At 37.4% G+C, this 72089-nt stretch overlaps 3 protein-coding genes across 6 annotated transcripts; 1 reads left to right on the forward strand and 2 right to left on the reverse strand.

Moving 5' to 3' along the window:
* The first annotated feature begins 463 nt into the window (after positions 1-463).
* On the forward strand, positions 464-14400 carry LOC149834193 (small ribosomal subunit protein eS7-like). 3 transcript variants are annotated; one of them, XM_090010013.1, is made up of 6 exons: positions 464-583; positions 1519-1610; positions 1686-1759; positions 1839-1962; positions 13676-13858; positions 13936-14400. In XM_090010013.1, the coding sequence occupies exons 2-5, from the start codon at positions 1536-1538 to the stop codon at positions 13739-13741; spliced, it is 339 nt and encodes a 112-aa protein (XP_089866139.1). In that variant the 5' UTR covers positions 464-583; positions 1519-1535; the 3' UTR covers positions 13742-13858; positions 13936-14400. The 3 variants fall into 3 exon arrangements, with proteins under 3 accessions (XP_089866139.1, XP_089866138.1, XP_089866140.1); XM_090010012.1 differs by having other exon boundaries at positions 13962-14400; XM_090010014.1 differs by having other exon boundaries at positions 1893-1962; positions 13962-14400.
* A 6444-nt stretch (positions 14401-20844) lies between these two features.
* On the reverse strand, positions 20845-22880 carry LOC149834194 (transcription factor MYB78-like). Its single transcript, XM_090010015.1, has 3 exons — positions 22724-22880; positions 22488-22659; positions 20845-21534 (listed from the first exon to the last, which is right to left on the reverse strand). Exons 1-3 carry the CDS (start codon positions 22878-22880, stop codon positions 20958-20960), a joined length of 906 nt encoding a protein of 301 aa, XP_089866141.1. The 3' UTR covers positions 20845-20957.
* Positions 22881-26649: 3769 nt separating this feature from the next.
* Positions 26650-59832, reverse strand: LOC149834195 (uncharacterized). Of its 2 annotated transcripts, none has more exons than XM_090010016.1 (8): positions 59424-59832; positions 58810-58854; positions 58528-58666; positions 58249-58324; positions 58109-58157; positions 31840-31937; positions 28871-29009; positions 26650-27095 (listed from the first exon to the last, which is right to left on the reverse strand). In XM_090010016.1, the coding sequence occupies exons 1-8, from the start codon at positions 59799-59801 to the stop codon at positions 26928-26930; spliced, it is 1092 nt and encodes a 363-aa protein (XP_089866142.1). In that variant the 5' UTR covers positions 59802-59832; the 3' UTR covers positions 26650-26927. The 2 variants fall into 2 exon arrangements, 1 of the variants encoding a protein (XP_089866142.1); XR_016432514.1 differs by having other exon boundaries at positions 26957-27095; positions 31814-31937.
* Positions 59833-72089: the final 12257 nt, after the last annotated feature.

Genomic DNA, 72089 nt, shown 5'->3' on the forward strand with positions numbered 1-72089 from the left:
ATTAATCTAAGAACCATTCAGACTCTCAAAAATATGCTTCGAGCTTGTGCCTTGAATTGAAAAGGCGATTGAAATAGTCATGTGATTCTCGAAAGCTTGCATATACTAATAGCTTTCATGCGAACATGACAATGTATGATAACAATCAAATCAAAATCTGTGCGGAATGAAAGCAGGAATGGAGGGCAGAATTTTGAGACGGGTGAGAGTGGAGAACATTATTTAAAACTTTTTAATATTATTTTAATATTTAAAAATTTTATTTACTAAAATATCAAACAATACTTTTTATTTATTATAAAATAAAAAATTCCATTTTCAAAAAAAAAAAATCGAACTCGAGTTGTTGGGTCGTGATATGAGACTGAATTTGACCCCTTCGGATACGGAATCAGATCCGATTATAAAAGGATACAATGTCGGGTCAAGTATGACCAAACCATACCCGACCTGTTTTCAAGAAAATAGAGTCCTTGTTCCTGACCTGTAAGCCCTAAGAGACAAGTATGGCCGTATCCTCACACCTTCTCTGCGGCAGCAGTAGCATCATCATCAGCAGGCGATCGTCGACTCTTGGTGACCGGTATTCTTTGGTTTTCTTAGATACCCATCTCCTTTTTTATGAGGAGAAGATCTAGACAATACAATGAAGACTTTGTTGGTGTTCATCTGTTGTTTCTTCTTTTCTATTTTTGATGCTTTTGTTATGCCGATAATTTTGTATCTGGATGCTTATAGCCACACAATGATGCATTTCATGCAACACCCATCTTTTTTTTTAATTGGTCTTTCAGGCTAGATTGTTGGTTCTTGGTCTTTTTCTGATTAAATTAATGTTTAATTTGTTGTGTTCAGTAAGATGGTACGTGTTGAGGTTTTTTTACTTCTTCTTCTGAGCGCTAGGTTGCCTTTCTCATTTTCATTGTTGGTATATTTTTGGTGGACTTTTCTGGTGATACTCCATGGTCTTTTTGGTTTAAGATGATTTGGTAGACTATCCATGTTGCAATGGTGATGGATGTGGTAATGTTGTGTGACCATCATATGTGTGATGGAGATGAAGTCTGAGGGCAATCTGAGGACCAGACTTAGGTTGTAGTTAAGCAGATTCTAAACACATATGTGAACCTTCTGATAAAGGGCTCGTATTTGCTCTACGATGAAATGCCATATTCACCCTTCTGAAGGCCTTTGATAGGAAGATCTAATTGAGAATGGCTCATTTAGTCTAGAAGTAGAGCATGTAGATATAATTGCGCTATGGATGTATTTTCATCTTTGTCAAATCTAACAGTAGAAAAATTGTTTATGGATGTATTACTTATCTTTGTCAAATCTATATCAGTACCAAAATTCTTCATTTTTAAGAGCTTGCCAAATATAGACCCTGTTCCCAAATGAGTTGACATGGTTTGCAGCTAGCCTTGTGCTACATGGAACCATTTTGGGACAATATAAATGTTCTAAACATGTTTGAATTTTATTCCCACAAGAGATTTTGGCATTATTGTTTTGTAGGTTCAAACCTAATCAATATGTACACTGCAAGGAGGAGAATCCAGATTGACAAGGCTGCTGAGCCTACTGACTTTGAAGAAACGGTTGCCCAGGTTGAAAATTTTGTTCAAGTTTTTCTATTTACATGAATATTTTTATTCCCGTTCTAATTTTTGCATGGTTATCAGGCTTTATTTGATTTGAAGAACACAAATCAGGAGCTAAGGAGTGACTTGAAAGATCTTTACATTAATTCAGCAGTGTATGGACATGCAATTTCTTATTGCTTTAAGACTTGTCTTGCCAACATTAGTATTAAAACCTTCTAAAACTCCATACAGTCAAGTTGATATTTCTGGAAATCGCAAGGTGGTTATGATTCATGTTCCATACAGACCAAGGAGGGCTTTCCGCAAAATCCATGTGCATCTTGTGCGAGAACTGGAAAAGAAATTCAGTGGGAAGGTTAGTAGTTGTCATTCTTGCCTACCTTAAAAATGGTGTTACAGCATTTAAATTGCTACAATGAATACATGAGAAACTTTTAAATATGACAAATTCTATAAGATGAATAGTTCTATCATTGTGATCCTAGCCTTTTTGGCCAGTGACCAAATGCCTGGATTTCCCTCAAAAATGTGGTATACATCTCTCTCTCTCTCTCATGCTAGACATCAGATATACTAGATCCTCTAGTTCTACACATTATCATAAATGTTTTCATATCAAAGCTTGAGATTTTAACTAGCTAGAATTATTTTGCATAATATGGCCTCTAAATTCTGTGGAGATAATCTCTATCTAGGATATGCTATACACCTTCCTTACATGACAGTGGAATATTATTTAGTCAAGCATTCTTGCAACTATGAAGGTGATTTTAGTTGTTATGTTAATGATTTTATAAAACAACTAAGCACATAAACCTAGAGAATTTTTAGTGGTGAGCAGAATATATTTTTTAAAGGAAAAAAGTATTTTTATTTTAGAGATTGGTGATGATAAATGAACCTATCAATGTTAAATCATAATCTGGCCATCAAAATTGTACAAGCATGTACATCTCTTTGGATAGAATAGCATAACAATGGAAGTGAAGAGGTCCTCCCTCTGAAGAACCTTTCATTTCTCTCCAGCCAAATAAACCACCCACCACACAGGTTGGAGCCATTGCCACTTCTTCTTGGTTTGGGGGCTTGGATTATTCCAACAGTAAAGACTTAATGTAGCTGGAAGTTGGAATAGATAATGAGGTTGGGCCATGCTTTCCTGAATAGCCTTGGAAACAATGTAGAGCCAAAAGAGGTGGTTGGTTGCTATGTCACATGGATACAAATATGGGAACAAAACACAATGTGGATACACTTCATACGACATGAAAATTCTCGAGAATTAGGGCATGGGGGTATGGCCACACATGCACACACACACAGCTATATATATATATATATCATCAATGTTGGTGATATTTTGAAAATATCACAAGAAATGCCGATATTTTAAGATAGCCGATATTAAAGGTAATATCTTGCAATATTTTCAAAATATCGCCTGAAGACAAAATATTGCGACATTATCGCGATATTATCACGATAATATTGTGATATTTTTGAAAAAAATTTTTTTTTTTTAAGTTTGCATTTCCTATTTTTTTAAACCTTTAAAAATGTAGCTGGAAGTTGGAATAGATACTGAGGTTGGGCCATGCTTTCCTTAATAGCCTTGGAAACAATGTAGAACCAAAAGAGGTGGTTGGTTGCTATGTCACATGGATACAAATATGGGAACAAAACACAATGTGGATACACTTCATACGACATGGCAATTCTCGAGAATTAGGGCATGGGGGTATGGCCACACACACACACACACACACACATACATATATATATATATATATATATATATATATATATATATATATCACTGTCATCGATGTTGGTGATATTTTGAAAATATCGCAAGAAATACCGATATTTTAAGATAGCCGACATTAAAGGTAATATCTTGCAATATTTTCAAAATATCGAGACATTCTTGTGATATTGTCACGATAGTATCATGATATTTTTGGGAAAAAGTCTTTTTTTAAGTTTGAATTTTCTATTTTTTTTAACCTTTAAACATGTTTTTATATTTTTGGAAGAAAAATAATGCAAAACTTATTATTTTCTTAGCTTTTTTGTTGTTATTTGTATTTTTTTAAATTTTTTAAACTCCCGAGATTTATCAACCTTTGAAAATCTCTTCGAGAAATTACCTTTAACGATACAGGTGACTATGATATATATATATATATAGAAGATAACATTAATATCATCTCAAGTGAAAACTCTTGAACAACAATTCTAAATCACTACTACAACAACAACAACGACTATGCCTTCATCCCAAAACAATTGGGGTCGGCGATATGAACCAAAAAAGAAAATCATCCTGGGTCTTCCACATGAATCCTTCTCCTCCAATCATTTCTATCCAATGCCATGTCCTCGGTGAGGTTCAAAGCATTCATATCATTTCTTAACATCTCCATCCAAGTCTTCTTAGGCCTACCCCGACCTCTTTTAACTAATATATTTTCCCATTTCTACATCCTTCTAACTGGAGCATCATTAGGCCTTCACCGAATATGTCTAAACCACCGTAAACAATTCTCTCTCATCTTATTTTCAATGGATGCAACGCCTACCTTCTTACGTATCTCCTCATTTCGAATCTTATCTTTTATTGTATTTCCACACATTCATCTAAGCATACGCATATCAGCTACACTCATTTTTTTAATATGATGTCTCTTGGTAGCCCAACATTCCGTATCATATAGTAAAGGGGGCCTAATTGTCGTCCTATAAAACTTTCCCTTCAACCGCAATGGCATTCTACGATCGCACAACACTCCAGTTGTATTTTTCCATTTCATCCACCCAACCTTTATCCTATGATTTACATCTCCATCAATTTCTCCATACTTTTGAATGATAGATCCCAAATATTTAAAACAGTCATCCACCGGTATTTCTTGCTCACCAAGCTTCACTACACTTATCACTACTTCGTTGCTTACTGAACCGACATTTCATATATTCTGTCTTACTCTTACTCAACTTAAAACCTCTTGCTTCCAATGTCTGTCTCCATAATTCTAACTTAGCATTAACCCCAACTCTAGACTCATCAATCAAAACAATATCATCAGAAAACAACATACACCACGACATATTTTCTTGAATTGATCTCGTAAGCTCATCCATCACTATAGCAAATGTTAAAATATGTGTACTCGTACACATATATGTATATATATATACACATATATGTGTGCAATACCCGATAGGGGTATTTTTGTCTTTTTATATTAGTTACATAGTTGTTTTTAGAAAACAACTATTTATTTGTTTTTAGAATTAGTTTATATTTTTTGTTTTTTGTTTTTATTTCACACAAGTGGGGGCCCTACATAGATTCGTTGGGGCCTCCAACGGTCACAAATGTGATCGTTGGGGGCTCCCAACGTCTCTATGGGGAGCCCCTTTTGGCCTCTCCTTTTTATCTCTTCTTTGTGCATAAATAGGGGCTTTCCCTTTTGTATTTGCTACTTCTTGGAGGAGCTTTTGCTCCATTGTAATGGGTGTTACACCCTTCTTCTCTTCAATAATATTAACTTATGCCTTATAGGCATTTTTGCCTCTTTTGTGGGTTTATGTGTTAGCACATTATGTGCTTGTGTTTTCCCCTTTAGTGGGTATATCCGCACTTCATGTGCATGTGTATTGGTTCATTATTGAACTCAATGTATTCAAAGTCGTTTCCTTACATGGTATCAAAGCAAGGTTGGGATCAAGTTGCTCTTTTGTTGCATCGGGAAGCATGCTATTCAAGAAATTTTAAAGAAAAATGGTGAAGTCCTCATTTCTCTCTTTTGTTTCTTAAAATTATTCGGTATGCATTATATGTCATTAAGTATTGTGCATTATGAAAAATTAGATATGTTTTGCATATGTGTTCTCTTTGTCATTATGAGTTTGGGTTCTTAACATTTCATTGAACTTTTTTCGTATATTATTCTTTTTTCGTATGTCTTTTCTTGAAAGTTTTTTATTGGTAAATTCTAGAACCGGTGAACTTGTTTTTCGAATAATTAAATATGTGATTGCTCAAAACATGGTCTAATGGGTCGATAAAAAAAATTATGACCATTGGAATTTTTTAATTTATACCTAATTTTGGTTGTAAGAATACTGTTTATGTGAAAAATAAGTCTTTTAAGAAAGTTATGTTAAAAGTAAAATGTTTGTGAGATATGTAGCATTGCTCACATACTCTCATCATAATTGTTGGTTCATATTAAAGGTTTGTGTTTATCCACTAAAATGTCCTATATGAGGTTTTTCATAATATCGTGTGATTGACATATATTAACTATGAAAAATTCCTTATTAATTTTTTATTTTCCTACCTAATGAGTTCTTTTCATATGAGCAATAGTTGATTAAGAAGGCATTTTATAATACCGGTTGAATTAAGTTTTAAAAAATGATCTCATGAAATATGGTTATTTTCTTTACATTATTGAATTCAATTTCAAGAATGTGTTTTATTATAAAATTTATGGTCTTCATTAATGTTTGTTGCATACTTATTACATTAGGAGTTGGTTATAATTTATTAAGTCATATGTTTTTTAATAATATTGTGATTTTTTTTGTTTTTTAGATTTATGTCATAACGCAATCCTATTATTCTTTTTTGTTGGGATTTTCTCCACTTTAATGAAGTTTTCCCTCTTTCTTTCGTATGTACCCTCTTTTGGGGATTTGTTTTTGTGTTGAATCTCTCTTTGAGAGGCCTTTTGATCCTTGTGAATCTTCTTATGAGTATATACTCTTTAAGAAGATTTCATGATTGTTATAAGCTTCTTTTTAAATGACAATATTGGTTTTTATGAGATTTTTTAAATATTACCATCTTTATGAATGCTTGGGAGTTCTCTCTCTTTTTTTTCAATAAGGGTTGTTTATATTGTCTTCTTTAGGGCTTGTGTTTGTTTTGTCCCTTAGTGGACTTGTGAGATTGTTTCTTTTATCGTTGTAAGTGCTTCCACAATATCTTGTTATATGTTGTCCTAAATTTGTTATTTGCTCTTTTTAAAATTATTGTCATTCGACATCTTGTATTGCGTAAAAATGCATCTATTATCATTTGATGTGCACATAATTGCACTTTATATCTATTATAGTTAAAGGCTTGATTTGATTCTTGGATTATTTCAAATCAGTTCTTACACATGACGTTGCTTAATATTCTATGTTGTGTTTGTGGCATAAATAAGTCTTTTGATATAAATGACTTCTTTTTAAAGATTTGATCATGATTAAGCATAATTCGTGTTTATGCAAAATTATTGTTGTGATTGATTATATTGGACCTTTGATTTGATTTTTTCAAATCGGCCTCCTTTGTAAAATCACGTATTTAGAAAATGATTTCCTTATGTGTTCTTTGCCTTTTTGTGGCATTTATATTTGTCCATCACATGTTATTTAATGCATCATTTGTTTAACCTTATTATTGTTATATTAGAGATGTTTGTTAAGGTGAGTTATGTGCACCTTGTGTTATGTCATTTTAGGTTGTCAACTTGTAGTATGACCCTAAAATGACTTGTTATGTGATCTCTAATTATGAGTGTGTCACTCATTTATTTTTTACCATTGTTCCTATGGATGCTCTTAATTATGTGAACCTGTGATGGATATATGATGGTTGGAACCTTAAATATTTTAAGGTATATTAAAATCAATGTTTTATTTGTTATATGTTTGTCATTACAAGTCTTATTGCCTCAAAAGTCTTCTCCTTTAATAACTCTTATCTAAGTGTCATCATATGTAGACAGAAATTTTATTATACCTTTATGTATTGGTAGCCCTTTGTTGGCTTTGTTCTTTTGGTCTAGTAGCTGAACACACTTGTCTTGAGTGTTATTATATGTAGACAGGGCACGTTGATTCACACCATGGTGTGTGATTTTAGTCCATGTTGGCATTTGTGTCCTTGTTTTAGTCGCTGAGATGTATGCCCATGGTTGGCTTCTTTCACTCATTTCAAGTGTCATTTTATGTAGACAAGAGATGTATTGTGTTTTAGCCCATGGTTGGCTTGATACCCTTGTTCTAGTAGCTGAACATACTTGATCATGAGTGTATTTTTACGTAGACAAGAGATGTTTTTGGTCCATGTTGACGTGCATTCTCTTGTTTTTGTCGTTAATGCACTCATTTCAAGTATTATTACATGTAGACAAGAGGTTCTTTTACACACCTTTGTGTGTGTCTTTGGCTTTTAATGACATTATATTTATGTTCTTGATCTAGTAGCTTATACACTTGATTTATGGGTTTTGGAGGACTAATGAGGTAGTTGTTTGTAGTGAATGAACTATTATTGAAATTTGCAAAATTTCATTCATAACTTGTGTTTTAAGATATTCTAGTGAATCATATCATTGATATGCATATTTGGAAACCAATTTAATATTTTGGCATTTAACCTATATATTAAGTGCTTTTTGATTTTTCGGCCACCTAATGAGTTTTTGTATTTGCAAATATTTGAGTAAGAATTTCTTCAATGTGTAAGGATTTCTACTCAAATATATTTCGCTCTTGACTCTTGGGAGGACATTTTTAGCAAGATCACATGTGACATTTGTTTAAAATTTCTTCTCTCTAAGATATGAAAGAAATCATTAGATCATCTTGTGTTAAAATGCCTCCTTATTATTGATTTGTGTGTCAAATTTGCTTTCGTTCGTATGTTCCTTTTAGGGAGCCACTAGTTCTTATGTGAACATTGTGTTCTTAAAGATATTTGTAATACATGAAACCTTTTTAATCTTAAATACAAATTTCATAATTTTGTGTATTTGTGCACTTGTGAGTGTTCCCCGTTCACACACTTCTTACTTCCAAGTATTGATAAATTCCTTCGAGTACTTATTAGGCCTTTGTGCAAAACGATTTGTGGAAGTTGGTGCACTTCATATGCATTGTCTCTTTGAAGACATTATACATTGTTTTTCTTGAAGACTTTTTCACATAGTATTGAAATGATTAAGTAGTTTTTTAATTATCCTGTTATGATCTTCCATTTAGATATCCTTTTTTGGGATTTGTTTGAAATGTCTCTTAATAGACATATTTCATCTTAGTAAATTATGATTTACCGTCATCCTTAAGGAATGTTGCCTCTTATCTAATGTTTTGAAAAATTGTTACTATCTTGTTTAAAAATCACTCTTGTTTTTCAATATATTATTGTTGCAATTCTTGGGTTAGAATATTTTATTTGTCTTGTATACTTTGAGTCTTCTCTTGGTTTGTTCTTTCTCTACAGGATCATTAAGATGTGGTGCCTTAGATACATCATGGATTCGATCATGGATTCGATCAATGGAGGTATTATGGGGATGATCGCCACTAAAGACATTTTTTGAAGACTTAAATTTGAAAGCATTTGCTGAGATGTCATAAAGATGAAGATTTTCCTTAAAGACTTTTGAAGAATTTGACTTCTTTTCAAGACTCCTTTTGTATTTCCAAACTTTTGGCTTTTTTCCCCGCAAAGTTTGAGGGGGGTGTTAAAATATGTGTATTCGTACACATATATGTATATATATATATAAATATATACATATATGTGTGCAATACTCGATAGGGGTATTTCTGTCTATTTATATTAGCTACATAGTTGTTTTTAGAAAACAACTATTTATTTGTTTTTAGAATTAGTTTATATTTTTTATTTTTATTTCACACAAGTGGGGGCCCCACATAGATTCGTTGGGGCCTCCAACGGTCACAAATGTGACCGTTGGGGGCTCCCAACGTCTCTATGGGGAGCCCCTTTTGGCCTCTCCTTTTTCTCTCTTCTTTGTGCATAAATAGGGGCTTTCCCTTTTGTATTTGCTACTTCTTGGAGGAGCTTTTGCTCCATTGTAATGGGTGTTACACCCTTCTTCTCTTCAATAATATTAACTTATGCCTTATAGGCATTTTTGCCCCTTTCGTGGGTTTATGTGTTAGCACGTTATGTGCTTGTGTTTTTCCCTTTAGTGGGTATATCCGCACTTCATGTGCATGTGTATTGGTTCATTATTGAACCCAATGTATTCAAAGTCGTTTCCTTGCAGCAAATAAGAAAGGGCTTAATGCAGATCCTTGATGTAACCCAACCGTTATAGGAAAATTGGTTGTCACCCCTCAACAAGTGCGGACATTGGTTACTATTCCTTCGTACATATCTTTAATTATACTAATGTACTTAAGAGAAACACCTTTCTTCATCATTGTCCACCATAGAACATCCCTAGGTACTCTATCGTATGCCTTCTCCAAATCAATAAAAACCATATCCAAATCTTTGTTCCTCTCTCTATATCTCGCAATAAGTTGTTTAAGAAGATGTATAGCTTCCATAGTTGATCTTTCAGGCATAAAACCAAATTGATTCTTCGATATCATGACAACCTTACTCAATCACCCTCTCTCAAAGTTTCATAGCATGACTCATGAGTTTTATACCACGATAGTTTGTGCAATCTTGTATATCACCCTTATTCTTATATAGAGGCACCAAAATACTCTTCCTCCACTCATTAGGCATCTTATTTGTCCGCCAAATCTTGTTAAAAAGATTTGTCAACCATTCTAAACCTTTCTCACCCAAGCATTTGTAAGCCTCGATAGGTATACCATCTGAGCCAACTGCCCAGATGGTATATTGAAAAAAAGCACTATATTGAAAAAAAATCAAATAATGCACATGTAAAAGTAACCACTAAGAATGCCCCTAATGGGTTGCCTTGTAAAAAGAATCCTTTTTATTCAAGGGTTTCCAAGGGCATAACAACTTTAATAAGTATTGTCAATCTTCAATCTCTTGCTCCTTGCCAGCCTCTTTTCCTGTAGTCCCTAACAAGGACATTTTCTTCTTTGGCAACATGAGATAAGGTGGAATATCTTACAACAGGTGGCAATTCTCCACTCTTTATCTAACTAGGGCCACAATTTGTCCCCTTTACCTGGTTTAACTTTCAACAAACTTAAAGTTCTCAATGATCGATTATCAATCTCTGCAAATGGCTAACTTATGCCTCCATGTACTGGTGACAGCCCAATTGTGTGATGTTCTACTGACTCTGTGGTTTATTCTCTGTGCCCAGGCATCACCACTACTTAGCCATATACATGCTATTAATGAGTGTCACTTTTTTTAACCCCATCCCACCCCTCTCTACTGGTTGATTTAACAACTCCCAGCTAACTGGGTGGCCTATGTTCTCTTTGCAAATTAAGTCCCTTATCTCTCTAGAGTTCCTTTTATCTAGATTCTTTGACAACCTAAACAAGGTTAGCAACAGAGGAATGGCTAAGAGGGCAAATTTAACTAGGGTGCTTTGACTATCTTGCTATTCTATGACTAGATCTTCTCTCTTCAATATGATCTTCTACCGCACTGCAAATGCACTCCTTAATTCTATCTTTGATTAGGTACATACCAGGGTAGGGGATAGGTAATTGCTCATTTTTGCAACCAAAGTGTGTTTTGCTGTTCAGATGGTGCGAGACTCCATGTTAAACATCAAAGATTGGATTTTCTTTTATTAATTCTCACTCCTAATAAGACCAAAAAAAACATGAGTATTAGACAAGTCCTACTAATATGTGTCATGGAAGCATTACCAAAAATCCATGAACTGCTGGAGAAGCAACAAAATAGCCCCTTGGATCCAGATGCCCATGATGAACCCCTTCTATTTGGCCTTAGACATCATGGCATCCAAGCATTTGCAGCCAAGTTAAAGTGAAGGGGCAAGAATGAACAGCCCTGTTGCATCCTCCTAGACATGCCAAATGACTCACTATCCATGTCATTCATTTTTTGCTAAAATGTAGGCAGATGTAACCAGTTCTGTGATCCAGGAAGTCCAGTGTGACCCAAAACCCATATATTCCAAGAGAGTAGATAATCCCATGTTAGGGAGTCAAAAGCTTTCATGAGGTCAACTTTCAAGAAGAGCTAATTATTTAGAGGAAAGAATTAAGTGCATTTACTTATTCACAATAACATTGCATTCGTGAATTCTCTTTCCTCTTGAAAAGGCATATTGGACTGGGGAGAGGTCTTTCATCAAAGGTCTAAGTCGTAGTGCTGCTTTGTAGAGACTCATAAGCAAGGAAACAGACCTCAAAATGTCATCATCTTCATTGGTCTTTGGAATAAGAATCAGGAAGGATCTATCTAGGTTTTTTAGAAACTTGTCATTTGCATGGAATTCTCCCAAGAAGTCAAGGGGTATGTCTGGTTTCATTCAAATGTGATTTGGAGTCTCATGCAAATGAGAGAATGAACCTCATTTGCACAGCTAACCAAACGTGTGATTTGGAATCTCATGCAAATGAGAAACAAAATCACATTTGAAATGAATCTCATGTGATTCCAAATCACATGGTAAAACATGTGATTTGAAATCATGACTTCAAAATCACATTTGATTCCAAATCACGTGAGATGCAAACATACCCTTTATATCTTTCCTAAAACCATTTAAAGAGCACCTTCCCTTTTGTCAGGTCCGAAATCAGTAATCTGGCCTCCTCCAATGAGAACACAGCCTCCAAGGATCAACTCTTAATGACATGATAGTGTTAGCATTCCTCCTCTAAGAAGCCATCTAGTGAAAAACTTTGTTTTGACTCCCACCTGTAGCCAAAATATTTTGGCCTTTAGTCTCCATCTAGTTTAATCATGTATCCTCCACTGGTTAATGCTACCAACGAGGCATAGAATCTCCCTGTCAAGCTGATCAAGATCTTCCCACTTCCATAAAGCTCGTAGACCTTAAGTTTCCTTTCCTGTTCCTCAGTCTTGTGGAATCTACCGTATCTCGTTTCTGGCCTACCAAGTGATGCAACCCCTCAGACGCATCAAGGGGCTCCAAAGTTGGTATGTTGCCCCTCTTCCTCTACCAGAAGACTTCAAGTGGTGATCAAAATGTTGTTTTCTAACTTTGGTTGTGATTATATAACAATAAGATAAGATGAATGTTGCAGTTTTGTAGTGTTAGTTTTTGCTAATAATTGTTAATCAGCCTCAGCAGTTCAACATACTCTATCTAAATCAGACATAATTCTGATTTGGTCATTGTACCAATATTTTATCTAGGTTAGTTTCAACAGTGTAAAATTAAAAGTTGTGCCTCCATTCTACCTCAATAATTTACCAAACGTGAATCCCATTTCATTTAGCATGGGAAATGGCTTGCCATTAAAAATTAGTAGAAGAAAGGGTTAGTCATTCCTGTTATGTTCACCTTTTGCCTCTATAGGACTGAAACAAAAGGTTTTTGTGAAGAGACTATATGGAAAGCATATCTAGGAATGCAGGAATGAACAACAAATGCCTCCTACTTGATTAGTTGATTTTTTTTTAAGGGTTTAGGAAGTGGAAGCTGTTAGGTGGATTAAGTTGTGATGGTGGCAAAAATGGTTAGAATGAAACTCATACTCTTTATGACCAAAAACCTTTATCGATGGAGGTAATTCATTAGGCATTTTAAGCAACGCCTAGTTGACTTTGCTCTTTTCTCCTGTTTCAGCTCTTGTTTTCTTTAATTCTTACGAGTAGATAAAAGATCTTTCTGTCCATTTCAAATCAAGAAAAAAAATGAAAAAATTCACTTGATTGTTAAATCAGAGGAATCTGGTATTTCCTATAAAACCTTTAAAATAAAATCTACCTCTCTCTCTCTCTCCCTTATATATATATATATATATATATACACACACACACTGCTACTAGAATATGTTAACTGGAAATATGTGAACTGGGCATTTTCAACACATGTTTTGCAAATCCGACCTGCAGATGTGTTCAGCATGGTCCATTTGTTAGGAATCAACTGTTGGATAGTGTTTTCAACAAAAAAACACAATCTTTGGATGCTTGAATATTTATGAAAATTCTAATGACTTATATATATATATCACATTCCCATGCACACCAATTTCTTCCTTCTATATCTAAGTGTAATCTAGGAGAGCTTGTGCTCTAATAGTGAAAGTCCATTTTTTTTATTTACTTCCTTTTGTAATTTATTCCTTCTTCATTCTAGGATGTCATTATAATTGCAACCAGAAGAATTCTGAGACCACCTAAGAAAGGGTCAGCAGTTGTTTGACTTCGCAGCCGAACGCTTACAGCAGTCCATGATGCCATCTTAGAGGATGTAGTCTATCCTGCAGAGATTGTAGGAAAGAGAATCAGGTACCAGCTTGATGGATCCAAAATAATTAAGGTAATGTAATCATATATGAACTCAGGACCATTTTCATTACTGCAATACTCTGTAAATGATTTCTTCCACCTTGTTAGCATTTTTTTGTTGCCTCAAACTACAGATTTACCTAGACCCAAAGGAGAGAAATAATACAGAATACAAGTTGGAGACGTTCACTGGAGTTTACAGGAGGCTTTTTGGAAAACATGTCTTCAAGTATCCATTCACAGAATCTGCTTGAACTGATGGTAACTGAAAAAGACAATTACCTTCTCCAAGTTGGTCTGTTTGTGCGAATGGTACTGAAATTGTCAGTCTTTTTACCCATTTACTGAAGCTGTCATTCCTTTTTTTGCCCCTTCTTTTTGTTTGGATCATCTGCACTAAGAATTTAATGGACTTTTTAGAACTACAATTTAACGAGTCATGGCCACAAAAGATGGCAATATTTCTCATTTTGCTTTTAGGCTTTTTTGTCAATTCTAAACTTTTCCCCATTGTAAAAATTGTGAAACACTATTGTGGGGTGCAAATTTTGTGCATGTCACGATGGTCTTGAAAATGGGTATCAGAAATACCCCCCTGTTAAGGTATAAGAGTTTTAATAAGCTATATTTCTGGTTTCATTGCTGATTGGTCAATGAGAAGCCTTTCTTGAAGTTTATTTGTCACACAAGCATGTTAGTTATGTCAAAACCTTATATTCCACTTTTCCACTTGAGGCCTATTTCTCTCATTACAATGCTTCGATTGTGTTTAAAAGTCCCTACAATGGCGGATAGGGCAAAGACGTTCTGGGGAGAACCACTCAACTTCATAAGGATGAATGTGCAGATTTGGTTTGGCGGACCCTGAAAATGATTCCCCATATTATTAGGGGCACGTTTGGAAGTGGGAAAATGATAGGAAAATTGAAAATCTCCGAAATTCCTAAAAAATAAAAAATTATAGAAACCAGTCATCCAAGAACTTCCAAGTCCAATTCTTGAAATTGTTCAAATTTTCAAAGCATTTCCAAAAACTTTCAAGAGATAATCGTTTGCATAGTTTGCTAAAAGGTTGTCATTTGCATACATGGTTTGCTAATCATGATTAAATGATAATTCAAAATTAGTGTTTTGATCTTTAAATAGATAAAAAAAGGATCATTTGTCACCAAACAAGTCTTCATCTTCCTGACCCGGCCAATTTCATGATAATTCATTCCCAAACTAGCATTTCTTTTGAAAAATCTTTTCGAAATCAATCTCAAGTTTTACTAGATGCTCTATCCTCCCAATTTTCAAAAAGCAATGGATTTTAAATTTAACATTCTTTCTTTAAATCCAAATAAATAGCATTGTTCCAGATCGAGGAATCTGCTAGGAGTCAGAGAGTTTTAGCCTAACCGGACTGGTTTAAAAAGCTCCAAATAACAAAGTTAGTGGAGTTTGAGTGAAACCTTGGAAAATTAGTTCTCGGAGGAACTCACAAGTGAATAATCCTATATATTGGTTGATGAGGATAGTTAAAGGTCATTTTTTACCTAATTGAGAAGGGATATCTAGCCGTAACAGGTAGCCTCAACGTCCCTGGACATGTTAGGATGTTAGTGGGCGCATGAAGCCTGTTTGGGTGGCTGTTTGAAGCCTTGAATTGGTGCATGCTATTCATTTGGCCTTTATGGTTCAATGGAAATGGTTCTCTGGACCATTCTGCTGAGCCCTATATATACCCCAGGTACCTCAAGTCATGGTATAACAAACTTATGTTCTCCTCCTCTTCTTCACGCTATCTTTCTTCCCACTCTCTCCATTTCTCTACTTTATCTTCTAATATTCATGGTAGACGTGTTGTGGTGGTCAGTCTACTAAATGCTAGGAGCGGCTAGTATTGCATGTGAGGTGCAGGCTTTGTATCTTAGAAGTGAGGTTGTGTTCAACCCTATTGCACCCAGATTCAATTCCCGTGGGGCAATTGCCGTTTTTAAGAAAGCATCGTTGTGAGCCTCCAACCTTTGGTTCCACCAATTACAAAGAAAACACAGTATTATTTTTGGATAGTCAGATTTAATGATGTATAGATCCAAACTAATTCTGAACCATTTACATTCCTACTACTATGCATCTTTTGGTTGCTACCCTAATCCAAAAGAATAGGAATTTTCACATCAGTTCCATGATAAAACCAAACAGATACAGTAATTCTCAAAGAAAAGGAATGAGTGCATCCAATGTATCCAAACACTAGAAATTTAAAGATTGAAGAATTCTCTTGAAAATTCTTTGCATTGAGATTTCACTTATCCATAAGAATTTTTCTCCAAAGTATCCAAACACACCCTAAAATAAACATGCAATGACGGCTACTCAGGAATAGGAATGTCCAAGGGAACTGAATTCTCTTGGACATGATTTGTTTGTGCTCAGTCGAAGCAAAAATGGGATGGGTTATGCAAACAATCTACTGAATATTTTGACTTGGATGCAGAATCTCTCTCTCTCTCTCTCTCTCTCTCTCTCTCTCTCTCTCTCTCTCTCTCTCTCTCTCTCTCTCTCTCTCTCTCTCACACACACACACACACACACACACACACACGCGCGCACACACACATGCACGTGGCATTTCAAATATTTAAAATTTATGGGCGCCTGCTGTTATCCTTTCATGTATAACTCAAAATCATAGTCACAAATATCACCGATATCTTGAAAGTAATGATTTTATCTGATATTTCACATGCCATCATTATACCTTGCCTGTTTTAAAAATATCATGTTTGTATCATGATTTAATGTGATAAAGAATCACTTGCTTTAAGATTTCCCTGAGAAAAACTTGATTGTTCAATAGCTATGTTTAGAACTTTACAAAAATGCCCCTTCATGAACTTATCATTATTTTGTAAGCTGACGTCATTATAACATCTTAATAGGGACATATTTATATAAAATATACAATTTCTAGTTATGGACCGTACAACATGAGCCATATTATGTCTACAACAAACTGCACCTTATCAAAGCAATGAGATACCATGGTTGGTAAGCACTATTATGTAGGAACCTCAAAATAATTGCCTAACTCTTTCATCAATGTGTGAGCATATGAATAATGAGACCCATGTAGTATCTAGTTAATTACAGGCTATTGCCATTGTCTGTTCCATGTTTCCTGCTGCTTTCTTCACAAGAAAATTGTTTTGGTTGAAATTTTAATCAAGATAAGTTGTTCAAGTACGTGCTTTCGTTCCATTTTATCAATGCTAAAATATGTTTCCATGTCAGATTTAAGTTTAAACAGTTGCCTTTCTCCTGAAAGAGCAAAATGAAAATTTTGCTACCACTAGGTGTTGCTTCAGGATAAAGAAAACATTCCTCTGATTGGTTTTGGTATATAGGCATGGATAAACTCTGAATCTTTGAAAATTCTATTTCTTCAATCTTCAAGTACCCCTTGCATGGCCCCAAAGGGGTTTGGCGTAGTGGGATGGGGCCTAGGCTGCTAGGCAGGCGGTCTAGGTTCAAATCCCATGGGTGCCATCCCTTGCGCAAGCCGAAGCATGGCAACTCCTTGGGGGCAAGGGGTAAGCCCACAGAGTTTTACGCTGCCAGGACAATGATCGTGTGGCTAGGTCTTTGATCCTGGGGATGGTTTCTCCATGTAAATATAAAAAAAAAAGTGTACCTTGTATGAATGTCTCAATAATTATGTTATCTGTTAGAGCATAATCATCGTGTCGTGCAGTGGCTAGATGATTTATCTACCCGGCGTAGTTTTGCATTTAAGCATCTCAACCAACTGGCGCCCCATGTTCTATATTAGAGCATTTTGCGTGAAGTTCCTTATCCGTATTGACTTACATTCGAAGATGACGACAAAGGCGGCGATGTTGGTGGCGGCGGCGGGGCGGCGGCGATGACTTGTTGGTGGTGGTTGTCTGGTAGAAGACTAAGAAAAATAAATGGAAGAAGATATTTTCCATTATATTTATACCTAGATGATTAATAAAAGGAATGCAAATGGAATTGCCGATGAATTTACTAGCTATATGACCTAGGTTCACTATGCTTGTGTCAGGTGATGAATATTAATAAAATTAGCACATGACTTGGGAAATCTTAAATTTATTCACAACATGCATTGAGATTCCTGTATATGCTTTCACTCTGCCTTAAGGGGGGGGGGGGGGCGCTCTTATTCATTGATGATTAAGAATGATACAGCAGATGAATGAGGAAGTCTTACTATGAAATGAGACTCATTTTTTCTGCTTTCTTGCTGCATTATAGTGCTACTTTCGAGTCATGGATGATTAATACAGGCTGAATTCTTGTTATTACATTCTCTAGAATATACCAATACAGCTGGTGTAAAGCTGGGTGGAATGAGATGGCTGGATGATTAGGTCGCACTATCACAACGAGAGTATCTAGGGTTCAAATGCCATGGGGTTATCTCGCAGCTTAGCTATCCAAAAGCAAATACTTGCCAAAAGTGTCAAAAAATGCATCATAGAAAAGTTCATCTCTCTCTCTCTCTCTCTCTCTCTCTCTCTCTCTCTCTCTCTCTCTCTCTCTCTCTCTCTCTCTCTGTGTGTGTGTGTGTGTGTGTGTGTGGTGTGTGTGTGTGTGCCCGCATACAAAAGCAATGTGGGTGGCTATGATTCATAATAAAAAGAAAAGCAAACCAAGGATAGTATGAACATGGAAACACTGTTACTATGCCAAACAGTCGTACCGAGGAAAAAGCTTTTTTGCTATTTCTCATATGGAATCTATGGCTGCATAGTAGGAACTTTCCACTAAGGCAGATGAGTTCCATGATTGTGACAATTTGAACTCTTTTTACATAGTCACACCACCAAAGCAAAGATGGTAAAATCAATCATGCAAAAGGGTATAGTCATTGGTTAAACTGTGTGAATAAGGATGCCAACCTGTGACAAGAAAGAAAAAAGAGTTCATTCAATTCACGGGTCTAATTGACATGAAAGGATTGATAAGATTGAAAAGAGAGTTCTAACAAATGCTAGAACCTATAGACCTAGCCATAGGCCTCATGGTGAAATGTTGTTTTCAGGGATAAGGTCAAAGGACGTGACCACATCTATAGGTTCCCCATTCATAATCTCTTCCGTGATAATCTGGACACCACAATTGGGCACCCCTCCCTTCAACCCGTGCATGAATTTGTAGGTAAGACTTGGGCTTCAGAGCCCTAAAGTTAACATAAAGAATGAAGCTATATTGATTAGGGGAACTACCCTAGAGTTTAGTCACAGTTTTGAACAAGAATTTTCAAAGCATTTGAAAGTTTGCATGTGCCTTGATTGGAGGTTCATCTGTGGTCAAATGTCTCATATCTTGGAATTTACTAGTTAGTTATGCCTTAGCAGACTGACATCTTGAATTCTAAAACTTTCAACATGTATGGGTCGAAATACTTTGACGAGGGTCATCTTTAGACTTTATTCATTGATGTCTTTGCTGCTACAATTAATCAATCAGTGCTCTAGTGCATTAGGCTTAAGATTGTTTTCTATTAGATCAGTAGGTGTTCTGTAGCTGCATAAGATAAATGCTTTATAATTTATTAAACTAATCAACTAGGTATCTAATATCTATGGCTGCACCTACTCATTGGTTTCTTTAGTGCATATTCGATGATGTTCCAAATCCTTACCATAATGAATTATGTCGTGCGCATAATGCAACTTGTACACGTGATTTTTTTTTTTTTTGAAAGGCAAGCTGGGGTTAGACAGACCCCCTACCAGTTATTACTCAACGTACCACTGGGTTTTGAACCTGCAACGTTCCACCACAAGGAGACGTTCACTGACACCACAAATGTGATTGCTATCACCATATTCACAAATATGCCTATGCCCTTCACACAAGCGCACACATTCACACATATGCACACTGATGAGAGAGAGCGGCTTCCTTTTTTTATGTCATGAACTTTTAATATCCCTATGGTGAGGTTTTAGATCACAAATTATGGCATTATTATTATCTAAGCATGCCAAGGGTCCAAGTTTTTCTAATACTCATGTACCGTGCGTTATCATGAGAGAGAGAGAGAGAGAGAGAGAGAGTGCACGATCACCATTTGCACCTGAAGATGCATGTGAGATTGCCACGTGTGGGCACCGACACTCTCACATGCAAGCATAAGCACTAGATGTGATCGTACACGTGGCGACACATAAGGTTGCACATATACAGTTGGTTGGTCAAAATAGGCTTAGCATGGTTGGTTAATCATCTACATGTTACCCATCATGTCATATGCATATGCCACCAACAACTTAGTGCTCTCAGCTTGATCTATCAACTTGTCGTGGCTCATCATGCTAAAATACTAGAACGATGTGGGTGCAGCTTTATCTAAGAAGGCTGCTTGTACAGAACCCACAAGAGATCTCCATTCTCTCTCTTTTAATTGGTTCAAGCTGTAACTCAACGTGACTTGAGGGATATGAGGATCCGAATGTAGTCACTAAACACGTTGAGAAAAATGGGAAAGAATCCCACAAACCCTTTATCCCATAACACATCATACGCACCTTTTGTCATCTGAAATGACTACACATTTTGATCTGACAGAGAGATAGCATTCTAGCTAGTCATCGTCAACAAGCAACTTATTTGAGTGTCCCACCACCTTATTATAGCAAAACTTTATATATATATATATATATATATATATATATAGAGAGAGAGAGAGAGAGAGATCAACATTAATACTCATGAAGATCAACAAAATGTTGAACCCATGAACCGAACAAAATATAAAACAAAACTAAAATATAAAAAAAACAAAAGCTAAAGAAAAAGAAACTACAGACAGCTAGCAACAAACAACAAAGCCAGCGTTGTTCAGATAAAAGGAGAGGTCTCTAAGATGCATACTTAAAATCACATATATATATATATATAGAGAGAGAGAGAGAGAGATTTCACCACAAATGTCTAAAATAATTGTGTACAGGAAAAAGATCCATAGTTCAAAGTTACATTGATGTCATTCACAAGCTTCCCACTCAAATTATCGCTTGTAACTTTTGCTAATAACTGGATACATTGGGTCTAGCTCTACTGTTCTGATAACTTATCCAACAACAATTCTTTTAGATGCTATTCTGATAGTGTGTTACAAACATGAACTCATCCATGTTCCATAGCCCTCCGTATGACATGTCATCAACCCAATTGCTCTCAGCCAACGGTCCATCAGGGGTTGCAAGGTTCCAACCTGGGGTAGAGATGGTGCTCAGCGGGTCATAATAATCAGCAAAGTAACAGCCCCTGGATAATGGGCTGTGGGGACTTGTTGGGAATTCTGAAATTGTGGGGAGCTGAGACTCTGAACCGAAGTTTTCTGGATTGCTTTTCTCATGGCATCCTGAAAAGCTCACTGTGGTTGGCTTGTTGGCATTCTCTAGTGCACACATGGTGAGAGATGATGATGATGGTTGGGGTGTTTCCATGAGTTGTGGGGAGCTTGAGGTTGCAGTGCCGTTGATGAAAGGTGTGCCCATCTTCTGGAGGAGCCTTGGCATCCAAAAGCACCTGATCGTCTCCCTGAACCTCTGGCTATTTGCATCACACTGCAGCTGTCTAGCTTGCTTCTGAACCCTCGTTCTCCAGTAGTTTTTTATTTCATTGTCTGTTCTCCCTGGCAGATGCTGTGCTATTCTTGACCACCTGCAACATAAAATTAACACTTTCATGTCCATATTTTATGATCCTTTTTTTTTTAATAAAAGAAAAGTTTTGTTCAAAAGACAATATTAACATGATGAGAAATCAGCCCATTACATGAGAAATTCAGGAGACTATCATTTAATATGAGAAATCATTTCTTAGAAATTACAATAGAAGGTTGGTGATTTTCAAAAACACTAGAACCTGTGAACTTGCTGGACTCAGATATTAACTTGCCTGGTTTCGTCCTGATCCCTGCTGTGGTCTCGGTGACCAAGCCTTGAACTGGACTTTTTGGACCTTATTTGTTGGCAACACCAACTATTACAGAAGAAATTAACATAAAAAATAGGCTTTGGCATGCACTTATTGATCACATACACATGCTGGGCATGCAGAAGAATTGAAAAAAAAAAAGCAATTCAATGCCGATTCCCAAAAAAAACAAGAACTCAAATTGAAAAAAAAAACAGATTTTTATGAACTTTTCAATCATCTAGAGAATTTTTCTTGTAAAGTGTTAAATCATCTGACTGGTGCATGAGTAGATGCATTAAATACATGAGCTCGTACAATTAGTTCATGACTCGGTGACATAAAACCGTCAAACTCGTTCAAGGATAGCAATATAAATGTGGTAACAAGAGCAAGAATAGAAAAAGTGAGAAGTAGAATAGTAGAGTCAACAACAGCAATTTCATTAAATAATCAGAGTGATATTCGCGCAACAGCAAGAACAAAAAGAGCAACAGCAACAAAAAAGAATTGAGGCAGCAGAAGCATCAACAACAACAGCAACAACAGAAAAAAAGAAGACTAAAAAGAAGTATGTAATGGTAGCTCTCTCTCTCTCTCTTTGTTTGCTATTTTAGAATTAAACCTTAAAGGAAGAAGAAATTCTAAAAAGAAAAAAGATTTGGAACCAATTTCAAAATCTAGATAAAGTTGGATACCTGTTTCCCCACTTGGAGTGGAGCTCCAAAATCAAGAGTTGCTCTTCTGGTGTAAGATTCCCACGCTTAACATCAGGCTTTAAATAGTTAAGCCATCTCAATCTGCAGCTCTTACCCGTCCTCTTCAATCCTACCAAACAAAGACAAGAACTAATAAGTGGAGAATTTGTACCTCAACTTTCATAAGCAATAAAAATCAAGATAACCATATATAGTTTTTTTTCCCTTTTTATTACCTGAGCACCTTGCTAACATATTCCAACGGCCTTCACCATGACGAGCAATATAATGAATGAGAATTGTGTCCTCCTCAAGGGTCCAAGGACCTCTCCTTAGCTCACCCTCTTCAACCAACTTGCTGTTCTTTTTTAGCATATCATCCATGTTCCTCATTCAAACTTCAATGCCCAAAGAAACCCAGATCCCTACACAAAAAGCATTACCTTGAAGTGATGAAATGATAGTGCCAGGATTTATAGCATCTTGTACAAGGCCATAAACCATAACATGGTACATATCTATGAACAATAATATAAATTCACAAAGCTCTTTACCTAGGAGGTAGTTAAACTGAACAAAGATGGAAGGCTCAGGAAAAACAAAAATGGCAGTGCTCTCTTTCTAGCTAGTTTTTTTCTTAGGCCACTGAAACATGATGGTTTTGGAAATAATATAGGATATCCATGAAGGAGAAAAAGATGAGGGAGGTGGGTTTATTGACAGTAAAATTGGGTCATTGTGGTGTATGGTTTTCTACTGGATTCTCCTTTATGAAACGTGTTTGACTAGACAAAATATCATACATATTATTCTTGGTTCCATTCGGTTTGCCTAATCTGGAGGCAATTTTCAGATGTTAAAATTACCAAATGATCATAGACAATGTTCAAGGGTATCCATTTTAACATAAGATGTGCTGGACAATGTAGTCACAATCGGTTTCTGAATAGAATCGGCTTTAGAAAAAAAAAACTGAATCGATCTGAATCAAATCGTTTGAATCACTATATTTAAAAGAAAAAAAATGAATTTTAATTTCAAAAAATTCAGATTTATACAACAAAGAAAACATGAAAAAAATCAATTCGGCCTTAATTTAGGTCGTACCCATACAGGTAAAACAGTTGTTTTTTAAGGGGCCTAAATTGTCCCTTACATCCGAATCGCTTATTAGGTGATTCCAGTCTGTCGATTCACGCTGATTCCGTTCGGCTTTAACAACATTGGTGCAGGCATCCAACTTAGGACAGGTGTCATCTCCCCACATGAGCCCGCTTTCTCTAGTCCTCTATTGTTTTTTCTTGATGGTGTCCTTATAGCCATCAGGCATCAAATTTTGAGACAAGGATCATGGTCTGAGTAGTCCGCCTCTGCTGCTGCTAGAATTGACTTCTCGTACTGTTTACATATTCCTAGCAGCTGTTGTGGGGTCTGAAAACGATGAATGATTTATTATTAATTTATCAATCTTTGAATGCTCTGTGACACCAAGTACTGTTTCAACAGTGTTTAAAAGGTTGTATAGGCTAAGGCCCATCGGAGTAGTGGTGGAGGGAATTGTCTGTGCAGGAGATGTGGACAGGTAAAAAGCATCGATAAGATGGCCAATTATGGCTGGGCAGGTGTAGATGTTGATGGTGAAGTTCTTGTACTTATGTTTGATGTCTAGAGAAATGACACTTTGGGCACCTAGGCCTATACCGTTTTTAGGCTGAAGGTTCGTTGAAGTCTTAGTTCATCTTCCATTATGGATGGTCAACTACTAATGTAAAACGAATCACAGTGCAATTCATGGGATTTCTTTCCTTCTAATTTTCTGTTTTTTCTAGCCCACAAGGGCTCTGTTCATCTGGTAAGGGCAACTTGTGAACGTCACCAAGCTATAGGGATCTCACAAGCATCAAACCTACAATATGCATCATTTGCCACAAGGTGAAAGCCGAGTGTATTCCGGAGTAGGCAAAGGAGACCCCAAGTGTGTGTTTGATTACCTCAATCTCTGAGGAGAATCGAAGTTTAGTGGATCGAGGCATGGGGTGGCGCCTTGATCCAACCTCCTTACAAATGGAGAGATCCCCATTTTAGGTCAACAACCCTTCACACACACACACACACACACACACCAAAAAAAAGGTAAAAGAAAAAACTGAGGTGGATCTTTATCTCAAAAATCTTGGATCTCTAATCCGAGGCAATCATAGATTTCTTAAAATAAGAAGAAGAGAGCTATTTTGTTAGCCACTTTAAACATTTAAAATATTATCACATCTTAAAATATCGTGGTATTTTCTTTTCAAAATATAGCAATATTTACACTTTTATCAGTTACATCTCAAGAGAAAAGTGATCTTAATCTATTTCATTCTATTACTCCTTTTACATATAATTTTTTTCTTAGTATTAGTGTTTATTTCAAGAGATATTTGACAATAAAAACAGTGAATATGAAAATTCTCTAATTCTATCGATATATTGGCTGCAGTTTTTTGCTGTTAAAACTTTTGTCGCCAAGGATATTCTAGTATATAAGATTAATGTGGTACATCTATACAAGATTAATGTACTTAATCATTATAGGGGCATTCTAGTATAGGCAGGGATCCATTAGATTGAGAACCCTTCAGCTAAAAAATGACAAAAAGTTCTGTCATTAATTGCAGAGCAACTGTTAATGTGCATGATCTATGACGTGACTAGAAATACTCAAATCACTATTTCCTTGGTCGATACATCTTCATCGGTTGGTGCTTTCTACTAACAAACAGTCCAATTTCTGATCATGATGAATGATGATGTGATAATTACAATAATAAGAATTGCTAGTCATTAAAATTACTTGAATATATATACTGTAACAACTCATAGGCCCACTGATTGACGTTTGCTAAACAAACTTTGGGCTCCATTATATGATGAATCAATCACAACTTTGCTTAAAAAGTGCAACTCTCATCTTTCAATATTGGTGCTAGTGTCTTTTCATTTTGCATAATCTTTCCAAAAGGAATATTAATATATGATTCCTGACCAACCATCATCGAGGAACTTATTGAGACTTAGCTCCAAGAACCAATCAGTGACAGACAGCATGTCAGAGGAGTGATGCCATGAAAGATCATACATAAAAGGCTAGAAGTTTAAGCTCCACATTGTGGTTTGAAGTTGTCCTGTTTATCAGCTGTTCACACTAAAGACCCACAAAAATGATTAGATACATCTCTCCCAAAAAAGTATTTACCTGTCTGTAAAGATGCAAAGCAAGAAATTTTTGGTTTTGGAATTACGCAGAAAATGTTGACCATTGAACATAGAAATGGTGTACGAGCAATGGATTAAGACAATGGTATCATTTCATTTGATAATGAAGTGGATAGCCCATGACAAATACACAATGAACATACTTATTCTAAATATACATTTTTTTTAATCTGGGACGTTTAAGATTGCATGTTAGTCAAATTATAAGGCAAGCCCAAAACCAGCCTTCCCTTATCCCATTTTCTAAAATCATCCCTCCCCTGTTTGCCATGCCAAAAGCATTCCTAAGGTAGCTAGACGTCACATGACAGGAGGGTATTTGTCCTAACATTTTGAAATGTAAAGATGATTTTGAAAAATCAAATAAGGTACAAATGCTTTTGGGTATTGTCTATAAAGCAGGGACGATTATGAAAAAGAACTAATCAAAAAATATATCTAAGTTACAACCAACGACTCGAGACAACATCATTTAGTTCAACTTTGCCCCCGCAAGGCAAAACAACTCACACCAAAAGACGTTAATGAAAACCAGGTATCAATCACTTACAGGAACGGGGCACGCTTCATGGCTTAATTACAATCAGTGTTCTTTTAATGTTTTGGATAATCCAAGGGAAAACACCTCTTCCACCACCACGTTGGCTGGCCTGCAGTTGGTAAAATCTTTGAGATCCTCCCTACCCACTTGCGGCAATCTTTTGAATTTCCATAGCTCACAACTATCCATTTGCTCTTGCCTTTTCTGTACATTTTGGTCATGATGGGGGATAGGACCGGAACCCTTGGGAGCCAAACCCAAAATTCTTTGGCTAAGATGAAGTGACAGCCTCATTATCACATTGGCTCTTGGAAGGTAAAAATTAACTCAGATGACCCAATGCTTGAATTGCATACACCATGATTTGAAATCCTTAAAATACTAAAGGACAATCTTTTATAATACAGGATGTCTGAAGTACTAATGAGAGAGATAACCCTCTCAAAAGAAAAGATGTTTTGGCTAAGCATGATATTCTAACAAAATGAAGCCAAAACAATGAAACTGTTGACATTTGGGGTCAATCTGACTGAAAAAGAAAATGCCAATCTCATATAGATTAAATGATACTTTCTCCGCGAGCCATTTCATGACTGCTCATGAAAACACATACACACATTATCATAGCAAGCACGCTTTTTCTAGAGAATACTCATAGTATACACTTTGTCCAAGTTCTTTAGCCAGGATAGGATCACCATTGCTCCCTTCTCCCAGGCAGAATCTAGCATCATATCATGAGCAACCCCTTCTACACAGACTGGAGAGACGCCATAAAACTTAGCTGTTTCTTCAATCCCTTCATAATCCTACACAATTTCACATTATTTCTGAAACATGGCTTCAACAGTTACCATGAAAAGACTTCTCAATAAAACTGGTCTACAGCTTAGAACCTTAGAACAAATAAATACAAATCTAATAGTTCAACAGGCAAAAGGCAAAACAGAATAAAGTATGCCATATATTCAGCTGTTTTGATCTCTTTCCTAGGAGTTATAACCTTTTTCTAATATTATACGATATATTTGAAATTTGGTACCATTTGACTTTGATTCACATTTCCCTTAACATAGGCCTGTGATGATAAATGAAGAAAACAAAACGTGTCTCCTGTATGACATCTATCTGCACAAAATAGCAGGTTAAAATATCTAAGCACCCATAAGTTTGTAGTCTTAGTGTTTGTCTTAAAAGGCACCAGAATGTGCTGTCAACCATTCTAAGGAGAAAAGAACAACCAGGACTGGTGTGCTTTTAAGATGTAGCGATCTAGTAGAATCACAGAGGTACAAAGTTGATTAATAGTCAATTGGTAATATTCAATAATACCTAACATTTCTCCATGTGCTCAGAAACATCCAGTCCTTCAGTTAGTTAAAAGATGTGAAAATTATATTCTTCAAGCTCTATTTGTGTTGTATACTGCTATAATCTGCTTCCAACATGTTCATATTTCCCTTTCATTTAAAGACCATGTTACACACACACACACATATGTATATATATAGATATATATAAATATATATAGATATATATATAGCCACTAGACTATGAGAACTACCGTGTGAACCACGATTTTCATGGACTTTTTACTCTTTTCTCTTGAATCTAACCATATGTATGTGATCTACAGGATTGGTTTTATAAAGACCAGCTCTTGAATAATCCGATTATGATGCATAAACAAGATTTTCTAAGGATTTAAAATCAACAGCTCATAATCTTCATAAATATTCAAGCATCCAAAAATCGCATTTTTTCATCAAAATCCAATGGCTGATTCCTAGCAAATTCACCATGTCGAACACATCTACATGGTTGGATTTGCAAAAAAGTGTCAGAAATGCCCACTTCACATGGTAGTTCGCATATTCTAGTGAAATATATATATATATATATATATATATATATATATATATATATATATATATATATATATATATATATATATAACTCTAATGATCCACCTGGATAGTAACCTTCTTGCAATTATATAAGCAGTATCACAATCACCATCAGTGTTTTCCTATGCGAAAAGATTGCCATGTGTTGGCAAGTATACCACATAAGATGTTGAGACATGATAAGATGGGCGACCACCATGTGCATGAGCAGCACCACGATGAGACTATATTTTATATATGTATATAAAGAAATTTGTTCTAGTTAGTGTGTGCATGTTTGGCCAGCTGAAAACCCCAGTTAATGACCCAGATGGGCCAGATCATAGTGCAGGGACTAGTGATAGCAACTTAAAAGCTGCTCCATATACCATCTGAGATGGCATCATGCTGCTAATGATTTGTACTAAGATGACAATGTGTCAACTGGTTCACACACTTAGAGATTAGCTGGTCGTCAAGGAACAAACACCTGGTCACACAGACCATGACGGTAACTATAATTTAGAGTTGGTGGATTTTTACAACAAATAAAAATTTAGCAATCTTATGTGGTTTATAGTCTATGAACCTGAGGTACTTTGATTATGTGCTAAGTGTGAAGGAATTGATGCCAGTTCAACAACCAGTTAAATAATGCTAATTCAATTTGAAAATACTGAGCTAATTAACAGACCCACCACAATAAAGTCATCAGCAGCACCCATGACAAGGACTTCTAAGAAATTCTTCGGTACTGAAGGGACTGGTAATGATGCATTGAGTTTCCTGAGGTTGAACAATGGAACCTTTGAACTTTCTCTCATTAGCTCTTGGTATCTGCAACATACTATGGACAATTAGCTAACACGAACAGCACCCAGCAAACATGAAAACTATTTTAGAAGGAACTATATTCAGCAAGTTCTATGTCTGATTCCATCTAAGTTCAGTTTTTGAAATTTGGTGTACACCACAAAACCACCAAAACATAGCTCATGCACAAATTCAAAGAAAGGGTTTCAATCATTTCACACCGAATAATAATACTATGGATAGCAACAACTATTAACAAATTAATTCAACAAGAAAAGTATCTTTCAACTCATTGATTAGAAGATTTTCCCTTGGATAAATCACTATTGGTTGTATACAAATGATGGGAGCCATTTTAGTATGTCAAGGATCCATATGTACCAACATTTTGGAACCCGTAGGCAAGGATAAATTATAGTAATTTGTTCCAAGTCAAAACATAAGCAGAAACAGGTATAATATTTTATAAAAAGGAACTTAAGTTTCTAAGAGACCTAATATACAAAACTAATTTTTCCCCAAGGGATCTTTAGAATTACCACTGCTCAGCACAAGTTAAAAGACTTTAAATCTCCTATTTAATCTAACACAACAGGATATTAGATCAGAATAGTCTAAGCTTCTTTTTTACATCACCATTAGGAATGTTTAGATCTTCAGCACAGAGACTGTAAAATATCCACGTCACATGCAAATTGTCAAATGAGATGATCGATGGAAATATCTAGCATCTCTCATCAAAATCTGAGTTTAATACCCTTGAATTGATAGTATGATTAAAAGAAAAGCATCTAAAAAGATGCATGCTCCTGTTTATTGACAACTTACTTTGAGCCATGGTTCAAAAAGGCACTCACCTTGAGGCGAGAAGCATCTGCTCTTGCCTCAAGACAAGCCATCATCTTTCTGCCTCAACTCTCTATGGGAGGCACAAATATAGGAGAAATAAGCCTCTTGTAAAATGAGGTTGACACCTTGCATGAAGAGCAATAGCTTTTCACATTTTTTGTGTAATTTCTGTTCCTTATTCCCGCCTGACTTATACTTTATTTTGTATATTCACTTACATCCTACAATATTTTTATTCCTGGGTTTTTCCAAAAATTTCCATGGCTTAATGCAATGTGACATTTGAATATCTTCACTCATTGCACTAGCCATCATTTACCGTTCAGTACCTCAAAGTATGAATATAGTAACGTTTTTCAATCAATAGAATGCCATTTTCTTGTTGACCCCCTTATAGTTTGAACTTATCCATTCTAATGAAATGCTTCAATAACTTCTTTATTTGACTAAGCCATCCACATAATCAGTGGTATTTACCCAATTAGTTATGGCTGTCTTAAGCATCTACACATTCATAGCGGTTTTGAAGCAGCATTGCATTGACAACATTAGTGCATAATCAATGATGACCAGAATTTACACATGGAAATCAAGAGTTCTCTTTTTTAAAATAGCATCTTCAGCCTTTGTAATTTTTAGGATAACCAATTAAAAGAAGGCTTGGCTTTAAAACATACCTTCCTTTTGAACTGCCTACATGAACACAAAACCAACATCAAAATTTTTTAATTCAGATCAAGAATGAATTTTTTCTATGGAGCATCTCATATAGTGATTTTCCATTCAAAACACCAGTTTAGATATGAATAATTAGATATGCAGCCGGATGCTGCACTTTATTCTACAAAAATTGAGGAACAATGTTGGAATCAGAGTTGCCAGTCAGGGAAGCGGGGGTAAGAAGTGATTCTGGAAGCGGAAGCGGGAAGCGAGGCACTTTCAAAATTTTAGGAAGCAGGAAGCATGGGACAACTTAGAAGTGAACCAGGAATCATCTCGGAAGTGACCTAAGAAGCAAGAGGGAAGCGAGGGAGAAGCGAAAAAAGAGAAAAAAGAAAGAAAAATAAAAATAAAAACACAAAAAAAAATGAAAAAAGAAAGGGAAGTGAGAGGGAAGTGCGCATCTCAATTTTTTTTGGCGCTTCCCAGCACATTTTGGAAGCACCACGTTTTGTGCTTCGGGGAAGCACGCTTTCCCATGCCCTATGGCGCTTCTGGTAACCCTGGTTGGAATACATTAATGTCATGCTCACTTCAATTATGTGTCATGTTCTCCATTTTACTATGTAGTGTGTGCACATGAAACCTATTCTTCAATAAGATTGTCCGTTAGGTAGTGTTGAAAAGCATAATATGAACACTCTCATTCCATCTCCTCTTCTGATGAAACACACTCATTTTCAATAATGCTTTCAATCTAGTTCTTAAAATTCTCAAACATCACAAACGCATCAAAGTTTTGGTTATTTAAATATGGATTTATTGTATTTTTGAAGGACTTCCTGCGTTCTCAAAAATCCTTTGCAAATACTCAGATCTGTGGAAGCCATAAAACCACCAAGAAGTATCACAAACCCTCATTTATCAATTGAACATTGTCCTTTTGCCTTTTTATATATTTGATTGGATATTTCGGAAAATGCTTTTGACACTAAAAACTATGTTGTACTTGTCCAATGGTCTATTTCCGACATAAGTATTTTTGTTATGTGTGTGTGAATGTGTATAATTTTCATAAATTTCAAAAACATATAAAATATATGCCTAACACTCTTAACAAGATAATAAAAATTAAAGAGAATACAGATAGTATAAAGAAGAAATTCATATCTAATTATTGCAAAGAATAGTAATACCACAGCCACCATATGATCAATTTGTGAGAAGTAGACAACGTGGCAACAGAAAACTTGCAGAAATGATGCACTCTTTTTTTCTGCAATATATTCTTGCTAAACAAATATGGTATGTTCTGTTACCACAAAAAATAGGAAATATGACATACTGCTGGACTTGATGATCATCCATGTTCACAGAGAAAAATGTTTCCTTGCAAAGGCTCAAAGAGGTTGCAAAAGCTTTCGCAGCTAGGCTGAGTGTCACCTGTTGCATATCTGCAAATGAATCAAGATGGAAAATGCTCGAACCATGTGTCTGCAATGAAGTATGTGGGAAAATAAACACACACACACACACACACACACACACACACACACACACACATATATATATATATGCATACATTTTAACAGTGTCTCAATGCTCAAAAAGACTCCAGATAAAGGATCAAGTTTAAAAGATGAGCATCTTAATCAAAATCAAAAATTCCATATAACCTAAATGTTGCAAGATTTTTTTTTCAGACACGTAAGTTGGGGAATGGCCCCCACGAGGTTCGAACCTGAGAAGATTTATATGACTAACATAGAAGAGAAAGCAACCTGGAAAAACAAATTTCTGAATAAAATTCTGGTGCAGATTAGGAAGTCAACACTTAAAATTTTAAATAAATTGGAGTTCTCATTTGTTGAAGAAAATGCATAATGACTTTATATTACCTACAACATAAGAGAAAATTAAAGTAACAAGCAAGCAACTAACACTTGCTGATTATAGGACAAGAATAATGACAGAGAAAGAGAAATGTGAACAGAAATAGGCAACAAGGGGACCATCATCTATCAGCCTCTAGTGTTCAGCTTGTTCATCATACTAAAATGGACTTGGGAAAAGTACCAAAATACAAGGGTTATTGGAAACACTAATAGGAGGATGGGAAACCATTTCCAAAACAGGAAACACTGTGTTTCCGAAATGTGTGGAAAACACCAACAAATTTATGGGAAATGTGTTTCCCACACATTTTTCATGTGTTTCCCAAGCATTTCCCTTTTGTGGGATACATGTTTCTCATGTTTGGTAAGGTTTTTCTTCTTGTTAAACGTTTATCATTTGTTTTCCAATCATTTCCCAATTTGTTTCCCAGTCCGTTTCCCAATTTGTTTCCCATTACCGTTTCCCAAGACGTTTCCCGTTCCCATTTTCTTTTCTGGCAACTTTGCAAAATTACATATTACATTATTTGTATTACTTAACAACATTACAAGAAGATATAAATAGTTGCATGCAATTACAGGCATGCCACTACTGTGGGCCTAATGGTCACATGAGTAAGAACAATAGACAACTTTATTTCAACTTCCAATGTCGAGAAACAGGCAATGGCTTACTGAACAAATCCAGAACTTGAGGAACTCCAAACATAAGCCTAGATCATAATTGTTGATCCTCAATATTTTCCCAAACAAAATGTTTGTCCAATTCTAGGATTTTTGTTTTGTTATAATTCACTATTTTGCTCAAGTTATCATAATAGATATGTAGTCAAAAGCAGCACCAATCTGATGACCACTCACTTAGTCTACGCACATGTTGGCTAAGTAGCCCCATCGTCTTAATCGACCTACTAACCACTCCTAGGCAAGCTATCAATATCACCTAGTCAACAACTATGTCTAGGGATTTCTCATTTTTTTTGTTGCACAAAATGCAGTGAGAAATGAGAATGGGGAAAAAGACAATAAGAAGAATGATACATGCATACACATAAAACCAAGCTTTGAAACCATGTGGATTATTATAGGAGAATGACAATAAGGAGAAAGAAAGAGAACGTGTGAATAATAGGAAACAATACAACACTCCTCTATTAGCCTCCAGAGGTCAACATTCCTTTTCTTTTGTGGGGTTTTTTTTTTTTTTTGATAGACAAGCTGGGGTTAAACAGATCCATATCAGTAGTACAAGAGAACAACAATTACATATTTTCTATGACGGAAAACCATGAAAGTGGTATAACCTCCCTGATGTAAGTAACACTTGATGACCCTACTTTAACAAGAAACTGTGTTACATAGTTACCTCTTTTGGGCATCCATAGACACTAGAATCCAGCAAAATGCAATAAGTAGTTAAGAAAAATCTCACCCTTTGTACCTGGTGTCAGTCTTCCTTCAAGTCCTTATCCACAAATTCTTGTGGCAACTTGCTATTTATGCATTTTTGCATGACAGCCTTGTAAGAATACGAGCTCCTTCAAGGATGTTCACTAGATCACCAACAATGGACACTCAAAGAGTTTCACTATAAAGTACCGAAATGAACACTCAAAAGAACCACATGAAAGGTTCATACACAAATACAAACTAAATGGGTTTCAAGAACAAGAGGAAAATAGTGTTTTTATTGATTGTAATCCACACAAAAAACATGCAATGAGAGGGGGAAATGCCCCATATTTATATACAAAAAAGAGGATGAGAGGATAGAGTCGTCGGGCTCCCAACGGCTCTATTTTGTATTGACTAGCCCAATACAAACCAAACTAAAAATAAAAATCCTAGTCTAGTAACCATACATTATTTTTAACACTCCCTCTCAAACTTACGGTTGGATAACCGAAAGTTTGTCCAAGAGAAAGTGAAATCTAGGAGCTGCGAGAGGGTTGGTAAAGAAATCTGCCAATTGATATTCTGAAGAAACATAGAAAAGATCAATAGTTCCATGTAGGAATTTCTCTTGTAGATAGTGACAATTCATCTCAATATGTTTAGTTCGTTCGTGAAAGGTCCGGTTGTTGGCAATGTAAATGAAACTTTTGTTGTCACAACATAGTCGTGATGCTCATTTACTTTGAATACACATGTCATTTAACAATCTTCTTAGCCATACCACTTCCATAGTAATTGTAGCGATGACTTTGTACTCTTCTTCAGTTGATAAGAGAGAGACTTTCTACTGCTTCTTGCACCTCCAAGAAATCAACGATTCACCTAAAAATACACATAAACTAGTAGCTGAGTGTCGGTCATTTAGATCTCCTTCCTAATTCGCATCAGCATAAGCAATTAAATCTAAGGAGGAAGCAAACAAAAAAAGTCCACAAAAAACAAAAGTTTTAATATATCTAATAATACGCAAAACAACTCTCATATGAATAGTGGTAGGAGCATGCTGAAATTGGTTTGTTGTGAAACTGCATGTGCAATGTCAGGTCTCGTAATTGAAAAATATGATAGTGCCCCGACAAGTTGTCTGTAAGGTGTTGAATTTTCAAGTGATTCTTCATCATTAATCTTCATTTTGACATTGACAACTTCGAGAGTGTCGACCTTCTTTTCATCTGAGATATCAGACCTGTCAATAATATTTAGAACAAACTTAGATTGAGTCAGCAAGTATCCTCTAGAAGAATAAGCAACTTTTATACCAAGAAATTTTTTTAAAAAACTCAAATCAGTCATTTCAAAATGTGTTTTGAGAAACCTTTTAATATTTTCAACTCTCTGTTTATCACTTCTAGTGACAATCATATCGCCCACGTAGAGAAGAAAGACAATAATACCTGCATCAAAAATCTTAACAAATAAAGTTGTGTCAGTCAAATAAGATTGAAAACCAAATTCAAGCATAACTTGACTAAACTTATCATACCAAGCCTTTGGTGCTTGTTTAAGGCCATACAGGGCCTTATCTAAACAAAGAGTTTTTCTTTTAGGAATAACAATGTCAGGCGGCGGTTCTATATAAACTTTTTCAGCCAAGCTTCCATAAAAAAACACATTTTTGACATCTATTTGATATATAGGTCATTTCTTTACAGAGGCAAGAGCTACTAAGGTCCTAATTGTGGTCATTCTATCAACTATAGCAAAAGTTTATTCATAGTCTATTCCATAATCTTGGGAATATCCCTTGGAAACTAATCTGGCTTTATATCTTTCAAGAGTTTTACCACTCTTGGTTTTAACTTTATACACCCATCGACAACTTATAGGCTTTTTGCCTAGTGAAATGTCTTGAATAGTCCAAGTATTCACCTTTTTCTAAGGCATTTAATTTCACTGTCATAGCTTCTACCCACTCAGGATGTTCCTTTGCTTCAGCATAGTTGAAAGGTTCGATGTAAGAATGTATTAATGTAATGTAGGCTTGATACTTTGGTGAAAAAGACTCATAAAACACAAAATTTTCAGGGATTTTTGACACTTTAGATGACCTTCTTGTTTGTATCTCTTCCTGTTTTTCATTACTAGTATATTTTTCGAGAGCACATGGATGTTCTAAACTACCACACCTACAGTATTGAATACAATCTTGATCATTATGGGATGATTCTTCACTTATCATATCATTTTCAACTTCTTGGTTTTCATCCATATCACACTCATCAATCTTTAGAACTAAATCCAACAAAAAAGAATACTCATTTATTTTCTTAGTTTTCTCAGTTTCAAAAAAACTTTTCTTTTCCAAAAAAGATATATTCCTTGGTAGAAATAACTTTTTAGTTTTAAAGTCAAAACATCTTTAACCTTTTTGATAATTGGCATATCATAAAAAAACACAAAGAATAGTACGAGAAGAGAGTTTGTCATTTTTGTCAGAAAAAATGAAACATTTGCATCCAAAAATCCTTAACCTAGAGTAATCTGAAAATTGTTTAAAAAAAAATCAATAAGAGATACATTTTTTAAAGAAGAGGATGACATTATGTTAATAAGATAAACTGCAATTAGAGTGGCTTCAGCCCAAAAAACTTTAAACACTTGATTTGAAATAAATAAAGTCCTTGTTGTTTTTATAATATGCCTATGCTTCTTTTCAGCTAAACCATTTTATTGAGGAATATAGGAACATAATTTGTTATGTGAGATACTGTATAGATTTAGATCATCTTTAAATTCTTTTGATAAAAACTCTCCCCCTGAATCAGTGTGAAAGATGAAAATATCATTCTTAAATTGATTTTTGACTAGATTATGAAATATCTGGAAGTATGAGAAAACTTCAAACTTATGTTTATGAAAATAAATTCAAGTGTTTCGTAAAATCATCCACAAAAATTATATAATACATAAAATCACGCTTTGATATAATAGGTGCAGGTCCCCACACATCCGAACGTATTAACTCAAGTGGTCGAGAAGAAACAAAGGTCCTTTCTTGAAAAGGCAATCTCTTCATTTTACCAAGAATACAATTTTCACATGTAAAATTTTTAAAATTACAAAAAAAAATCATCTTTGAAAAAAACTGGATACACTAGGATGGCCAAGTCTCTTATGTCATAAATCTAAATCAACTTTTTGAATATTACAATAAAATGTATTCTTGGGTATTTCCAAAAAAAAATCACGTAGTATAAGCCTCATTCTCTAGGGCTTTCCCCAATCAGCTTCCCTGATTGGCGATCTTGCATTCAACAACCACAAGAGGAGAAGGAAACATTACATCCATGGTCAGATAATTGAGAAACAGATAAAAGATTTAAGTTAAGTTTAAGAATGTATTTAATTTATGAAATACAAAATCTTTTTAAGTTTGGAGAGATATTTTCAAAATTTTCTATTTCTTTTATCTTAAGAGATGTTCCATCGGCGGTAAAAACATTTGACCCACTAGAATTATGACATTCAGATAACATATCATTATTTAGTATCATATGAAAAGAAGCACCTGAATCAAGAAGTCAAAGAGATTTATCGGTATCAGAGACGTCGAAGGAAGAGACCGCGGCTCCAGTGGATGAAGATGAAGATGCCCCTTTGAATAAAGGTTGAAGCGCCTCCACTAATTATGTTAAGGACATGTTTCCAATGGATGGTTCACTTGATTCTTGTAGAGGTCCAACAAAGGCAACTTTCTTCTCATAGGGCTTCTTTAATTTTGGATAATATGTTTTTACATGTCCCGGTTTACGATATAGTAACAAATAACTTTCTTTCTTTCATACTCATTGCCTTGCTTCTCATTATAACGACCATAGTTTCCTGATCTAGATACGACTAGGATCGAGTCATCATCACACTTTGAGATTCTCGTTTTAAGCCTATTTTCCTCTATACTAAATTCTTCTATCGAAGTGACTTTCCCTCGATGAAGAAGAACGGACTTGGTGGATTCAAACTCCGGTCTTAATCTATTAATAAATTGGAAAAAATGTTTTGTATCTATTTGATTTGGACGAAGTTTTGTGTCTTCCGAACAATGCCATTTTTGTTTAAGAAGAGCCAACTCTTCCCATAATTCGAACAAACTATTATAATATTCTCTAATGCCTTACTCTTTAAACTATATTTTGTACCTTATCTTGTAAATTGCATACATGTGCAATATCTTTAAGAGAGTACATTCTCTTAAGATAATTTCATGCATTGTTTGCATGTTCAAATTTTGCAAAACTTGAACGCTTCTTGATGTCGACGCTACTAATGAGCCAAGACATAATCTTAACATGTCTCATTCTCCATTCCTTTCATTTTTTCTCGTAAGTGGTTATGGCCTTATTTTTTTCAACCTCCATAAGAGGTATCTCTTTCTCACCTTCTACTTTGATAAGGATTAATTTAGGTTTTGGATCGGTCTCATCCACTAATCCCCACAACCCTTTTCCCTATATAAGATGTTTCATAATTGAAGCCCATGTTACATAGTTGGAGTCGTTGAGCTTAATGAGTTTTATGGTAACATTATCATTGTCATCCATTTTTACAAGGTTTGATGAGAAGAGAAAACAAAAAGAGTAACGGTGGAAGTCAAGAGCACTTTACCACCATAAAAATGCCACCAATCGCGAATACTAAGAATGAAAAATATAAGAGAGCTCCAACACTTTCAAATTTTGGAGTGGCACACTTCCCAATGTTCCGAACACAATTTTCAGCTTGATCACCGAGCTTTGATACCATGTAAGAATACGAGCTCCTTCAAGGATGTTCACTAGATCACCAACAATGGACACTCAAAGAGTTCTACTAAAAAGTACCGAAATGAACACTCAAAAGAACCACAAGAAAGGTTTATACACAAATACCCACAAAATGGGTTTCAAGAACAAGAGGAAAAATAGTGTTTTATTGATTGTAATCCACACAAAAAACATGCAATGAGAGGGGCAATGCCCCATATTTATATACAAAAAGGAGGATGAGAGGAGAGAGTCGTTGGGCTCCCAACAGCTCTATTTTGTATTGACTAGTCAATACAAACCAAACTAAAAAGTAAAACTAAAAATAAAAATCCTAGTCTAGTTATGATACATTATTTTTAACAAGCCTCAGCATTGAGGTCCTCATTGTGAGGTTGATACTTTGCCACTTGAATATTAGAAGGATGGTGTCTGATAACCCGACCTACAGTGAGAGAATAAGAATAGTAAGTGCCAGGCGTTTTTGTTTAGACGTAGATGTGGCATGAGGTCTAAATTGTTGACTTGTTTCATCATGGGAACCAATCTTGAATTCAAGTGGTGGTAAAGTCTGGTGACATGTTATAGTGCATGAAAACTTGAATTGCCTGAAAGAACCACCGACTAGGTTGGAACCTGGACACTCAAAGCCTCAAACCCCGGTGGGGGTCCTTCTACACAATCAAGATTAGTAATTTCTGGTGGCAACTTTTCTTTCACATTGCTTACCAAGGGCCACCTAGTAAGGGGTGCAGACATATACTTAGTTAAAATCAAATCAGCCTGAGATACGGGTAGCTGATCACACATCAGTAGGTTGTGATTTGTAGTTCCTTCGACCATGAATCCATTAGCCACATGTTGCTTGTTGAGTAAGCTTGTCACTGCACCAGTGGAGGTACCCACTGCCTCCAACTCAACCGAGATGATCCTTTACGAAAATGGGTTGTGTGGTAGCCTCCTGTCTTCCCGAATCATAGAACTGTGGCTGAACTACATGAGAGATCTCCATCACTTCATGAAATTGAGCATTTGTGGAAAAATTTGGAACCTCTTCTGATGGACGCATAGCATTAACATCTAGCTCTGTTGTCGAACTTCATGTAGCTTCTCTCCTTTGTTGTCCAAAATGGACAACTTATTGAAAGAGGGGCTCTCATTGTGGATTTCACGCCTACGCCCCCTCTCATCGTGAATTTCACGCCTACGCCACATATGTTTAACCCTTTTAACAGTCGTCCATTGATTTGCAGACGTAGCTTGGCCTTGTGAAGCCATTGGTATAGATGGACAAGTAATTTTTGAAAGAAGATGGAACCCACAACCGAATCATCACAAATAATCTCTTAAAGAACCATAAAGGTCCACATACAAAGCATTTCACTCAAGAACCACTAAGGTTCATCCACAAAGTACCCAAAAGAGAATGCACAAATAAAAAGTAAAGAATGAATTTCATTCAAGTGGGATTAAACCCACACCAACAGTGTGTATTACAAAGGGGAGAGTCCCCTATTTATAACTAAAGAAATGAGAAGGGAGAGGGAGTCCCAACTATGGCTTTTGACTTTTGGTCAAAAGCATAAAGTTTACATACGTCCAAAAACTGAAATTTAAAGTTAACTACTCTAATCCTAATGTAACTAAACTATGTATCTAAACTGAAAAGAAAAGATTCAAAATTATATATGATGGAATATTTACATATGAGATTATCTATGAGATTACATTTTTTAACACTCCCCCTCAAACTTACAGTTGAACCGAAAGTTTATCCAAAAGAAAATGAGATCGAGGAGCAGCGAGAGGTTTGGTAAAGAAATCCGTCAGTTGATATTCCGAGGAGACATATGGGAGATCAATGGTGTTTTGTAGGAATTCCTCTCACACGTAGTGGCAATCCATCTTGATATGCTTGGTTTGTTCGTGGAATGTAGGCAACGTAAATAGAACTTTTATTGTCACAACATAGTCGTGATACTCTTGTACTCACAATACCCATATCTTGAAGCAGTCTGAGAGACCTTTTGTTGTTTCTTGAACCTCGAAGAAATTAATGATTCTCCTAAAAACACACAAAGTCCAGTAGTTGAATGTCGATCACTGGGATCACCTCCCCAATATACATCAGTATAAGCAGTTAATTCTGATGAGGAAGAAGCAGACAAAAAAAGTCTTCTAAAAATGAAAGTTTTAATATATCTAATAATGCTTAACACAGTTCTCATATGAACAGTGGTAGGAGCATGCTAGAATTGACTTGTTGTGTGAACAACATGTACAGTGAAAACACACAAAGTCCAGTAGTTGAGTGTCGATCACTGGGATCACCTCCCCAATATACATCAGTATAAGCAGTTAATTCTGATGAGGAAGAAGCAGACAAAAAAAGTCTTCTAAAAATGAAAGTTTTAATATATCTAATAATGCTTAACACAGTTCTCATATGAACAGTGGTAGGAGCATGCTGGAATTGACTTGTTGTGTGAACAACATGTACAATGTCAGGTCTGGTGATAGAAAGGTAAGACAACGCCCCAACAAGTTGTCTGTAAGGTGTTGGGTTCTCAAGTGGTTCTCCATCGTCAATCTTCATTTTGATATTTACAACTTCAGGAGTGTCAACATGTTTTTCATTTGTAATTCCTGACCTTTCAACAATATCAAGAGCAAATTTAGATTGAGTTAGTAAATATCCTATAGGAGAATAAGTCACTTCAATACCAAGAAAAAAATTTAAAAAGCCTAAATCACTCATTTCAAAGTTGTTTTTGAGAAATATTTTGATATTGTCAACTTCCTATTTATCACTTCCTGTGATGATCATGTCGTCCACATAGAGAAGAAGAAGAAGAATACCTGCATTAGATTTCTTAATAAATAAAGCTTTGTCAGTAAGACCAAATTGAAAACCAAAATCAAGCATAACTTGACTGAACTTATCATATCAAGTCTTTGGGGCTTGCTTAAGACCATACAAGGCCTTATGTAAATGAAGGGTTTTTCCTTGAAAAATCTTAATGCTAGCTGGTGGTTTCATATATACTTCTTCAACTAGGTTTTTATTGAGAAATGCAGTCTTGACATCCATCTGAAAGATATGTCATTTCTTTACAGAGGCAAGAGCTATTAAAGTTCTTACAGTGGTCATTCTAGCGATTGGTGCAAAAGTGTCTTCATAGTTTATTCCATATTCTTGGGAATAACCTTTGGCAACCAGTCGGGCTTTAAATCATTTAAGAGATTGGTGCAAAAGTGTCTTCATAGTCTATTTCATATTCTTGGGAATAACCTTTGGCAACTAGTCGGGCTTTAAATCATCACTCTTGGTTTTAACTTTATATATTGTAATCACCCTAAATTTTCACTTTCATTCACAAACACCCTTTTCCCTTGCCACTGGGACCCGCTCTCTAAATCCTTCAAGGAACCAGTTGGTTGACATCTGATCCAGGGTCATCCAGAGCCCAAATTTTGCCCCAAATTCAAATACTTCAAAATTTAATCTCAATTTCAATCATCAATTTTCGCCTTCAAACAGAAATGTTCAATTCTTTGTCTCTGCCAGGGGTCTGGGACTTCAAATCTCTTATCTAGGGTTTGCATTTTGTATCATTCTATATCATTTCACGGCATTCTGCATCATTTCATTGCATGGTATTGCATGTTATTTTCGAGATCCAGCACTCTGGTTTTTCAAAATCTTCAAATCCAGATTTGATTTTAAAACCCTATTTCGAAATCAATTTCAAAAACACTGGGTTTTAGATCAATATTGGCCATTTATCAACCCTAAGGATCTGATATTCCTTTATTTCAAAATATTTTCCCTAGAAAGCGATCTGGATTCATTTTAAACTCAATTTTAACTGATCTCAGTTCTCAGATAAGACCCATCTAGGTGGTGTCACTTCTGGATCCCTTCTTTCATCCAAATTTCTCAAATTTCAGAGTTTTAGTTGAATCAGGACTCTGTCTTTTTACCTTTTAAACCCTTTTCAAAATTCCATTTTGATTTTAAACCAAAAGTAACCTTGTCCCTTGTCCATTCTCTTCATTTTGGCCAAAATATCAGAGTTTCAGTTGGACTAGGACTCTATCACAGAGTTTCAGTCGGATTAGAATTCTATCTTTCGTTTCTATTTTTACATGTTTTTAATAAGATCTCTCAAAATCTATCAAAAGAAACCAAAATTTTAGAGTTTCAGTTGGACTAGGACTCTATCACAGAGTTTCAGTCGGATTAGAACTATATCTTTCATTGCTAGTTTTACCTATTTTCAAGAAAACCTTTCAAAATTCCTCAAAAGAAATCAGAATCTTAGAGTTTCAATCGGACTAGGACTATATCACAAAGTTTCAGTTGGATTAGGACTCTATCTTTCGTTTCTATTTTCATCTGTTTTCAATAACATCTCTCAAAATCCTTCAAAAGAAACCAAAATTTTAGAGTTTCAGTCGGACTAGGACTCTATCTCAGAGTTTCAGTCGAATCAGGACTCTACCTTTCACTTCTGTTTTTACCTGTTTTCAAGAAAATCTTTCAAAATCTTTCGAAAGAGGTTAAAATGCTAGAGTTTTAGTCGAATCAGGACTCTTTTCCAGAGTTTCGGTTAGATCAGGACTCTAACCTTGACTTCATTTTTTGAGAAAATATTTCAAAAACTTCTTCATTTATCTTTCAAAGATCGAATTTCAAAATTTCAAGACTTCATTATAGAGTTTCAAAATTTTAGTACTCTACCCCAGAGTTTCAGTCGATCCAGAACTCTACCCTGACTTTCTCTTTTTACTTTTATTTCACTTGTTTTTCGAAAACAGACCCAATTCTAAGAATTTCAAAATTTTAGGACTCTATTCCAGAGTCTCAGTCGATTAGGACTCTAACCCTGGTTTCGTCTTTTTGTTTATTTTCACTAATCTCTGAGAAGATCTTTTAAAACTTTTTTTTTGTATTTCAAAAACCAAAATTTAAGAGTTTCAAAATTTTAGGACACTAGTTAGGAGTTTCAGTTGGTTTAGGACTCTAATTTCCTCGAATTTTATCCTTTGCTTTTATTTTCATTTGTTTCAAAAACTTTTTTTTAACCTTTATTTTAATCTATTCAAAAATTCAGATGTGGGGCCCACACACCTGGCGCCACATTCGTGAGATTTTCAATTCATCTAGGACCCTAGAGGATTTAGAATTTTGATTTTCATCTTTTGTTTTAAACCCTTTTTGAAAATCTTGTTTTTAACCCCTTTATTTTCAGGCTTTTAAAATTGTTTTCTGAAAAACAAGTGGGGCCCACACTAGGTGGCGCCACATTTGAAAATATTTTGGTTAACATAGGATTAGTCAATGTTCTAGTTAGGTTAGAAGTTTAAAAGAGTCAAAATTGATTTTAAAAATCCATTTTCACTTTAGTGTTTTTAACTTTGTTTTTCAGGATTTTAAAAACCAAATGTGGTCCCACCTAGGTGGCGTCATATTTGAGATATTTTTAAAAGATTAATTAGAACTCAATTAGGTTAATTAGAGTCTAATTGAGAAGGTTGAAAAGTCAAACCCAGCTAAAAAAATTGCCCCACCCCCCTTAATTGATTTAATTAGAAAGAGTTTTAAAAAATAAAAACTCCTTAATTAACCCTAATTAAAGAGGTTTTGAAAAAACTATAAATAGGGGACTCTAGGGGGGGTCAAACATGCTTTTTCTCACCCTCTCTCTCTCCAAAAATTTGTGGCTCTCTCCTCGCCCTCAGCCTTCCTCCTTCCTCCTTCCTCCTTCCTCCATTGGTGCAGCCAAGGTAAGCCTTCTTCTTCCCTTTCTCCTTTTTTTTTTATGAATCTTTGCCATTGTCACCTTTTTTAGCATGTTTTTCCCTTGTTTTTATTTCAAAAAAAATTATGTGAGGGCCTCAAGATGATGATCAGTTGATGTTTGATGGTCTCTTACACGTTTTTTATCCATTAATAATATTTATTTTTCATTTATTATGTTAAACGCCCGAAAAAGATCGAGATTCGGTCCCTCTATGGATCGAATCCCTCTTTTAATGGCTAAATCAAATTTTAACTATGTTTCCCTGGATTTTTTTATTTATTTTATTATATTCATGTTTATTTTACTCATCCAAGCATCAAATCATGATTCGTTGCATTGTTTGCATTTTTAACGGTTTTTACATGCTTAAATTAGGTTTATTCATGTGCTTTATTGATAATATGTGTTCTTGATTCCGGGCATGCGAGAATGGCGTTATTTCATGTTCATTTTTCTGTCATTAAATTCTATTTTTTTAGAGTTAAACTGTGCATGTGTCAGTGATTTTCCATAAAAATTTTGAATTATTTTGAGTTATGTAACCCTGCTAAAAAATCAAAAACCGAACTTTGATTCTGGTACCGTGAAGACGTACAGAATCAAGTACGATTTGTCGAAGCAATATCACTCTCGTCGAAGATCCGATCGACAATCCGTAAGTTGCAGTGTGTTCATTATGATGTCTAGTATATCCTGTGAAATTTTTAGATTTTTCTATTGTTGTTTGTTATTTTTCCTCTGTCAAAAATCAAAACCTATTTCGCAGTGGCCGTTATGTATGGTTTTAGCCCTAGGTCAACTTACGTAGATCGTATCTCCCTAACCGGAGATCCGATCGATGATCCGTAAAAAGTCATGAGCTCAGCAGCATGTCTAGTTTTATCAGTAAGCTTTCTGTAATTTTTGAACATTGTCTGCTATTTTTAATTGAGCTAAAATCAGAACTATCTTTTTTGGAGGCGTTATGTATTCGTCGGAATCAAACATATATTGCCGAAACAATATCTCCCTAACCAGAGATGCTTTCTTCGATTTGTAAAAGAAAATAATTTTGTTCATCTGTCTAGTTTCTCCATGTGAAATTTTACAGTTTTTCATTACTGTTTGATACCTAATTCGGGTCTGACACTGTGACAAATACATGCCCGCGAGCAAAATTGCATATTTCTAGGTTTTTATTTAATTTTTATATCAAAATAATGCCAAAAAATCTATTTTTCAATTTCAGTTTAATGTTAGGGTTATCAAAAGCATACATGTCAATTTTTGTTAATTTTTTAATCTATTTGATACATTATTTAGTTAAATCATAAAAACGGGATGCCCGCAGAGTCCCGATTTAACTGAAACACGGGCCAAAATTGATGTTTTTTATAATATTTCGTATTTTTTATGAAAATATTATATTTTTAGGGTTTGTTCATATTCATAACCATGCTAGGGTGCTCCACACACGATTTGGTGTTGATTAGAATCTGTTTGATCCCTGGATTCAAAGTTTTACAAAAATCTTTTTTGAAAACCTTGATTTCAAGGCCATAGTCTTGCTTTCAGGGGCATTTTGGTCATTTTTCCTAAAATTTCAAATGCCAAAATTGTTTATTTTTATTATTTATTCAATTATACATTATCTTTTATTATGTTTATAACTCCGCCTGTGTAGTTATACACTGCCGGTCCCAAGCCCGGATAAAGGAGGAGGGTTGCGGTAGGCCTGTGACAGCCAGCATAAAAACTTTGTCATATCCTATGAAAATGAACCAATATGAGAATTTCGTTGGGGCGTTCCCTACTGAGCGACGCGCTGTACTCTCTAGGCCCGGAGGCAGTGATAAATGTGCAAGGGTTGCTAGGTCGTCGCCCAGAAGCGACGCGTCACACCGGCGCTCGGGTGTGGTGTCAAATAGGCAAGGGTTCCCTCACTTTGTTGGACGGGTGGGGGTAAAGAAGTTAGTCCAAGACCATAAAATTAGGTTAGCCACTTGGAACATAGGGTCTTTAACTGGTAAGTTGGTAGAGTTAGTAGATGTTATGTGTAGGAGAAAGATTGATATTTTATGTCTTCAAGAGACCAAATGGGTAGGTGAGAAAGCTAAAGTGATAGAACCTTGGGGATATAAGATTTGGTATACAGGAATAAATAGGAATAGGAATGGAGTAGGGATTGTTATGAGTCGTCAGTTTATAGATAATGTAGTTGAGGTCCGTAGGAAGGGTGATAGAATTTTACTTATTAAATTAGTATTAGGTACGGATATTATTAATATTATTAGTGTTTATGCACCTCAAGTAGGTTTAGATGATTCCGTTAAGCATCAATTTTGGAAAGATTTAGATGGAATAGTACAAGAGACATCTTATGGAGAAAAGCTTTTCATCGGCGGTGACCTTAATGGACATGTAGGCATTAGTAGGGATGGATTTGAGAATATCCATGGAGGCTATGGTATAGGAGAAAGAAATGAAAGTGGAGAAAGGATTTTAGATTTTTGTTTGTCCTATGATATGATCTTAGCAAACACTTGGTTTAGGAAGAGGGAGTCTCACCTAGTAACATTTAAAAGTGGGGTTAATACGAGTCAGATAGATTTTTTCCTACTTAGAAAGAGAGATAGGGGTTGTTGCATCGATTGTAAGGTTATACCAGGAGAAAGTGTAGCTACACAACATAAAGTCTTAATTTTAGATCTTAGAATTAGACAATGCCCCAAAAGGGATAGACATAGGATAGATCCTAGAATTAAGTGGTGGGCACTGAAAGGAGCTAAACAAGGAATGTTTGTAGAGCAGGTAGTTAAGGAAGTTGATTGGTGTCTCGACGAGGATTCAGAATCAATGTGGAATAAGATAGCGGGTGGTATGAGAAAAGTAGCTAAGGAGGTATTGGGTGAGTCTAAAGGCGGTGCACCACTAGGTAAGGATACATCATGGTGGAACGAGGATGTCAAATTAGCTATTAAGGTTAAAAGAGAGTGTTATAGAAATCTAAGTAAGAGTCGTGATAATGAGAATTTGGAGAAGTATATGATAGCAAAGAAGGAAGCTAAAAAAGTTGTTCGAAACGCGAGGGCTAAGGTATATAAGGAGGTTTATGACAAGTTGGATACCAAAGAAGGCGAGAAGGATATTTATAGGCTTGCAAAGATGAGAGATAGGAAATCGAAAGATTTGGGTATGGTTAGATGTATCAAAGATGAAACGCAAAGGGTTTTAGTCAAAGATGAGGAGATTAAGGAGAGATGGAAAGATTATTTTGATAAGCTATTTAATGATAGTCATGCTCAAGATCTTGGAGACTTCTCCATTCCTTTTCATGAGATAAATCGTGACTTCATGCGCAAGATTCAAAAGAAAGAAATTGCAGAGGCTTTGAAGAAAATGAAATCAAGAAGGGCAGTTGGCCCAGATGGTATACCTATCGAGGCTTGGAAATGCTTGGGAGAGAAAGGTTTAGAATGGTTGACAAATCTTTTTAACTTGATTTGGCGAACAAATAAGATGCCTAATGAGTGGAGGAAGAGTACTTTGGTGCCTTTATATAAGAATAAGGGTGATATACAAGATTGCACAAACTATCGTGGTATAAAACTCATGAGTCATACTATGAAACTTTGGGAGAGGGTGATTGAGTCTAGGTTGAGGAAGGTTGTCATGGTATCGGAGAATCAATTTGGTTTTATGCCTGGAAGATCAACTATGGAAGCTATACATCTTCTTAGACAACTTATTGAAAGATATAGAGAGAGGAACAAAGATTTGCATATGGTTTTTATTGATTTAGAGAAGACATACGATAGAGTACCTAGGAACGTTCTCTGGTGGACAATGATGAAGAAAGGTGTTTCTCTCAAGTACATTAGTATAATTAAAGATATGTATGAAGGAGTAGTAACCAATGTCCGCACTTGTGGAGGGGTGACAACCAATTTTCCGATAACGGTTGGGTTACATCAAGGATCTGCTTTAAGCCCTTTCCTATTTGCGATAGTGATGGATGAGCTTACGAGATCAATTCAAGAAAATGTACCGTGGTGTATGTTGTTTGCTGATGATATTGTTTTGATTGATGAGTCTAGAGCTGGGGTTAATGCTAAGTTAGAATTATGGAGACAGACATTGGAAGCTAGAGGTTTTAAGTTGAGTAAGAGTAAGACTGAATATATGGAATGTCGGTTTAGTAAGCAACGAAGTAGTGATGGGAGTGTAGTGAAGCTTGGTGAGCAAGATATACCGGTGAATGATTATTTCAAATATTTGGGATCCATCATTCAAAAGTATGGAGAAATTGATGAAGATGTAAATCATAGGATAAAGGTTGGGTGGATGAAATGGAAAAGTGCTACTGGAGTGTTGTGCGATCGTAGAATGCCATTGCGGTTGAAGGGAAAGTTTTATAGGACGACTATTAGACCCGCTTTACTATATGGTACGGAATGTTGGGCTGCCAAGAGACATCATATTCAAAAAATGAGTGTAGCTGAGATGCGGATGCTTAGATGGATGCGTGGAAATACAATAAAAGATAAGATTCGGAACGAAGAGATACGTAAGAAGGTAGGTGTTGCACCCATTGAAAATAAGATGCGAGAGAATCGTTTACGGTGGTTTGGACATATTCGGCGAAGGCCTAATGATGCTCCAGTTAGAAGGTTGGAGAAATGGGAAAATATATTAGTTAAAAGAGGTCGGGGTAGGCCTAGGAAGACTTGGATGGAGATGATAGGAAAGGATATGAATGCTTTGAACCTCACCGAGGACATGGCGTTGGATAGAAATGATTGGAGGAAAAGGATTTATGTGGAAGACCCAAAATGAATTTCTTTTTTGGTTCATATCGCTGACCCCAATTGTTTTGGGATGAAGGCGTAGTTGTTGTTGTTGTTGTTTGTTGTTTTATTATGTTTATCTCAGAAAAACATGGAAAAAGTCTTATATCCGGATAAATCAAGCAATTTCCAGATATTATTGGATAAATCTAGAAAAGCCGACATATCTTCACTAACAAGTTTGCTAGTTTTGCAGGGACATTCAAGATTATATTTTCTTTATTTTTTTTTTCAAAATATTATTGATGTAAATTGTAAACATTGAAATAAGAAGTTAATTTCCTGCTTAGAATAGGACTGCATTGCATATAGTTTATTTTTTAAAATAATGTCAATGTGTGATGGATAATGATTCATGCATATTCAAATCCACCATGGTTTACACGAATGCACGTGCACTAGCTTCTAAGGATTTGGTAAACTCGGTAGGTTTCGTATTGTGGTCATAGTTAGAATACGAACAAAACCCAGATTTATCATCTTCTTTTAAGCCACAAATGGCCTACACTCTTAGGCATTTTCAGAAATTATAGCATATTTTTCAAACTTTTCTAAGTATTTACCTCTTTTAGAATCAAATGAGATATATTCAATACGTATTCATGGCCATAGTCAGGGATATGTAAAGAATTTATTTCATCTAAATTCTATAAAGCATAAAAATCTTTTTTTTTCTAAGATTTTTCTCAAATTCTTCAGAAAATACTTTTGCAAATTGCATTCATACATCATTTAGGTTAGATTGCATCATAAATAGTTTTTCACAGGGCCACACACCCATTCTTTTGATCAATTCAAGGGTTCAATCTAAAAAAAATCAATTTTCTTAGTCACCTAAATTTTCCTCAAAATCGATTTTCTCAAAACATCAGGATTTCTTCATAAATTGATTTTCCTTTTCTTCAAAAATGTTTTCCAAATGCAATTCACGATTTTCAATCATCCCTTTTCCAGGTATTTTCCAATATTTGAAGCATACATCATGTTTTCAATCTGCATTTTTTTTCTAAGTCATAGCACATGCCTGATTCTTTGTGCATTTAGGAATAGAACATCGATTTAAACAAGTTTAGCAAAGCAAAACACATGATTGATCCTTAGTTCGATTACCCCTGGTTATGGTGCCAAGAACGGTTGAACCTCGTACCGACAAGCCAGTCCCATTCTTTGGAATTATCCTGCATTTTAAAACGAAGGCGAGTTATTTTCAAAATCTTTTTCAAATGTCAGTTTGACTTGCAAAAGTAAAATTTTGTAATAATAACATATACCCTATGTCACAGGGACTCGGCTAGCAGGGTGTCGCACCCGCGTCGACGCGACTCGACGCGGGTGCGGGTGCGGGTGCGGGTGCAGCATCGGGTGCGGTCAACCCGACCCTGGGTGCGTTAACCGCACCCAGGGTCATTTTGGTCCATTTTTTTTAAAATTTTGCCCTATGAAATGTGTTAAGGATGGTCCATTTTTTTGGTTTTTTTAAAAGGACAAAAACTAATAGTTCTTCACCCATGTAGAGTTGACTCGTTTCTTTAAGTTCAGTTGGGGTTCTTTGCCTTAACGAATGCGATTGGTTTTTCCACAAAAAGTAGACAAGAGATTAAAAAAAATAAAGTGTTTGGCTAAGGTTTCAAACTCAAAACGATTATGTTTCATTTCTTTTGGGGAAACGTGATTAAACAATTCTCAGTTATGGTTCTTTCAGATGCAGGATACACAATCTGATAACCACCCATCTTGGCATTTCTGAAGATGGGTGCATTGTTCATCCATCTTAAGAGATGTTGAGATGAATGGTCAGCAGTAGTGCATCTGGATGCTAAGCAACAAGGTTGTTGCATAACAAATGGCCTGGACAAGACAAACCCCAAAAAGGAAGAATATGCCAAGCATCCATCTAATATTCTAACCTCTTAAATCTATTACCCATCTTTAGTTCTTCGAAAAGAATGATCAAGTAGGCCCTTTTAACAACTTGATGCGTCATTTCCCTCCATCCTTTTAATTAAAATGTGACAAAAAGCAGAAAAAACTATGAAGTGACTCCACGGTCTTTCCTTTTCTAATAACATCCACAAACATCTGTTTTGATTGGGGGTGTCCTGTAATGAGGTTGAGAGGTGCCCTGTTTTTTTTTTTCATAACGAGGAACCTTGGCTTAAGCAAGGAAAACCCCGGGTGGGGGCCTCACAACCACCCTGTCTTCCGTGGCCCACCTTTAAAAGCTACTGACATACCTGTGCCCAGTTGATTATGACCCTAGAGATCCAGGGGTCCCTTGAGTACCTGCCTATATGACACAGGCCAGCATGATGGACGGCATTGTTGTAACCCTTGTGGCAGTTTGCCGTCAGGGGTACCCTGCCCTCGTAGGCACTCTTTAATTCAAAACGACACAGCACTCGATGATTTTGTGCACCAAAGAGAGTCGACAATGGAGAGCATAAAGTAAACTGCGCACCCAACATTCATCTCTCTCTCAATTGAGTTCAATGTAGTGATATCGAAGTTTGAGACCCATTACATCTGCTTTTTACTATAAAAAAGCAGTAAAAATTTTGATAAGATAGAGAGCCATCTTGTCCTTCGCCTTCAGCTTATTATTGTCCTCGCTAGATTAACGAGTAGAAAAAACCAGTGTTGTCAGTATCGGTGGCCTGGATCGGCCGATGCTTATTGTATCGTCAGAAAATTGATAATGATACTGACTTGAATCGATTATTTTTAATAAAATGTAAAAAAAATAGCTTAAATTGATTTTTAAATATTCTTTACGACCCGCGCCGGGGGGGAACCCCCAGACCCCCCTTTATATATATATATATATATATATATATATATATATATATATATATATATATATATATATATATATATATATATATATATATACATTTTTGCCCCTGCCGCACCCCCGCACCCGGGTTTTTTGGAAGTGCTGAATCCCCGCACCCGCACCCATGTGACATAGCATATACCCATGGGCATCCTATGGGCTTCTTTTCGGGTGAAATATCTTGAATAGCCCATGTATTTGCCTTTTCTAAGGAATTTAACTCTGTTGTCATACCTTCGACCCATTCTGAATGTTCTTTTGTTGTATCATAATTAGACGGTTCTATGTAAGAATGAAATAAGGCAATATATGCTTGATACTTTGGTGAAAAAGACTCATAGGATACAAATTTTTCGGGCACTTTTGACACCCTAGATGATCTTCTTGTTTCTATTTGATCATGTGTTCTAGTATATTTTTCTAGAGCACAAGGTTGCTCTAGATTACCTCGTCTGAAATATTGAATGCCGAGATGATTCGGTACTTATTATATCATTTTGATCTTCTTGATCAACTTCTCCTTCATTAGTCTCTTGAACTAAGTCCAATAAGGAGTATTCGTCAATTTCTCTCGAATCTTTAACTTCAAAAAAACTTTCGTTTTCTAAAAAGGATACACTTCGTGACACATATAACTTTCTAGTTCTGAGATCAAGGCATCTATAACCTTTTTTTATCGTTAGCATAACCAAGAAACGCACATGGAATGGCACGAGGAGAGAGTTTGTCATTTTTGTTAGATAAAACAAAACATTTGCAACCAAATACCCTTAACCTTGATTAATCTGAAATTTGTTTAAAATTTTTTTCAACAGGTGATATATTGTTTAACAAGAATGATGGCATTCTGTTAATGAGATATATTGCAGTTAGAGTAGCCTCGGCCCAAAAAATTTTGGGTACTTGATGAGTAATGAGTAAGGTTCTTGTTGTTTCTATAATATGCCTATGTTTTCTTTCTATTAAACCATTTTGTTGTGGAGTACATGGGCATGATCTTTGACGTGTAATACCATGTAAATTCAAATAATCATTAAATTATTTTGATAAATACTCTCCCCCCTAAATCAGTGCAAAAAATAGAGATGTCATTCTTAAATTGGTTTTTGACCAGGTTATGAAATATTTGAAAATGAAAAAATACTTCGGAATTATGTTTAAGAAAATAAATTCAAGTATGCCTTGTAAAGTCATCTACAAAAATGACATAGTACGAAAAACCTCCTTCATATATGACAGGTGCAGGACCCCATACATCTGAATGTACTAACTCAAAAGGTCGAGAAGAGACAAACTTTCTTTCTTGAAAGGGTAGTTTATTTATTTCTCCAAGAATACATTTTTCATATTTAAATGTCTCAGAATTACAAAAGTTTTTCATATTTGGAAAAAGATGAATCTTGGATATGCTAGGATGACCAAGTCTCATGTGCCATAGATCCAAGTCATTTTTCTGAACATTACAACATAACGTATTCATGAAAATTTTCAAAAAGTCCATGTAGTATAGGCTTCCTTCTCTATGGCCTTCCCCAATCAGCTTCCCTGACTGGTGATCCTATACTCAACAATCACAAAAGGAGAAAGAAACGTTATATCCATGGTCAGTTAATTGGGAAACAGACAAGAGATTGAGATTTAATTTTGGAATATACCTAATTTGTGGAATGTAAAAACCTTTTAAATTGTGAGAAACATTTTCAAAATCTCCTATTGCTTTGATTTCTAGTGATATCCCATCAGCAGTAAAAATATTAGACCCATTTGAGTTATAATATTGAGATAACATATTAATGTTTGGGGTCATATGAAATGAAGCACCTGAGTCAAGAAGCCATAGATATTTACCTGGATCGGAGGTGCTAACTAAAGAGACTGCAGCTCTTGTAGATGAAGATGCTCCCTTGAGTAAAGGTTGAAGTGCTTCCATCAATTATGCTAGAGACATACTTCCAATAGAAGATTCGCTTGATTCTTGTGATGGTCCGACGGAGGTAACCTTTTTCTCATAAGGTCTTTTTAATTTTGGACAGTGAGTTTTCACATGTCCAGGTTCACGGCAATAATAATAGATGATTTTTCTTTTCTCAAAATCATTGCCTTGTTTTTCATCATTTCTCCTTCCATAGTTAAATGGTTTGTAGGTTCTAACATAGTTTCCTGGTTTTGAGACAGCTAGAACTGAGTCGTCATCACACTTGGTGATTCTATTCTTAAGTCTATTTTCTTCCATACTTAATTCCTCTATCGTGTCCTCTATTGAAGGCACCTTTCCTCTATTGTGTCCTCTATTGAAGGCACATTTCTACGATGAAGAACAATAGACATAACAAATTCAAATTTTAATCTTAATCCACTAATAAAATGAAAAAAATACTCTGCATTGATTTGATTTTGACAGAGTTCAATATCTTGCAGACAATGCCACTTTGGTTCAAGAAGAGCTAACTTTTCCAACAATTCCGATAAGTCATTGTAGTACTCTCTAATGCTCTTGTCTCCTTGAACCATATTTCTTACTTTGATTTGTAGATTACACACATGTGCAATATCTTTAAGAGACTACATTCTCTTAAAGTAATCTCACGCATCATTTGCATGCTCAAATTTGGCAAGACTTGAGCATTTCTTTATACCAACGCTTGTAATGAGCCAAGACATGATCTTAGCATGTCTCATTCTTCACTCCTTTCACTTTTTTCGTAAGTGGGGATGGCCTTAATCCTTTCTACTTCCGTGAGAGGTTCTCCTTCATCCTTTGTAAGGATTAGTGTAGGTTCCATATCGGTCTCATCCACTAATCCCCATAATCCCTATCCCCATATAAGATACTTCGTGATTGAAGCCCATGTGACATAGTTGGAATCGTTGAGTTTGATGGGCTTAATGGTGACATTATCATTGTCATCCATTTTACAATTTTGGGAAAGAGGAGATAAAGAGAAGAAGAAAAAGGAAAAAAGCAAAAAAAAAAAGATAAAGAAGCGAATACTCTACTATAAACGGTGAGTACTAGTATTCCTTCGAGCTTTCAAGCCTCCGCAGGATCACAACTTCAAGTAATGCTACTTCCTTTCAAAAACTCAAGTAGCACGCTTCCCAATGCACCAAATGAACTTAGCTTGATCCCTTCAACCAACGGCTCTGATACCATGAAAGAAGATGAAACCTACAACCGAATCGTCACAAAATCTCTTAAAGAACCATAAAGGTTCATACACAAAGCATTCACTCAAGAACCACTAAGGTTCATACACAAAGTACCCAAAAGAGAATCCACAAATAAAAAGTAAAGAATGAATTTCATTCAAGTGGGATTAAACCCACACCAGCAGTGTATTACAAAGGGGAGAGTCCCCTATTTATAACTAAAGAAATGAGAAGGGAGAGGGAGTCGTTGGGCTCCCAACGGCTCTATTTAGAGCTGTTGGGAGTCCAACGTCTCTCTACTTTATGGCTTTTGACTTTTGGTCAAAAAGCATAAAGTTTACATATGTCCAAAAACTGAAATTTAAAGTTAACTACTCTAATCCTAATGTAACTAAACTGAAAAGAAAAGATTAAAAATTACATATGATGGAATATTTACATATGAGATTACATTTTTTAACAGTTTTGGTATGATAAGTAGACCCACAAGCACTACAATACTTTATGCAACCTTCATATTTCATTGACTGAGTAATAACACCTCTATTTTGAATATAGATTTCTATAATCAGAAGAGGCTGAAAATTCAGCAGCACCTCACATACCCAAGCAAAAGACATGTTCCATAGTCTGGGTGTGATAATCTAAATCGACAAGATAACCCTTTAAGAGTTCCACAATTCCCAGAAAAAACATCAACAGCCCAAAGCTCCACAGAAAGATCTAGCGATCAAATCCAAAGTGGAACTAGGTTGGACTCATCAAGTTTGAGCTCCATACCTGGAGTCCATCAATTAACAATTAGGGTCCAACCAGCCACATGCCATGCTCTTTTACGCATAATCAACTACATGTCTTCTTTCTTGGAGACTTGAATGAGAAAAAAGCCATTTTTGAGTTCCGAGAATCTCAAATCACTCACTGACGACCAAAGGGATCTCAGTTTAGCAACTACAAAATTAAACTCCATGTGCTTTGTTTTAGCTCCACCAAAAAAGCCAGATAAGATTGTATGTTTAAACTTTGACAACATGTGCTCATAACGTTGTTCGGGTATGAATAGACAAGGTCTATTCTCCACCATGTCGGCCTAGATAGGATCAAATAATGTTTCTTTTGATGCAAAAACACCTTTCAGTACATCAGTTCAAGTAGTTCCAGAGGAATGAGTGCTATCTGTGGTGAAAAACAGTATACCTGGGCTGTGGGAAGCATCGTGACAACATTCCCCTCAAGGGATAGGATGGGTATCGCCGGGACTTTCTTGCATAGCTCTCTTCTACTGCTTAGCGATCCAGGTCAACATTCATTATATCATAATGGTTTTAGGAAAAGTATCAAAATGCCCTTGATTAGGTCATGCACTACAAGACTAATATTATTTAACAATATTACAAGATAGTATAAATCGTATAACATCTCAATTTGGTGTTTATATCTCCATGTTTTCATAATTTTGGCTAGTATATTCATCATATTCTATGAGTTACTTTGGGTCGTCACTAAGATATCGGTAACCTAGATGACATGATTAAAGCCGAATTCAGTAGACCAAAAAAATCAGAATGGCTACTAACATAGCTGGCACATCAAAGCTATGAAGTTCTACAATTGCACTGACTTTTGGAATCTAAATGTAGTTACTCTCAAAGATGACTTTCCCCTGCCTGACGTCCTTGTCGATAGTATGGCAGGATATTTTGCAAATGACAAGACACAACCAGATTATGTTGGCCAAGGAGTACTACTACTAACCCAAGCAAGAAGAAATTTATCACAGATTGGGGCACATTGTGTTTCATCCTCATGCCTTTTGTATAGCAAGATATTTTAGGATGGCAAGAGAAAACTAGATTAAGTTTGCTAAGGAGTATTAGCCCAAGCAAGAAGATATTTATTACAGATTGGTTACAATGTACATCATGTTTCATAATCATGCCTTTTAGATGGGAGGAGATGCAAAAACAACCTACCAAAGAGCCATGATGACAATCTTTCATGACTTGGTGCATGATTGCATGGAGAATTGTGTCAAGAATATTCTGGTGAATATATGAGTGGCTGTGAAGCATGCACAAAAGGAGGTCAAATCCTTCCTAAGTTAATCCAGTCACAAAGGGGAGGAGCCGCATCTTTGAAAGAAAGATGGAATGACTAGAATAACTCTTTTTCCTGTCTTATTCTAAGATCACTAAAATGTAGCCTCTATGATTGGTCACTGCGTTCACTTTTCTATAGTATTTTGCAAGAACCCAGACACACTCATCATCCTTAAGTCGAATCGGAATAACAAGCACCAGGATTTCCGAATATTCTAAGATGGCCACATCGCACAAGGAAAGATGGAATGCCTGGAATAACTCTTTTTCTGTCTTATTATAAGATCGTTAAAGTGGAGCCTCTAGGACTGGTCAATGTGTTCACTTTTTTATGGTATTTTTCAATGACCCACACACACTCATCATCTTTAAGTTGGATTGGAATAACAAGCACCAGGATTTTCATACATTCTCTAATGTTTACTTAAAATTTACATGGACTTCTTTGTGATTGCTAGAATTAGTAATCTATGCCGAAGAGATAGTGCACTGATCTACAAAAGGATTGCCAAATAGATGGATGGTGGTAACACGTACATACAAGCTACCTAACTAATAGAAAGAGAAACTTCCATTTTTTATGCTAAACCTACCATCGGACTATTAGCAACCATCTATTCCACTTCTATTACTAAGAATTAAACAACCCAACATTCAAAAGGTATTGCCAATTATGCATGATTACGGATATGCCATTATTGCAGGTCTAAAATACTTAGCAAGTAGAAACAAATATCAACTTGGTGCCTTCCAGAATACAAGAAGAAAAAATCAACAAAGTTGGCATAAACAACTTCCTATTTATAGTACCTTGAAAGCAGCAACAGGCCTGGAGAAGATGTACCGTGATACCAATCCACTGAACAATACATAGCAATATATTATCAATTATAAAGGGTCATTAGCATAAAGATAGAAAGGGAAAAACAGGGTTCAAAATAACTCCTTACCCGTTGCCAGTAGGGGGCACAGAACATATAAGAACAGATCCTGCTAGCTTAGGATGAAAATGCTTTCCTTCTACAACTGAGAAACAAGATTTTGTGAGCACAAACAATAAAAAGAAAACCTCTTTTTTCTGGGAAAAGAGAAATCCAAAAAGGGAGAAGCTTTCAGATAAAAAGCCTTTTTGGAAAGTTCCAATAAATTGTAATAATGCTATGCGTCATGAAAGAATTAAAGTAAAATTACATTTTAGAACTAATTAAGAAAGACTTTAGAATGCAAACCTGATTTAGAATTTGAGAGTTCAGAGCTCATATTGGAAATGTAAGATTGGACAACAAGTCCTCCAAATGAGTGGCCAAGCAACACTGGTGGTAAATGAAGTACTTCCTGGATGAAGTCAGCCACATCCCTTGTATGTGTCTACTGCAGACCATTCAAAAGGTTAACCAGAAGATACAGACCACACACCTAAAAGAAGAAGAAAGTATAAAAGTTCCCCGGAAGAAGCTAAACAAAAGACATAGATGACATATGCAACAACAGAAGAGGGAGATTCAGAATACCTGAAGAGAACCAGGTGCCTGCCCCTCAGGCGCATCACTTTCACCCTGACCATATATTAAAATCACAATCAGCCAGAAATTAAGTTCACTCTGACCTTATTAACATACTAAGGCAGAGGTAGGCAAGGATTTGCTGTAGATCAAACCATTGATAGAAATCATCTTTACAATGGTGCATCAAATAACCAAAAGAAAACCATAAAGAGGAAACAGAGAGAAAAAGAAAAAACAAAATTTCCAATTCAACCAACAGTCTTAATTACAACTAAAACTGAATAAGCTTCACAAATCATTCTGGCATGAGAAATGATCAAATTGCTAATGAAATTTTCTTTATGTTTCCCACCTGATCAAGAAACTTTCCAAGAATAGTTTAAGCATTCTAAAGTCTACCGCCGTAAAAATCAAGCAGGAAACAATTAGTGGGAGTTTGGGAATTGCACCCGCTTGTCCAGAAAAACTGGGATAAGTTGGGAAATTAAACATTTTCACCACAATGCAATACACCAACATATCCAATACTTCAAGATAAGGATGTTCATCCAAAACCCATGTCAAGAAAGAGAAGATTCTCAGAAACCAACCAACAGACGCAAATGCTAAAAAGAGGGTACCTGACCAAGAAGGCTAAGAGCGTAGCAGTCGTATCCGAAGCTTGAGAAGAAGGGCAACCAATGCTCCGCCCAGCACCAAGCGGCGTGGAAGCTGCCATGGACGAACACCAACGGGGCCTTGAGGGCCTCTGGCTCGCTTGGGTGTTCCCTAGAACCCTTCTGGACTATGACCTCCATGTTTAAGCCAGAGGGTAGCTTGTGGAGATGGCGGTTCTGCCCTTCCTTCAGTTGGAAATTCAGGCGGGATTTCTGTGGGGCGTTCAGGGAGGCGTTAGGAATTCTGGATTTTGAAGGGTGTCTGACTGTCAGAGTGTTGGAAGGGAGGCATTGGTGCAGAGATGGAGAGGAAAGAAGGTGGTTCGATAGAAGGAGAGCCATGGTGGATGCTGAGGCAAAATGTTTGGGTTATACACAGGTAACGTTTGCTCATGTACCAAATACTATAGGGCTGATATAGTTTGGGGTTAGTGTTTTAGAAGAAGGACCGATTAGAATCCGGGTCAGACTTAAAGGGCCAGAAAAATATATGAATCTGGGTATGGTTTATGAAAGTTTATACGTTCGGACCTGACTCGAGTTTCCACTAAGATATGTAGTTTTTTACTGTAAAATATATATATATATATATTATCGAGTATGATCCCGTATAATTTCTTTTATAGTAGATCCGATTGAACCTGAATCCAAACCTAATACCAGTATCTCAAATCATACGTGGGTTTTATCCTAACTGAATCCTAACCAAACCCAACTCATTGACACCCTTCCTTTGTAAAGAATGGCTACTTCTTATATGAAACTAACACTTAGGGATGGCAGTGGGTCATTTCAAAAAATTTCCCTTCATCTGCACTTTCATTCCTGCACAGGTTTTGATTTTATCTTCATCTCCGTTTCATTCTTAGGTTCATGTCCTCCATCCTCGATTTAAACGGGGTAAGTTAAGTCAGAACTCCATTTTTCCGATCCTCCCATCACTACCGCCTTCCGCCGTTAGAAGGAGAGAAAAAAATGAGAGAAATAAGAGCTCACTTAGCTCGTTAGAGGAAGAAGAGAATCGATTCCAGAAAGAGTTTTATGTTAGAGTTATATATATGTGCGGCGGGTGATGAGGGAGAATGGGGTTTTCCTTGGATTATCAAAAAAAAAAATAGAGTTGATAGAAAAAACGATGGTTCTTCTCATTTCCAGTATGAATAAATACGATACAACTCAAACCGACCCTTGAACGTATGGCTACAAGATATATTACAAAACAAATTTTTACAAAATGTGATAAGATACAACGTTTCTTGTTACCAACTTAACTTAGTGGATCAGATTTAGATCCCTTGATTTATTCAATACGAGATCCTCTATCATTGCACCCTCAACCTTCTTAATCTGGATATACGTATGGATATGCGTGACCTTAACTTAATCTGGGCCTTTGTGTGGATATGCACAATCTTCTAACACTCCCCCTTAAGTTTGAGCATGTGGATTGATCATGTCTAACTTACCAAGTGAGTGAGTGAATTGGTCATTATTCAATTCTACAATCACTCCGGTCTAACTTTATCAAGAAAAAGAACTTGACCCTAAGAGAGAGAGATGAACTATAACCATCAACATTACGAAAAGAGTTCAACCAACATTAAACTTATCTGAAACACAAAAAAGGCCTCAGACATGCCTAGAAGCCCAAAAAACAAAAATTAAAAACAAAAGACACAATAAAGTGATGAGATTCAACCTGGATCAGCTGGGGGCCAGGGTGGCAGATTGCGCTGAAGATCTAGGAGGCTAATGCGCCCAAAATACAGTTCACTAATTTATTTAAAACTGTTGAAACTTGCCAAAAAATGGCATTGTTGTGTGTCATCCAAACGGCCCACCAGGACGAGAGTAGCCACGTTCGTCAAATAATCTGTCATTTATTGCAATTATGAACTGCCTGAGGGCCCCACAACAGGTCTATAGTGAACGACTTTTGTCACACGATGACAATCGGCTTATTTTAGGTAACCTTAAAAATGTTTTGAAAAACAAGGCACTCCCAAAAAAGGTGAAACCCAGATTCTTCGACCGCCTCACACAGCACACATTCACTCGGAAGATGGAAGCCGATAGATTTGAGGAACTTGTCTGTCTGCACACGTTCGTGTAAGATAAGCCATGTCAGGAAGCATGAGCGAGGAGTCGGTCTCTTGCCCCAGATAAGGCGCGTAGGTAGGGATGGCAGTGGGGCAGGGCAGGGGACAAGGTCTCCACCCTCGCCCCGCCTCAAGATTTTATCCTCTACCCCCGCCTCCATCACCAGCGGGGATGGATTTTATCCTCCACCCCTGCCTTCATCCCCGTTTCATGTCCTCCATCTCTGGTTCAAACGAGGATGAGGCGGGGCGGGGCGGGGATATTGCGGGGAAAAGTGGTCGGAGCGGGGATGAGGCGAGGACGGGGTGGGGAAAAGTGCACGTCCATCCCCGCCTCCACCTCCGAACGGGGATGGATTTTAACATTCGTCCCCGCCTCCATCCCCGTTTCATACCCTTCATCCCCAGTCCAAATGGGGTGAGGCGGGGCGAGGCCTTGCTTTCCCCCCGGTCCACTGCCATCCCTACGCGCAGGGAACCAGTCCACCCCCGAAGTAAGGAGAGAGAGGTAGCATGCTTTTGTGCGAAAAGAGTCGTTAGGTGCAAAGGCACGGCCAAAGAACTGGGATTGTGGGCCATCATTGCCATTATTTGAAAGAACAACAGTCCAAGCTTTGATCCACAAACAACGCAACTGTGACACAATTTGCTGAATCACATGGTGTCCACTAAACAACGATTCAACAACCCTGTATTTAGCGAGAAGAACGCTTGCATACGAGGACCCTAGTTGGTGCGCAGGCCAACTTTGCTTCACAACGAGCATCATACTCCTCAACCTAGGATCTAGGACCCCCAAACCCACCCTATACAAAGGAAGCCTTAGGGTTTCCCACCCCACCAGGTGGCGCTTGGTGTTGGTGCCTCGCCCAGAGCACAAAAAGTTTGCCAACACCCGAGAGAGCTTCTTACTGACCCCCATAAGCATCATGAACATAGACATAATGAATTCTGTCATAGCATTTAAAATGTGCTTGATGAGATTAAGTCTACCAGCGATGGAAAGGTAGGAAGCTTGTCAGGCTGATATTTTGTTCTGAACTCTTTGAAGAGTTGCGTTCCAGGCTACCATTGGAATACACGTGATCTGGAGTGACGGATCCAGGTAAGAAAAAGAGTTTTCTAAGACAGCGCATTCGAAGATCTGCTAGCCCGTGGCCAGCATAGACGTAGGGGCATTGACCATGGACATACAACACTTATCATTGTTCATAGATAAACATGACATCGATAGTGAAAAAAGAATGATAAGCTTGAATCTTAACATTTGTTGGATGGAGGCCCTACCAAAAATAATCATGTCATTGGCGTAGATAAGGATATGACTCAGGAACTCCTGGATATCGAGGGAATCAATTGAACCGCACTCAACTGCCTTCTTAAACAAAACCACAAGGCCTTCAGAAACGACGTTAAAGAGTAAAGGAGACAGAGGGCATCCTTGCCAAAGACCACGATCAAGTTTGGACTGCTGGCCACGAACCTCATTGATATGAATTTAGGACTGAGCATTGGTAACAAGCTCACGCACCCAACTAGAGAAACACCTACCAAAGCCAAAATCCGTCAGCATGTGGAAAAGGAAAGGCCAATGAACTGAGTCATAGGCTTTATGAAAGTCAAGCTTAAGAATAAAGAAAGGTCGCCCGCTAATCTTGAGAGAGTGCAACACTTATGAGGCCATAATGAAAGAATGTTGTGGTCGTCTATGAGAGATGAAGGTGAACTGTGCATTCGAAAAAAGTTGAGGAGCGACTGAACGCATCCTATTTGCCATGACCTTGGCGATAATGCGGTATAAACTCTCTAACACGGATATGGGGCAGAACTGCAAGATATCCGATGCAACTGCGTCCTTAGGAATAAGAGAAACAATGGTCAGATAAGAGTGAATTGGCAATCGACCATTGCGATGGAACTCAACAAAGATACTAAGAATGTCACTCTTAACATAGTGTCAGAATATGCAAAAGTAATCCACTGTATACCCATTAAATCATGTAGCTTTCCAACCAAACGACTCACGCACGATCGAGAAGATTTCGTCTTCAGTGAAAGACATCTGCATCGACTTGGAGAGAGCCTGGTCCATGGACAAGACTAATGCAGGACCCATAAAACCACCTGTCGAGTGGCTGTAGGAATACAGGTTAGTGAAATAATTGGTAATAGCTAGGAGGACCTAGTCGCCCGAGTAGAAAATACCTTCGATGGTTATAGATTGAATGACTTGTCTCCTATACCTATGAGAGGCAAAGGAATGGAAGAACCTTTTGTTCCTGTCACCTGCCTTAAGCCATATCATCTGAGACCGTTGCTTCCAACGAATCCCATCCTTTAGTCGCCAAGATTGCAATAGCAGAGTCAGCTCGTCTGATCTAGCATTGAGGCTTTTAATATCTGATGCAGACAGGAAGGTCATAGCCAAGAGAGACTGATGGATAGAAGACAGTTCGCCCTCCCATTCCCCCAGATTTTGGAATTTGCTTATGTTATTGAAAATAAGCCAAAATTTGATGTTGCAAGATAAGCAGAATAATTTAACTAGACACCGGGATGCCGCCCGGGTCGCATAACAAGGTCTACTTCAAGACTTGAGGATGATCGACTCAAAACCCGCCTCCTTAAGCCACCATTGCTCAAATCTGAAGGTTTTGTAGCCGGAGAAGCCATGCCCTCATCGGATAACAACCTGACTATGATCCTAGATGAATGGAGGAAGGAGACAACATGAGATGTCATTAAGAGAGGCCAACAGATCTGAGGATACGAGCACTCGGTCGAGCAGATGGTAGCACGGGCGAGATCGTCGATTGGTCCAAGAGAAAGCTTCACCGATATGGGGGACGGGGTACAGTCAGTGCATCTAAATAAAGTTTTGAATGCCAATCATGGAAGCCGAGTAGAAAACTGGAATGCTTGAGTCCTTTGATGACAACAGGCAATTGAAATCTTCAATGATAAGATGCTGCTCTCCGAAGGATTCAATGACCCTATTCCGGTCTGACCAAAACTCCTCTCGGCGGATCTGTCGGTGGAGATCGTGCACCATGGTGATCATGGCCGACACAGGCTTGGCCAGAAGGGGAAGGGCGATGGAGATGGAAAACGTGCCTTCGTCTAGTTGGTGTAAGCCTAGAGAAGGCTTCCCGAGGATGAGGAGACCACACGCATAATGAAGCGCGGGATTGAAGAAAAAATATGCACCATGCCAGATTTCGGAAATGACTGAGCGCGAGACGTCTGCCATCTTTGTCTCACATAGAGCGATGAGGTCGGGTTGTTCTTAATGGATCCAGTTTGCAAGGAATATACACTTAGAGGGGCAATTCAAGCCCCAAATATTCCAGCACAAAATCTTCATAACTGAAAATTCGAAAAATCCCGAAGAGTACGGTTTCACACTGATCGCCTAGGAGATACCCCAAACTGGCAGAAGGGAGAACGCGAGGGCCGACGACGTCCCCTGATGGAGAGACCACCATGCCTAGGAGGTGAATAACCCCCGACTGAAGGAGGAGGCATGGTGACGTTTGGGATATGCAGATCAACAACGACCACAGCTGGCAAATCATTTGCAATAGCAGCGAAGGACTCACGCATAAGAGTATAGATGTTTTGGATCTGCGGGTGGGGTAGCGATAGATTGAGCTACCGAGCTGCTTCGGCCACAAACAGACCCATTGAGGATGAGAGAGGACTGCGCGGAGAAGGCAAAGCGACGATTGAAGGAGAGGGTGAGAGGGGAGAGCCCCCCTGGCTATCGAAGTCGTACTTTCTGCTGAATGAGGTAACGACAGAGAAAGGCGAATTCCAGCAAGCCACGATGAATGGAGGGGGACGGACGAGACTGTTAAAAATCAGGCATAGCGAAGAGATGTTGCATCGATCTTTGAGAGACGATACCAAGGTCGAGATGCCATCAACAAGCATGCAGATGAATCGGGAGCCGAACCGAGACTCCAATAAGATACTGCTGATAGACCCATGCAGAAACTGAAGCATCTAATACCTGAACCGTCGACTGCAAAAAAGGCCCAAGCTCAGAACCACAATTGATCAACGCAAACAAAAATGAAAATGCAACCTTTACAAAGGGGCAAAGAGAAAACTGTGGCGCCTGGATGACCATTGAAGACCCCCTAGTCCAATCAACCTCGGGCAAGGGATCCACCATAGGGATCGGCTGCAGCGACGCCCGCTTCTCGAGCCTCCACAAATCCCATGACATACTGCATGGGCAAAAATGAGGCAAAGATGGCTCAAAACACCCACCAGCCCATCGCCTCATGGTGGAGAGGTACGGGGGGAGGAAGGACCGGGATATGTGCCATATAAACTGCCATGCATACCAATCCCGGACTCCAAAGCGCAAAGGGGCGGTCCCCCAGGATGAAAGAGAACTCCAAAAAAAGAGCCAAGAGAAGAGGAGACGACATTTAAGGAGGGGTCCGAGCTCCCAAACTGAGGCGTATGATTTCTACATGCAGACCCATAGGCAGATGAAGCGATAAACGTCGGCTTTTGTGAATACGCTTGAGATGAGCAACCGCCTTGGACCAGAGTGGCCCCGAACGCCAAGGCCTTGATAGGCGAGCAAAGGGCCAACTTAGAACCTTGGAAAACCTTGCGCGGACGCGAGGACCCAGCAATGTCGGTCAAGAGAACCAGCCTAGTCAATGGTTGCCGTTGGTCTTGAATATCAAGGAGCCAACGCGGCCACCAAAGGATAGAATGCTGGAGTCTAAGCATAGCAAACGTGAAGGGACCGCCTGCCTTAGCTTTTGCCTTAAAAGTATATCGGGAAGCAGAAAAGGAAAAAGTTGAGATATAGTACTTGAGCCTGTAGGAAGAAATCATACTACCCGCAACAACCACAGAGCACGCAGCCGACATCCCAGAGCTACAATCATCACCGGAAGAGGAACCCTCTGAGACGGCGACAACACTAGATTGATGGGGAACAGGTAATGAGGTGCAAGACCCGAGTCGGGCATTGAGAGCGAGCAGTCCACTGGGACGAACACGACCGATATGGTTGAGCCAAAAATGCTTTCCTGTGAACGACATAGGTGCGGGCGACGGCGGGATAATTGACACCCAAATAGAGTCAATCTTGAAAGCCATGAACGAAGACGAAGGATCCTGCAGTTGGCCAATCTTTACCCAAGGGGAGAACGAGGCTTTGTGCCAGGGGTGTTTAACTTGCGAAGAAGCCTGTCATCCAGAAGGAGAAGAGGTAACAACACAAGAGCGCCTGCAGACCGGGTGTCGCTTGGACTGGATCGATGAGGCACAATGGAGGCATGCACGATGCTTTCAAAAATTGAGAGATAGACAACTGACGCACCACCAGTCCCCTGACTTAGCCCAGGAAAGAAGAGACCTAGAAAGACTCTGGGAAAAAGATCGCTACTAGGATGACTTAACCTCCTGCTAGCCATAGACGGTGTCCAATCGGGGAGACCAACGATAGAAAAAAGGAGCCCGAAGCAGGGCACCGACAGAGCAAGCATGAAGGGATTCAACCTTGACGACTTGCAAGAAACGCCAGATGTCACCAGGGAGCAGCGAGCAGCGAGCAGCGAGCTGAAGGCCAGACAGGAAGCGAACACCTCCAAAAGGGAAAAGAACACACAAAAAAAGAGGCAGAAAGGGAGGGCAATAGAAGCGCCTTGGCGACGCAGGGCAAAAGCTAGCCTCCAGTCATTCAGAGCCTCTTGGATAGAGGAGAGGACCTACTGGTTGACGAGCAAAGGGTTGGTTGGGCATAGACCCCAAAAGTAGAGGGATGAGGTATGCATGCTGGAAAAGGGGCCGATGAGCACAAAAAAAGGAAGGATAGAGGAAGATGCTCACTGAAAATGGGGTGCTAACTCCTTTGCCAGTTAGGAAAAGCGATATATAACATCAGAAAAAAGGGGAAGAGGAAGAGCAGTTCCGCTGGACCAAGCAGGGGCACCATCGTCTTCTTGTTGGTGCTCCTTTGTTGTGGCTACATTCTGCGTCCGACGCCGATTGAACTATGCCGGAGGGAGAGGATGCAGGATGCCGGATGGAGGTTAGGGGGGTACCTGGCATACTCGGAGGAGGAGAAGAAGAAGAAGAAGAAGAAGAAGAAGAAGAAGAAGATCAAGGGAGGGGGGTACCTGAGAGGGAACCGCAACAGGGGGAGCTCGGGGATGGCGTCGAGGAAGGCAATGGCTGGAGGCTGCCGGGCTGCAGCCATCGGCGTCGGGGTGGCTGCAGTGAGCTAGGGACGAAGAGGGGGGTCATTGGGGTGTCTGTCAGGCACAAGGAGAAAGAAGGCGACAGAAGAGGGGGGGGGGGGAGCCCAACCGGTGTGTCACCGACGCTGTGTTTGTTGAGAGGAGAGACAACAAAGAGGGGCAAGGGCGAGTGGCTGCGGATCGTCAGAGAGCGAGGCAGGGAGGGCGGCCAATGGCAGGTGGGGTTGTCGATGGGCTAGAGAGAGAGAGAGCCGAAAGAGGATCAACATTATCACACATGAAGATCAACAAAATGTTGAACCCAACAAAATAGAAAACAAAACTAAAATATAGAAAAACAAAAGGAAAAGGAAAAGAAACTACAGCCAGCTAGCAACAAACAACAAAGCCAAGCTCAACCAGGGTCCTCTGGAAAAGAAGGAACCACCGATGAGTGAACGTTGTTCAGACGGAAGGAGAGGTCTCTAAGATGCATACGTAGAATCGCGTATACATCAACCAAGATTTTATGGACAAGATTGTTAAGGATGACCGGAATTTGACGGAAAGTAGCATCATTGCGTGCCATCCAAACAAACCACCAAGTAGTAAGCAACCATGTCTTCCAGATCAGTCTCCACCGCTTGCAACGTCTAATTTCAATAGAGCCTAGGAGCAGATCAAGCGCAAAAGACTCCTCTTTAACAATTACGTTCGGAGATCTCCACGTGCTATTAAATAGGGCCACAAAGATTGGGCAGGACCAGAATAAATGAAAAGTAGTTTCTTCAGCAGCTTGACACAGCACACACCAACTTGGGAACTGAAAGCCCAACTTCTTTAAATAACTGTGAGTCTGAACCCTATCATGCAAAATTAACCAAGCCAAGATCTGAGATCTTGGGGTAGGGCCCTTACCCCATAACGCACACTCAGGGAACCAATCTGCCCCTAGGGGGAGCAACGATCTATACACTTTATGGGTGTGGAACGCACCATTTGGTGCAATAGCCCAATGCAACCACTGATCATAATTACCTGTATCCCCAATTTGATCTCTGAAGGACGATAAGGCTCTCAACCACATGCTTCGCAAGTGCGAGATCGCCAGCCCCCGGGTTCCATGACGAAAGTTAGATAAATCAGGAGCACCATATTTAGCATGAAGCAAACGAGCACAAGGAGAACCTGGTTGATGGGCCATCCAACATTGCTTGGCCACAAGAGCAATACTCCTCTGTCTTGGAGCAAAAACACCTAAGCCAGCCATACGCTTAGGTAACACCAACGTTCGCCAACCAACCAAATGGCGCTTACTCTTAAGCTGACACCCAGACCAAAGAAAATCCGTCATTAAACGACAAATCTGCTTCTCCACGCCCACCGGCATCACGAACATTGACATGAAGAATTCAAGGATAGAAGAAAGAACATGTCTGATTAAAGTCAGACGGCCAGCAATGGAGAGATAAGACGCCTGCCACGAAAAAAGCTTGTTTTTCACTTTTTGAATAGTTGGAGCCCAAGCAGCGGAAGATAGGCGCTTCACTTGTAATGGCAGGCCCAAATACGTCATCGACAACTCAGAGATTGCACAATTGAAAATCCGTTGACCCGCTGCAAGCATAGGATACTGAACATTGAACATAGTAATAGAGCATTTGCTATCATTTAGGGAAAGCCCAGAAAGAGAAAGAAAAAACTGGAGAATAAGCTTGAATCTAAGCATTTGTTGCACGTTTGCTCGCCCAAAAATAATCATATCATCAGCATAAATAAGAATATGGTCTGAAAAATCCGGAAGATCTAGAGGATCTATCAGGCGCTTCTCCGCAGCACGCTTGAGCAACACCACGAGACCCTCAGCAATGACATTGAACACCAAAGGCGATAGAGGGCAGCCTTGCCTTAATCCACGCCCCAATTTGATTTGACCACCTCTAGTGCCGTTAATCTTAATCATGGCCTGAGCATTAGAGACCAATTCCCTCACCCACCCAGAAAAACGACGACAAATGCCAAAATTGAATAACATTTGAAATAAGAAGGGCCAATGCACAGAATCAAAGGCTTTATGAAAATCTAATTTAAGAGAAAAATAGGCCTGACCACTAAGATGTAAGGAGTGAATGACTTCAGAGGCCAAGATGAATGAATGTTGAATCCTCTTATTGTGGATAAAGGCAAACTGAGAGTTGTGCACTTACCAACTTTAGGGAATGAGATCATCATGCATGGCACCAATCTAAATTTAATGCCAAGTACTTGAGAATTCAATTCTACAGCCTAGTCCAGCCTAACTTTTACAAAGAAAAACAACTTGATCCTTGAAGAATCGCATGCCTAAGTTGAAAAAATAGGAAAATAGTCCAAACCTTGTCTATAGCATTGTGGAACTGAAGGTTACGATTTTTGCCAAACTCGTTCCTGATCTCCTACTAGGACTTAATGCCTGGATGATACTTAACTAGTCAGAACCAGATCAGATTAATTTATATGCAAAATTGCAGAATAATTGGGCAAGTTCTATTTTCAAGCAAAACAGGGTTCAACGTTCTTGCATATTAATTTTTGAAACAATTCAGATCATTTGCTAGTCACATTCAGCTTGATGCAAAAATCTTTCTTTTTGCATAACTAATAAATTGGTGTAAAAACCTCAGGTCCCATAGCGCACACCAAGGATGCAACCAGCATTAGCCTCGCAGCAAGGCATGTGCAATGGTAGGTTAACTTCTGACATCCTTTCAACTTTTTTCGACAGAGAAAGCTGGGGTTAGGCAGACCCCTACCAGTTATACAATCATACTATTTGGGGTTCGAACTTGCAACGTCCCAACACAAGGTGACGTGCACTAACTGCTCCTGCCTCTTACGGGGAATATATTCTTCCTGGATCCTAACCCAGATCTGGAGTGTGACTTTTTTCCATAGGATTTCTTAGGGCTCAAGACTAACAGGAAAAGAGAAATTCAAAGGAAAAAGCAATCTGTCTGGACATTAAGGGGCAGTCCACATGCGTATGTTATTCCCAATGTTAGATAGGCAGAAGCATTAATTGATTCCCAATGTAACAGTAACACCACCATTTGGTAAAGTGCACCCACCATGATGTTCATTTTTGGTTTCCTTAACATATTAGAGTTCCTATCTATGCTTTCTTAAAACATAATCCTGAAAATTTTGTAATATCAGATCACTTTATTTGAGACTGAACAACCCCTGCATTTCCACTCTATGAACTACCGATCAACATCTTATCTTTTTACTTTAAAAACGAAGAAAAAAAACTGTGGGTTCACAGTTTTGAAGTCTCTCTCTCCCTCTCTATCAATAGTAGTAAAAGATAAGCAATTTCTCTTATGGCATCCATTGGAGCTAAGGATGCAAATGGTTGTTTCAGGTCATAGGCATATGATGAACCTCTATTGCCAATCTCGACCATTTATAACAGATGTCTAGATTGTGCCAAGGGCTGACAAATGAACCGAGCTTAAAGTGTTGAAGCTTGGACTAATCTTGTGGCAAGCTAAGCAGAATTCGAGCTCACGATGAGCCCAAGCTTGAGCTGGATTATTTATAGACAAATGCATTGTTTCAAAGCTGAAAGTAATGAGATTATAAACAGTGCATTATTTCAGAGCTGAAATCTTGTTTATCTCTAAACATACTGCTTGCACACCAAATGCTTCAACCGTTTGTTCTACACTGCATTATGTGATTTAAAATACATCTAAGATTTATTTATTGCTACTTGATGAATTATACAAGATGAACCAAGCTGAGTACATATTGTTCATGTTCAGCTAGTGCAGACTATTTTTCGAGTTCAAACAAGCTTTTTATGAGTTGAACATGAGCCAATATATAAGCGTCCTCACCTTTAAAACTTTTAAACAAAGCAAAACCCACTAACCAGGTGCACATGCTGCATTATCTAGTCTTTGATATAAATGGTTATTGTTGCTTGTACACCATCTAACCAATTTGGGATATATATATATATATATATATATATATATATATATAGAGAGAGAGAGAGAGAGAGAGAGAGAGAGAGAGAGAGAGAATCACTAGAATATAAGAACTAGAATATGAGAACAAGAAATATGGGCATTTCCAACACTTTTTTTGCAAATCCAACCATGTAGATATGCTTAGCATAATGAATTTGATAGGAATAACCCATTGGATCGTGTATTTTCGATGAAAAAATGTGATTTTTGAATGCTTGAATATTTATGAAGATTATGAGCCATTGATTTTAGAGCCTTAAAAAAATCTCATTTATGTATCAAAATCGGATGATTCAAGAGCATTTT

This window comes from Nuphar pumila, chromosome 6 (assembly GCF_984573655.1).
Source record: "Nuphar pumila chromosome 6, dmNupPumi1.hap1.1, whole genome shotgun sequence".
Taxonomy (NCBI): Eukaryota; Viridiplantae; Streptophyta; class Magnoliopsida; order Nymphaeales; family Nymphaeaceae; genus Nuphar; species Nuphar pumila.

Coding starts and splice junctions, on each gene's coding strand:
- LOC149834193 (XM_090010013.1), top strand. CDS start 1,536: ATGTACACTGCAAGGAGGAGAATCCAGATTGACAAGGCTGCTGAGCCT. Junction 1,611..1,685: donor TTGAAGAAACGGTTGCCCAG/GTTGAAAATTTT, acceptor CATGGTTATCAG/GCTTTATTTGATTTGAAGAA. Junction 1,760..1,838: donor CTTTACATTAATTCAGCAGT/GTATGGACATGC, acceptor AACTCCATACAG/TCAAGTTGATATTTCTGGAA.
- LOC149834195 (XM_090010016.1), bottom strand. CDS start 59,801: ATGGCTCTCCTTCTATCGAACCACCTTCTTTCCTCTCCATCTCTGCAC. Junction 58,667..58,809: donor AGGCACCTGGTTCTCTTCAG/GTATTCTGAATC, acceptor GGTCTGCAGTAG/ACACATACAAGGGATGTGGC. Junction 27,096..28,870: donor CTGCTGATGACTTTATTGTG/GTGGGTCTGTTA, acceptor GAAATTGTGTAG/GATTATGAAGGGATTGAAGA.
- LOC149834194 (XM_090010015.1), bottom strand. CDS start 22,880: ATGAGGAACATGGATGATATGCTAAAAAAGAACAGCAAGTTGGTTGAA. Junction 22,660..22,723: donor TATGTTAGCAAGGTGCTCAG/GTAATAAAAAGG, acceptor ATGAAAGTTGAG/GTACAAATTCTCCACTTATT. Junction 21,535..22,487: donor CACTCCAAGTGGGGAAACAG/GTATCCAACTTT, acceptor TTTATGTTGCAG/GTGGTCAAGAATAGCACAGC.